This window comes from Trachypithecus francoisi, unplaced genomic scaffold (assembly GCF_009764315.1).
Source record: "Trachypithecus francoisi isolate TF-2019V2 unplaced genomic scaffold, Tfra_2.0 Lachesis_group5, whole genome shotgun sequence".
NCBI lineage: Eukaryota > Metazoa > Chordata > Mammalia > Primates > Cercopithecidae > Trachypithecus > Trachypithecus francoisi.
Window position 1 is genome coordinate 141,812,160 of NW_022681470.1, and position 65,270 is coordinate 141,877,429.

At 57.1% G+C, this 65,270-nt stretch overlaps 3 protein-coding genes and 1 pseudogene across 7 annotated transcripts in view; 2 read left to right on the forward strand and 2 right to left on the reverse strand.

Annotated features, from left to right (window-relative positions):
• The window catches only part of LRRC8E (leucine rich repeat containing 8 VRAC subunit E), a 13,670-nt gene extending 5,606 nt beyond the window's left edge, over positions 1-8,064 (reverse strand). Inside the window, exons 1-2 of the mRNA XM_033195463.1 lie at positions 7,975-8,064; positions 666-808 (exon numbers count right to left, since the gene is read on the reverse strand). Coding sequence (XP_033051354.1) covers positions 666-803 — 138 coding nt within the window. The 5' untranslated portion in view covers positions 804-808; positions 7,975-8,064. The remainder of the gene's footprint in view (positions 1-665; positions 809-7,974) is intronic.
• Positions 8,065-9,443: 1,379 nt separating this feature from the next.
• Positions 9,444-9,567, forward strand: LOC117077131 (annotated as a pseudogene).
• Positions 9,568-18,612: 9,045 nt separating this feature from the next.
• On the forward strand, positions 18,613-24,167 carry PRR36 (proline rich 36). Its single transcript, XM_033195462.1, is given in 7 exon segments — positions 18,613-18,759; positions 19,343-19,617; positions 19,737-19,839; positions 20,075-20,187; positions 20,277-22,553; positions 22,556-23,155; positions 23,326-24,167. Coding segments are annotated over 6 exon segments (3,873 nt in total). The 5' UTR covers positions 18,613-18,759; positions 19,343-19,349; the 3' UTR covers positions 23,838-24,167.
• Positions 24,168-27,617: 3,450 nt separating this feature from the next.
• Positions 27,618-60,617, reverse strand: EVI5L (ecotropic viral integration site 5 like). 5 transcript variants are annotated; one of them, XM_033195478.1, is made up of 21 exons: positions 60,425-60,617; positions 58,991-59,185; positions 46,563-46,742; positions 45,338-45,527; positions 44,260-44,484; positions 44,075-44,149; positions 43,281-43,406; positions 41,859-42,002; positions 41,666-41,755; positions 40,237-40,334; positions 40,087-40,147; positions 36,419-36,472; positions 35,357-35,389; positions 34,157-34,297; positions 31,770-31,898; positions 30,447-30,587; positions 30,188-30,343; positions 29,939-30,085; positions 29,523-29,618; positions 29,329-29,424; positions 28,907-29,185 (listed from the first exon to the last, which is right to left on the reverse strand). In XM_033195478.1, exons 3-21 carry the CDS (start codon positions 46,697-46,699, stop codon positions 28,907-28,909), a joined length of 2,418 nt encoding a protein of 805 aa, XP_033051369.1. In that variant the 5' UTR covers positions 46,700-46,742; positions 58,991-59,185; positions 60,425-60,617. The 5 variants fall into 5 exon arrangements, with proteins under 5 accessions (XP_033051367.1, XP_033051371.1, XP_033051369.1 ...); XM_033195477.1 differs by having other exon boundaries at positions 46,563-46,746; XM_033195476.1 differs by lacking the exon at positions 58,991-59,185 and having other exon boundaries at positions 27,618-29,185; positions 46,563-46,746; positions 60,425-60,588.
• Between the last annotated feature and the right edge of the window lie 4,653 nt (positions 60,618-65,270).

The window sequence follows — 65,270 nt, forward strand, 5'->3', positions numbered from 1 at the left end:
TAGCCGGGTGTGGTGGCATGTGTCTATAGTCCCACCTACTCAGGAGGCTGAGGCAGGAGAATTGCTTGAACCTGGGAGGCAGAGGTTGCAGTGAGCTGAGACCATGCCATTGCACTCCAGCTTGGGCAACAGAGGGAGACTCCATCTCAAAAAAGAAAAAAAAAGCCTGGGCGCAGTGGCTCACACCTGTAATCCCAACACTTTGGGAGGCCCAGGCAGGGAGATCACTTGAGGTCAGGAGTTTGAGACCAGCCTGGACAACATGGTGAAACCCCATCTCTATTAAAAAACTACAGAAATTAGCCAGGCATGGTGGCGGGCGGGCGACTATAATCCCAGCTGCTCAGGAGGCTGAGGCAGGAGAACCGCTTGTACCCAGGAGGCAGAAGTTGCAGGGAGCTGAGATCACGCCACTGTACTCTAGCCTGGGTGACATAGCGAGACTCCATCTCAAAAAAAAAAAAAAAGATATGGAATGGCATAGCAGTGTGGGACTCTGGTGCTCCTGGGTATGGAGGTAAGGAAGATAAGGGGTCTGGATGGGCCTTTGAGGGGCTCTGTCTTCAGTTTCCTCTCACTTTCTTGGGTGATGGGAAGGTTTCCTGACTTCCCCAGACACCTGCCCCACCCCTCTGGTCCTGCCCCTTCACAGGGGAGCACCTCACCTGGAGGGTGCAGCCAAAGACCCCGATCATGAGCATGGCCACGGTGAGGTACTCGGCCAGCACGTCCCACCAGGGTTTGAGCACCTTGAATGCAGGCTGCTGTTCCGTGAACTGCTTGAACTCGGCCACGGGGATCATGCTGCCTGTGGGAGGGGACGAGACGGGGGGTGTAGAGAGAGACCCTCAGGATGGGAGGCTCTGCAGGGGGTACCCCGAGGAGCCACACACAGGCAGGCCCGTGCTCCTCATCTGCCCGTGACCCTCCCTGCTCAAACTTGTCCAAACATTCGAGGTGTGTACCCCCCACTTCCCTCTTAGCCTGGCCTCAGTCACCCTCCATGCAGACATCACCACCTGCTCAGAACCAAGCGGCCACCGTTCCCCTCTGGGCATCCCTGCACCTGATCTGACTTGTCTGACCTCAAAGAGCACAGTAGGGCTAGTCCACAGGGCCGCCGCCCTCCAGCCTCCTCGCGTGGCTGCCTCACCGAAACCAAGCATTCCTCTCCCACCCCGACACCAAGGCCTGAAAACATCTGCCTCGATGCTCCCTGACCGCAGACACTCAGTGTCTGGGCCAGCCTCGGCTCTCACCCCCACCAGACCTGAAAGTGTCACAAGACTCAGGACTTCCAGGGTGTGGGCCCCTCCACCCCCTCCAGGGGCACTCTGGGCACCACCTCCAACCTCCAACTGGAAAAGCCGGCTGGAGCCTGGCTCTGGTTACCAGGGCCCCAGGGGCAGGGAGTGGCCAAGCTGAAGGCTAGTCAGTCCTGGGGGTAGAGGTGACCACGACACTTGAGTTTCTAAAGGGGCTACAGCCCAGAATCACAGGCAGAAACCAGAGACCTGGCTCTGAGAGGGGGCAATGGGGTGTCCGGATGTCCGAGGAGGAGGGAGGACTTGCAAATGGAAAGTCGTCAGATGACACCTACCACCAGGCCAGGGCTGTGCTGCCAGGTTCCTGGCCGGCCCACTCTGTCTGTTCTCAGGGTCTCCTTTTAGACCAAGGTATCATTATTGGAGATACAGACAGGCCAGCCACAAGTCACACTGGGGCGTGGGGCATGAGCTGATATGTCACTCTCCCAGGCAGGCACCCACTTCCCCAGAGGCTGAGGTGGAACAAGGAAGGTGAAGACCCTTAGACCAGCCCACTTCTGCCAACATCCAAGTTCCCTCAGTCCTGGGAGCCTCCTGTCCTTGTCCAGATAGATAATCTGCAACTGGGGCTGGGCGCTGTGGCTCACGCCTGTAATCCCAGCACTATGGGAAGCTGAGGTGGGCGGATCGCTTGAGGTTAGGAGTTCGAGACCAGCGTGGCCAACACGGTGAAACCCCGGGTCTACTAAAAATAAAAATACATAAAAAATTAACCGGGCATGGTGAAGCACACCTGTAATCCTAGCTACTCTGGAGGCTGAGGTGGGAGGGTCTTGATCTGGGGAGGCAGAGGTTGCAGTGAACCGAGATCGTGCCACTGCACTCCAGCCTGGGTGACAGAGTGAGACTCCATCTCAAAAAACAAAAAAACAAAGATAATCTGTAACTGGGCACAGGGGTTTGGCCAGGAAGGAGGGCATCTGCCCATCAGGGAGTTCTCTCTGGCTCCTCATCCATCTCCCCAGGAAGAATGTAGGGAAACCCTGGTCCCCTGACCCACAGCTCAGCCAATGGTTCTGACACGCCTGAGCCTCCCTTTTCAGTTTCTGTGTCCCCCCAATATTTTGGGGTGACTCGTGGGTAAAAACAAGGCAGACTGCAGGCTCCACACACCAAGCTAAAGGCCAGGCAGTCCCCAAAGACTACATCCTTTTACCCCCTCAGAGGCCCCCACTTCAGTCTGGGGAATCAGGCAGGCACGGGGGTGAGTAGCGCCTGCCCACATGGGGACTCACCATGCAAGCATAAAATGTCATGAGTCGGGCCAGGTGCAGTGGCTCACGTCTGTAATCCTAGCACTTTGGGAGGCCGAGGCAGGTGGATCATGAGGTCAGGAGATCGAGACCATCCTGGCCAACATGGTGAAACCCCGTCTCTACTAAAAATACAAAAATTAGCCGGGTGTGGTGGCATGAACCTGTAGTCCCAGCTAGGCAGGAGAATCCTTGAACCTGGGAGGCAGAGGTTGTGGTGAGCTGAGATCGTGCCACCACACTCTAGCCTGGGAGATGGAGCGAGACTCCGTCTCAAAACAAAACAAAACAAAACAAAACAAAAAATCAAAAAGTCATGGGTTCCCTGACTCAGGTGGTGACTCACCCAGACTCAAATACATGCAAGGGGGTGCCCAGAGCACAGGGTCCCAAACACCATCGCCCGGCTCTCATGCTCATTCATACTCCCTGCCCTAAGCACAAAGCCAAGTATAGTTTGGGAGGCTGAGGTGGGCGGATCACTTGAGGTTAGGAGTTCAAGACCAGCCTGGGCCAACATGGTGAAACCCCGTCTCTATTAAAAATACAAAAATTAGCCGGTCATGGTGGAGGGTGCCTGTAGTTCCAGTTACTCGGGAGGCTGAGGCACGAGAACCCCTTGAACCTGGGAGGCGGAGGTTGCAGTGAGCCGAGATTGCACCACTGCACTCCAGCCACAAATATCCCAGTCTGCCTGGGTCACCAGTATCTAGAAACATACCAGGACAGCTCAACTATCCCCAGGGGATGAATATGTACATTGCACCCACCAAAATGGACGCTTGGGGTCATTCTGGGTCATGCATATTTGTGCATGAGGGTAAAAAGTCCAAATACACACACTGAGCTTCGGAGAGACCCAGCACCAGGGACCCTCACATCCTGTTTCAGTTCTGGCCATCCATTAAGTCCTCGAAGGATCCTGCAGAGAGAGTACTCAGTTGCTTTACCTAAGAACGCTGACGCCAGGCTGGGCACGGTGGCTCACGCCTGTAATTCCAGCACTTTGGGAGGCTGAGGCAGGAGGATTGCTTGAGCCCAGGAGTTTAAGCCACTGGGGCAACATAGTGAGATCCCATTTCTACAAAAAAATCTAAAAATTTGCCAGGTGTGGTGGTGCATGCCTGTAGTCCCAGCTACTTGGAAGGCTGAGGTGGGAGAATTGCTTGAACCCAGGAGTTAGAGGCTGCAGTGAGCCATGAACCAGCCTGGGCAAGACCCTATCTCAAAAACAGAAAACAAAACACTACTGACTCGGGCCGGGCACGGTGGCTCTCGCCTGTAATCCCAGCACTTTGGGAAGCCAAGGTAGGTGGATAATTTGAGGCCAGAAGTTCGAGACCAGCCTGGCCAACATGGTGAAACCCCGTCTCTATTAAAAATACAAAAATTAGCCGGTCATGGTGGAGGGTGCCTGTAGTTCCAGTTACTCGGGAGGCTGAGGCACGAGAACCCCTTGAACCTGGGAGGCGGAGGTTGCAGTGAGCCGAGATTGCACCACTGCACTCCAGCCACAAATATCCCAGTCTGCCTGGGTCACCAGTATCTAGAAACATACCAGGACAGCTCAACTATCCCCAGGGGATGAATATGTACATTGCACCCACCAAAATGGACGCTTGGGGTCATTCTGGGTCATGCATATTTGTGCATGAGGGTAAAAAGTCCAAATACACACACTGAGCTTCGGAGAGACCCAGCACCAGGGACCCTCACATCCTGTTTCAGTTCTGGCCATCCATTAAGTCCTCGAAGGATCCTGCAGAGAGAGTACTCAGTTGCTTTACCTAAGAACGCTGACGCCAGGCTGGGCACGGTGGCTCACGCCTGTAATTCCAGCACTTTGGGAGGCTGAGGCAGGAGGATTGCTTGAGCCCAGGAGTTTAAGCCACTGGGGCAACATAGTGAGATCCCATTTCTACAAAAAAATCTAAAAATTTGCCAGGTGTGGTGGTGCATGCCTGTAGTCCCAGCTACTTGGAAGGCTGAGGTGGGAGAATTGCTTGAACCCAGGAGTTAGAGGCTGCAGTGAGCCATGAACCAGCCTGGGCAAGACCCTATCTCAAAAACAGAAAACAAAACACTACTGACTCGGGCCGGGCACGGTGGCTCTCGCCTGTAATCCCAGCACTTTGGGAAGCCAAGGTAGGTGGATAATTTGAGGCCAGAAGTTCGAGACCAGCCTGGCCAACATGGTGAAACCCTGTCTCTACTAAAAATACTGAAACAAGTAGCCAGGCATGGTGGTGGATGCCTGTAATCCCAGATAGGTTACAGGTGAGAGGGTGAGGCAGGAGAATCGCTTAAACTCAGGAGACAGAAGCTGCAGTGAGCCAAGATCTCGCCACTGTACTCCATCCTGGGTGACAAATTGAGACTCCGTCTCAAAAAAACAAAACAAAACAAAACAAAAACTACTGACTCTGGGGACTGCAGAAGAAATCACACAAAATACACACAAACACGAGCCGGGACCAACTTCCTGTCCTTGCCACCCTGGTGTGAGCTCCACCAATAGCCATCCCAGGTGCACAATCACAGACAAGAAGGCAGAAACTCTCAGGGGACCGGGGGCAGCCACAGGGGCTATCATTATCTGTCTCCATGACTCAAACTTGATCCTCACAAACCTGCCATTAAATTTCCACAGACACAAGACAGGCCCCCACTTTGTCTGAGCAGGGGTGGTGGGAAGGGGTGGTGGGAACAGGGGCTCGAAGAATTGGGGCAGACCCAAGGAAAACACAACAATGGGACGTATATACACTCAGCTTCCTCCACCAGACACTGAACGCCTCCTTTTCTCCCAACTCAGGCAGTGTGGATGTCGGGGGCTTTGCTTTCCAGACTCAGGGGAGAGAAATAACTTGCTCAAGCTTCTATAGTTCAAGTGGCATTCGAAGCCTGACCCATCCAGCCTCCAGGTTCTGCCTGTAGGATTGCAACCGCTCTGTTCCTTCTTGGGAGACAGCCTCTTAACTAAAATGCAGCATCTTGCTGGGCACGGTGGCTCATGCCTGTAATCCCAATACTTTGGGAGGCCAAGGCAGGCAGATCATTTGAGGTCAGGAGTTAGAGACCAGGCTAGCCAGCATGGTAAAACCCCGTGTCTACTAAAAATAAAAAATTAGCCAGGCGCGGTAATGAGCGCCTATAATCCCAGCTAATGGGGAAGCTGAAGCAGGAGAATCTCTTTTTTTTTTTTTTTTTTTTTTTGAGATGGAGTCTCTCTCTGTTGCCCAGGCTGGAGTGCAGTGGCGCGATCTCCGCTCACTGCAAGCTCCGCCTCCCCGGTTCACACCGTTCTCCTGCCTCAGCCTCCAGAGTAGCTGGGACTACAGGTGCCCGCCACTTTGACCGGCTAATTTTTTGTATTTTTAGTAGAGACGGGGTTTCACCGTATTAGCCAGAATGGTCTCGATCTCCTGACCTCGTGATCCACCCACCTTGGCCTCCCAAAGAGCTGGGATTACAGGCTTGAGCCACCGCGCCCAGCTGAAGCGGGAGAATCTCTTGAACCTAGGAGGTGGAAGTTGCAGTAAGCCGTGATTGCGCCACTGCACTCCAGCCTGGGCGACAGAGCAAGACTCTCTCAAAAATCAAACAACAACAAAACAGTATCTTTGCCAAAAGCCCCTAAGAGCAGTGCTGCATTGCGACAGGCCAGGCTGGAAGGCCTTCCAGCCTAAGACCATGTGGCTCCCACCAGCCCTGGTTCCTTCCACCCATGCCTCACCCCTCCTCCCTCCCAGGTCCTCCTCAAGCCACTTGCCTCCAAAATATGTGTTGGCGAGTTCCTGCTGGGGGAAGGGTGGAACAGTGAGACCCTCCACACCCACAGCCCATGCTAAGAGGCAGGGAAGAAGGAAGAAACATCCAGCAGTTTTCAGCCCTAAGAAGGGTTTTGTAGAACACAAGGCCCAACATTTTTTTTTTAAGACTTTTTTTTTTTTTAAGGTCCTGATGGACGCAGTGGATCACACCTGTAATCCCAGCACTTTGAGAGGCTGAGGCGGGTAGATCACGAGGTCAAGAGATCAAGACCATCCTGGCCAACATGATGAAACCCCATCTCTAAAAATACAAAGATTAGCTGGGTGTGGTGCCACGTGCTTGTAGTCCCAGCTACTCAGGAGGCTGAGGCAGGAGAATCGCTTGAACCTTGGAGGCGGAGGTTGCCGTGAGCCAAGATCACGCCACTGCGCTCCAGCCTGGCGACAGAGCAAGACTCTATCTCAAAAAAAAAAAAAAAAGAGAGAGAGATGGTATTGCTCTGTCACCCAGGCTGGAGTTCAATGGCGCGATCATAGCTCATTGCAGCCTCGAACTCCTGGGCTTAAGTGATCCTCCTGCCTCAGCCTACCCAGTAGCTGGGACTACAGGTGCGTGCTACCATGCCCAGCCAACTTTTCTATTTTTTGTAGAGATAGGGCTCTCGCTATGTTGCCCAAGCTGCTCTTGAACTCCTGAGTCCAAGCATCCTCCCACCTCAGCCTCCCAAAGTGCTGAGCCACTGTGCCTGGCCTCAACCTTTTTTTTTTTTTGAGATGGAGTCTCGCTCTGTCACCCAGGCTGGAGTGCAGTGGCCCAATCTCAACTCACTGCAACCTCCACCTCTTGGGTCCGAGCAATACTAATGCCTCAGCCTCCCAAGTAGCTGGGACTACAGGTATGCACCACCATGCCCAGCTCATTTTTGTATTTTTAGTAGAGATGGGGTTTCACCATGTTAGCCAGGCTGGTCTTGAACACCTGACCTCAGGTGACCTGGCTGGCTCGGCCTCCCAAAGTGCTGGGATTATAGACGTAAGCCACGGTGTCCGGCGGAGCTTCAACCTTTTATAGGAGGGAGAAACTGATGGTCTAGGGTGGGGGAGGGTGGCATCTTTGTAGCCCGTCCTGGGTCAGGCTCCAGGCCTGTGGATTCCCAGCGGGGTGGTTTTCCAAGATGCCTCTGCTAACAGACTTGAAAATCTGGGACATCTATAAGTTCAAGAGCACCAGAAGTCAGGCTTCGTTGAACCCACCCCAAGGGGTAGGTTCTGGGGCTCTGAGGGTCTCCCCGGGATGAGTTGTCAATGTCTTCCTAGATGCTAAGGGGAGGGAAAGTGGTTGAGATCTCCAAAATCAAGTTTATCTTCAGCCTGTTTATCTTCACGCTGAGACTTGGCCGGGTCTGCCTGGCTCCCAGGACAGGCACCTCGTGGGCCAGGTTTCCCTTTGCCCTAGCCCGCACCGCCACCCCAACTGGTGTGTTGGGACGGCCTGCCCTGGCCACGGGGCCAGCGCACCTGGAGCGACTCTGCCCCTGGAGTCCAGACCCGGGGACTCCCGGTCCGACCCCCACCCCGCCACCTCGTGGGGTACCCAGAGGCAAAGAGCCACTTACTCACCGTTCCGGGAGGGACGCTGGGCCCAACTCCTGGGTCTCTGGGAGCCGAGCTGCTGCGACTCCCGCAGAGTTCCCGGGCGGGCCGCGAGGGTGAGTCAGGGCAGGCGGGGACAGGAGACCCGGAGCCGCCCCGCCCCGCCCCGCCCCCGGACGACTCGGCCCCGCCTCGTCGCAGGCGCTCCCAGGTCGACCCTACTCCCGGCGCCGCGCGATTAGCGGGGTTGGAGGAAGAGAGTGGTCCTATGCTGCTTTGTACTGCTGGGCTCGGGGCTGGCGGGAGATGTAGGGGTCTTAGAACTTTGCAGCTTTGCAGTCTGGCTGGACCCTGGCAGCTGGGGAAACTGAGAGAGCTGGAGACCCGGAACTCCCAAAGGGCCACCCTTCTGGGAACCAGGTCTTACAGACCCTGTCGAGAAAATGTGGAGGCCGAAGCCGGGCACAGTGGCTCACGCCTGTAATCCCAGCACTTTGGGAGGCCGAGGCAGGTGGATCACGAGGTCGGGAGATCAAGACCATCCTGGCTAACATGGTGAACTCTCGTCTCTACTAAAAATACAAAAAATTAGCCGGGCGTGGTGGTGGGCGCCTGTAGTCGCAGCTACTGGGGAGGCTGAGGCAGGAGAATGGCGTGAACCCGCGAGGCAGAGCTTGCAGTGAGCCGAGATAACACCACTGTACTCCAGCCTGGGCAACAGAGTGAGACTCCATCTCAAATAAAAAAAGAAAAGAAAATGTGGAGGCTGGGCTCTGTGACTCACACCTGTAATCCCAACACTTTGGGAGGCTGAGGCAGGAGGATACCTTGGGCCCAGGAGTTTGAAACCAGCCTGAGTAATATAGTGGTACCACATCTCTACAAAAAGTTTTAAAACCTACAAAAACAAAATTTTAAAAATTAGCCAGGTGTGGTGAAGTGTGCCTGTAGTCCCAGCTACTCTGGAGGCTGAGGTGGGAGGATCACCTGAACCTGGGAAGTTGAGAGGCCGCAGCGAGCTATGATCATGCCACTGCACTCCAGCCTGGGCCACCAAGCAGGACCCTGTCTCCAAAAAAAAACCCCCAAGAAAAAAGTGTGGAAGGGCTTCCTGTAACCCCCCCCAAGGCACAGTCACCTGGCCTTAAAGCCCAGCCAAGGCACAGGTGACTGGAGTTTTCAGGTGCTGGGAGTGGAGTTGGGGGAGGAGAGGACAGGGGAGGGGAGGCTCTGGCCATGAGGCAGGAACTGGACTGAATCAACAGAAGTTGAGTAGAGTGGGGATGTCCATCTGTCTGTCCCTGCCCAACACTGTGGTCTGCCCTCCAGGTGGGAGGTGGGGGACAAGAAGCTCCAAAGTCCTGGGGGGCCCAGCTTCTCTACCTCCCCACCCCCACCCTGGCCGCCCCACCTAGGGAGGTCTGAGCTGAGTTTTAGATGAGGAAACCTGTGGAATTGGACCTTGATCTGCTCTCAGTCTGAAAAACTTTGGCTATATCTATGGCCATACCACCCACCCTGAAAGCACCCGATCCTCGTCTCATCTCGGAAGCTAAGCAGGGTCAGGCCTGGTTAGTACGTGGATGGGAGACCACCTAGGAAAACTGGGTACTATAGGCTTGGGCTGGGCACGGTGGCTCATACCTGTAATCCCAGCACTTTGGGAGGCTGAGGGGGGTGGATCACCTGAGGTCAGGAGTTTGAGACCAGCCTGGCTGACATGGTGAAAGCCCATCTCTACTAAAAATACAAAAATTATCTGGGTGTGGTGGCTCACGCCTGTAATCCCAGCTACTTGGGAGGCTGAGACAAGAGAATCACTTGAGCCTGGGAGGCGGAGGTTACAGTGAACTGAGATTGCACCACCGCACTCCAGCCTGGGCGACACAACGGGACTCCATCTCAAAACAAAACAAAACCATCCATGGAAATGTTCCTACCTGTACTTAGGGAGGGAGAGGGAGGGTTCTCCCTGATAGGGTAAAAGAAGCCCTGACTTGGCCGGGCGCGGTGGCTCACGCTTGTAATCCCAGCACTTTGGGAGGCTGACTTGGGTGGATCACCTGAGGTCAGGAGTTCGAGACCAGCCTGGCCAACATGGTGAAACCCCATCTCTACTAAAAATATAAAACATTAGCTGGGTGTGGTGGTTTGAGCCTGTAATCCCAGCTACTTGGGAGCCTGAGGCAGGAGAATTGCTTGAACCTGGGAGGCGGAGGTTGCAGTGAGCTGAGATTGTACCACTGCACTCCAGCCTGGGGAACAAGAGCAAAACTCTGTCTCAAAAGAAAAAAAAAAGCCCTGACATTCACCAGGTCTGAGCCTGAGACCGGAAACCTCTAGGATTGGAAACTTGTAAGTCAGGGACCCTCTGGGCACCGCCACAGGGAGTCCAAAGACAAAACTTCCTTTTGGATTTAGTAGAGCTTTAAGAGCACCTGTTGCTGGTCAGCACCTGTAGCTTCCTTGAAGGACAAGACGAGCAAGGCTCCCTACTCTCCAAGAGCCTCTGTCCCAGTGGGTGAGAGAGATACACTAAGTAAACTAATAAAGGAGAACAGGTGGGGTGGCTCACACCTTTAATCCCAGCAATTTGGGAGACCAACCAAGGTGGGTGGCTTGCTTGAGCCCAGGAGTTTGAGATCAGCCTGAGCAACATGGTGAGATCCCATCTCTACCAAAAATAATTTAAAATGATAGAAGAATTAGTCAGGCGTAATTAGTCAGGCACCTGTAATCCCAGCTACTCGGGAGGCTGAGGGAGGAGAATCGATTGAACCCGGGAGGTGGAGGTTGTGGTGAGCCGAGACTGTACCACTGCACTCCAGCCTGGGTGACAGAGCAAGACTCCATCTCAAAAATAAGTAAATAAGTAAATAAAAGTGAGCTGGGTGTGATACTGTGCACCTGTGGTCCCAGTTACTCGAGAGGCTGAGACAGGAGGATTGCTTGAGCCTAGGAGTTGGAGGCTACAGTGAGCCATGATTGCACCACTGTACTCCAGCCTGAGTGGCAGCTCAGAACCTGGCTTTTAAAAACAAAAAAAAGACAAATGAAAGAACAAGGTAATGCCAGTTTGTGACAAGTATTGTGTGTATCACAAAGCAAGGTGAAGCGGTAGCAAGGGACGAGGGGTTCCTTGAAGACCTCTTTGAGGAGGGGACCTTTAAGAAAGGTTGTCTCTCCTTTGGAGTGACTCTTCCTGTCTTCTTTTTCTTTCTTTCTTTTTTTTTTTTTGAGATGGAGTTTCGCTCTTGTTGCCCAGGCTGGAGTGCAGTGACATGATCTCGGCTCACTGCAACCTCCGCCTCCCGGGTTCAACCGATTCCCAGCCTCAGCCTCCCGAGTAACTGGGATTACAGGCATGCACCACCACTCAGCTAATTTTGTATTTTTGGCAGAGACGGAGTTTACTCCACGTTGATCAGGCTGGTCTCGAACTCCTGACCTCAGGTGATCTGCCCGTCTCGGCCTCCCAGAGTGCTGGGATTACAGGCGTGAGCCACCGCGTCCGGCCTTCTTTTTCTTTCTTTTATTTTTCTGAGATGGCTGGAGTGCAATGGCACGATCTGGGCTCACTGCAACCTCCACCTCCTGGGTTCAGGCGGTTTTCCTGCCTCAGCCTCCAGAGTGGCTGGGATTACAGGCGCCCACCACTGTGCCTGGCTAATTTTTGTGTTTTTAGTAGAGACGGGGTTTTGCCATGCTGGCCAGGCTGGTATTGAACTCCTGCCTCAAGCTCCCAAAGTGTTGTGATTACAGGTGTGAGCCACCACACCAGTCCTTCCCCTCCCCCTCTCCTCCCCCTCCTCTCTCCTTCCTTTCCTCCTTCCTTCCTTCCTTCTTCTTTCTCTCTTTGTTTTCTTTCTTTCCTTTCCTTTCTCTTTGCCCCTCCTCCTCCTCCCCTTTTCCCCTCCTTCTCCTTCTCCTCCTCTTCCTGTTCTCCTCCTCCTCCATTCTTTTTTTTCTCCCTCTGTTGACCAGGCTGGCATGCAGTGGCATGATCCTAGCTCACTGCAGCCTTGAACTCCTGGGCTCAGGTGATCCTCCGGCTTCACCCTCCCTCCCAAGTAGCTGGATCCACAGGCATGCACCACCACATCTGCTGAATTATTTATTTATTTTATTTTTCTGTAGAGACAGGGTCTTGCTATGTTGCCCAGGCTGGTCTCAAACTCCTGGGCTCAAGAGATCCTACCGTGTTGGCCTCCCAAAGTGCTGGGATTACAGGCATGAGGCACCCTGCCTGGCCTGCTTCCTGTCTTCTGAGAGGCTTCTGGGGATCTATGCCCTGGGGATGTTTGCAACCACATGCTGAAATAAGCTTTTTTTTTTTTTTTTTTTTTGAGAGATGGAGTCTCTCTGTCTCCCAGGCTGGAGTGCAGTGGTGCAATCTTAGCTCACTGCAACCTCCACTGTGTTCAAGCGAGTCTCCCAGCCTCCTGACTAGCTGGGGTTACAGGCACATGCCACCACACCCAGCTAATTTTTGCATTTTTAGTAGAGACGGGGTTTCACCATGTTGGCCAGGCTGGTCTCAAACTCCTGACCTCAGGTGATCCGCCTGCCTTGGCCTCCCAAAGTGCTGGGATTACAGGTGTGAGCCACCGCACCCGGCCTAGCATCTTTTTTATTTTATTTTTTGAGACAGAGTCTTGCTCTGTTGCCCAGGATGGAGTGCAGTGGTGTTAGCTCACTGCAACCTCCGTCTCCCAGGTTCAAGCCATTCTCCTGCCTCAGCCTCCTGAGTAGCTGGGATTACAGGATCGAGGAATTGAAGTATTTATCCACCAGCTCCTGTCTGTCCCTGTCTAACGGCTGCTCCAGAGAAGGGAGGTAGAGAGGTGTTAACTCTCTGGCACTTCTGACTTCCCTGCCCACAGGGACTGTGAGTGCTCAGGGATATGGACGGGGTGGTATGATACCTGCTGTAGATATAGATTTACCCGCTGCAAGTATAGATGCACCTGCCGCAGGTATAGATGCTGAGTGGGATGGCTGAGTCATAGCACACCAATACTCAATCCTTTCCTATTATTTATCAGAAAGGCTGCCCACTTTACATCCCCATTGCTACTGTGTGAGCCTTACTACGTGATAATATCTAGCTTAAAAAAATATAGAGGCCAGGCACGGTGGCTCATGCGTGTAATCCCAGCACTTTGAGAGGCTGAGGCAGGAGGATCGCTTGAGCCCAAGAGTTTGAGACCAGCCTGGACAACAGTGAGACCTGAGACCCTGTCTCTACAAAAATTAAAAAAGAAAAATAGCCGGGTACAGTGGCACATGCCTGTGGTTCCAGCTATTTGGGAGGCTGAGGTGGGAGAAGTGCTTAAGCCCAGGAAGCTGAGGCTACAGTGAGCTACTACTGCACCACTGTACTCCAGCCTGGGCAACAGAGTGAGGCATTGTCTCTAAGAAAGAAGATATATTTTTTCTTTTTCTTTTATTTTTTCTTTTTTTTGAGACGGAGTCTCGCTTTGTCACTCAGGCTGGAGTGCAGTGGTGTTATCTCAGCTCACTGCAAGCTCTGCCTCCGGGGTTCCCACCATTCTCCTGCCTCAGCCTCCCGAGTTGCTGGGACTACAGGCGCCCGCCACCTTGCCCGGCTAATTTTTTTGAATTTTTAGTAGAGACGGGGTTTCGCCATGGTCTTGATCTCCTGACCTCATGATCCGCCTGCTTCGGCCTCCCAAAGTGCTGGGATTACAGGCGGGAGCCACCGCGCCCGGTCAAGATATATTTTTTCAATTGGCTTTTAAGGTTTCTCCTGAAATTAAAAGGAAAAAAGGAAAAAAGAAAAAAATTTAAATATTGGTCCAATATAATAAAAATTGACCAGTTTAACTTTTTTTAAATTTTGGAGATGAGGTCTTGCTCTGTCACCCAGACTGGAGTGCAGTGGTTTCATCATAGCTCACTGTAACCTCAAACCCTTGGGCTCACATGATCCTCCCCACTTCAGCCTCCCAAGTACCTGGGACTACAGGTGTGTGCCACCGCACTCAGCTATTTTTTAGATTTTTTTCATAGAGACGGGGTCTCGATATATTGCCCGGGCTGGTCTTGAACTTCTGGTCTCAGGCGATCCTCTGGCCTCAGCCTCCCAAAGTGCTGGGATTATAGGTGTGAGCCACTGTGCCCAGCCATTGTAACCATTTTTAAGTGTGCAGCTCAGTGGCATTGAACATAGTCACATGGTTGTACAACTATCACCAACATCCATCTCCCGAACTTTCTTTCTTTCTTTTTTTTTTTTGAGACGGAGTTTCGCTCTGTCACCCAGGCTGGAGTGCAGTGGCGCGATCTCGGCTCACTGCAAGCTCCACCTCCCGGGTTCACGCCATTTTCCTGCCTCAGCCTCCCGAGTAGCTGGGACTACAGGCGCCCGCCACCACGCCCGGCTAATTTTTCGTATTTTTAGTAGAGATGGGGTTTCACCGTTTTAGCCAGGATGGTCTCGATCTCCTGACCTTGTGATCCGCCTGCCTGGCCGAACTTTCTTATCTTCTCAAATTGAAACTCTGTCCCCATGAAACACTAACTCCCCACCTCCCTCCCGTAGCCCCTGGCACCCACCATTCTACTTTCTCTCTCCCATGAATCTGACTCCTCTAGGGACCTCCTAAAAGTGGAATCACACAGGATTTGTCCTTTTATGTCTGGCTTATTTCCCTGAGCATGATATCCTCACAGTTCATCTATGTCACAGCATGCATCAGAATCTTCTGCCTTTCGGCCAGGCGCGGTGGCTCAAACCTATAATCCCGGCACTTTGGGAGGCCGAGATGGGCGGATCACAAGGTCAGGAGATATATATATATATGGCCAGGTGCAGTGGCTTACGCCTGTAATCCCAGCACTTTGGGAGGCTGAGGTGGGTGGATCACCTGATGTCAGGAGTTCGAGACCAGTCTGGCCAACATGGAGAAACCCTATCTCTACCAAAAAATACATAATTAGCCAGGCGTGGTGGCGCATGCCTGTAATCCCAGCTACTCGGGAGGCTGAGGCGGAAGAATTGCTTGAACTCGGGAGGTGGAGGTTGCAGTGAGCCAAGATCACACCATTGCACTCCAGCCTGGGTGACAGAGTGAGACTCTGTCTCAAAAAAAAAAAAAAAAGAAAAAATACACACACACACACACACACACACACATACACATGCACACATATTTGTGATTTATTTATTTTTCTTTTAGAGATGCGGTCTCCTTATATTTCCCTGGCTGGCCTCAAACTCCTGAGCTCCAGGGGTTCCTCCTGTCTTAGCCTCCCCAGTAGTGGGGACTATAGTTGCCTGGTCCTCACCTGAGAGTCACAAGCCTAAGAGTGGCTACACTGGATAGTTCATTCAATGTCCCTCCCCCACCGGTTCCAAGCAACCACTGATGTGCTGTCTGTCACTACAGATGAGCTCGCATTTTCTAGAATGTTCTATAAATGGAATCATACAGTGAGTGCTTTTTGTGGCTTCTTTTGTTTGGCGTGCTTTTGAGATTAGTCCCTGTTTTGAGAGTAGCAGTAGTCTATTCCTTTCTATTGCCAAGTTCCATTCCGTTGTAGGGGACACTTTGATTCATGTTACTCATCCCTCTGTTGATGGAGGTTTTGGGAGTGTTTTTATAAGAGGGCAGAGTCCAGATCCCAATTAATTACAGGGTGGGTTTCATGTACCCTGGAGAAACCCTTGCATCATAGTCAGAAGGCAGGAGAGGCTGGGTGAGGTGGCTCCTGCCTGTAATCCCGGCACTTTGGGAGGCTGAGGTGGGAGCGTCACTTGAGCCCAGGAGGTCGAGACCAGCCTGGGTAACATAGCAAGACCCTGTTTCTACAAAAAATTTTAAAATTAGCCTGATATGGTGGGGTAGCCTTTAGTCCCAGCTACTTGTTTTATTTTTTGTTGTTGTTTGTTTGTTTGTTTTTGAGACAGAGTCTTGCTCAGTCTCCCAGGCTGGAGGGCAACGGCACGCTCTCGGCTCACTGCAACCTCCGCCTCCCAGGTTCAAGTGATTCTCCTGCCTCAGCCTCCCGAATAGCTGGGATTACAGGTGCATGCCACCATGGCTGGCTAATTTGTGTATTTTTAGTAGAGACGGGTTTTTTCCATGTTGGCCAGGCTGGTCTCGAACTCCTGACCTCAGGTGATCTGGGTTTTTGTGTGTGTGTGTGTATGTATTTTATTTTATTTTTAGACGGAGTCTCTCTCTGTCACCCAGGCTGGAGTACAGTGGCATAATCTCAGCTCACTGAAACCTCTGCCTCCCAGGTTCAAGCAATTCTTCTTCCTCAGCCTCCATAGTGGCTGGGACTACAGGTGTGTGCCACCATGCCCGGATAATTTTTGTATTTTTAGTAGAGATGGGGTTTCACCATATTGGCCAGGCTGGTCTTGAACTCCTGACCTCGTGATCTGCCCACCTCGGCCTCCCAAAGAGCTAGGATTACAGGCGTGAGCCACCGTGCCCAGACTGTTTTGTTTTGGTTTTGAGAAGGAGTCTCACTCTGTTGTGCAGGCTGGAGTGCAGTGGCATGATCTTGGCTCACTGCAGCTTCCGCCTCCTGGGTTCAAGTGATTCTTGTGCCTCAGTCTCCTGAGTAGCTGGGACTATAGGCATGTGCCACCACACCCAGCTAATTTTTTGTATTTTTAATTGAGACAAAGTTTCACTGTATTGGCTAGGCTGGTCTCTAACTCTTGTCTTCAAATGATCCACCCACCTCGGCTGATAGTCCCAGCCACTTGGGAGGCTGAGGTGGGAGGATCACTGGAACCTGGAAGGTCGAGGCTGCAGTGAGCTGTGAAGCTGTGATGATCATGCCACTGCACTCCAGCCTGGGTGACAGAGTGAGATCCTGTCTCAAAAATAAATAAATAGGAGGGCAGGGATCTGCATAGGTGGATGTGATTTGGAAGGAGGCACTGGGTGTGGGTGGGTAGACAGGGAACCAGGCTGGTGTCATGCCACAAGGAGTTCACACGGGTGATCATTGGTAGACTGAGGGAGAAGATAAGGCCTAGAATGATCCAATCGGGAGGCCAAAGCATGGCATTCAGCTCTGCCATTTTTCTCTGCCTTCCACTTCTGCAACCTCAAATGGGCCCAACGTCCCCACTCCCCCACCCCAGTTCACTCGATGCCAAGTCGCATTATCGGTTTCCTGTGCATGGAGGCCTCCTGATTTCCAGGAGGGAGTGAACTGTGCATATGGAGTTTGCAATGGGGTTGGTGTTGGGCAGAGGACGCTGGTTTCTTGGAAGGGGGTAAAAAGTGGCTGTGAGTCTGGAGGGATGAGACATCCAGGCGGAAAGCTCATGGAGGCCGGATGAGGAGGGGACATGGCCGACAGAGGTGACAAGGCCAGACTCTTCTTATAAGGAGAGGGAGCTGAGGAATGGCCATTTCCACCGTCAGGCTCCCACCCTCTTCATGCGACAGTCCTGGAGCTCAGCTCTCCACCGAGGCCCCTGCTCTGGCTTAAGTCACCAACAGGACATCTCCCACTTGCTCCAGCTGGGCTGGGACCCTTGTACAGGATCTTCTGTGTCCTTCATGAACTTGTGTTTTTGTCTTTTTTGTTTGTTTGTTTTTGTTTTTGAGACAGAGTCTCACTCTGTCACCCAGGCTGGAGTGCAGTGGCGCAATCTCAGCTCACCGTAACCTCTGCCTCCCAGGTTCAAGCCATTCTCCTGCCTCAGCCTCTCGAGTAGCTGGGATTATAGGTGCTCGCCAGGACGCCCAGCTAATTTTTGTATTTTTTGGTAGAGATAGGGTTTCACCATGTTGGCCAGGCTGGTCTCGAACTCCTGAGCTCAAGTAATCTGCCCCCCTCAGCCTCCCAAAGCGGTGGGATTACAGGTGTGAGCCACCGCGCCAGGCCTTATGCACTTGTTTTGACACCTCCCAGGTCGACATAACCTAGTGTCCTGGAAGCCCAGCTTTGCCAGGAAGCCTCTGCTGCCTTGACTTCCTGTTAGCTGGAAGGGTGTGGAGGGTGGGCGTGCTCTGCCCTGCAGATGGCTGGGTCACCTCTCACAGAATACCCTGCAGATATTCTGTGTCTCCTGTCTCCCTCCTACTCCTCCTTTCTTTCTTTCTCTCTCCCAGCAAATCTGGGGTCTACCTTGCATCCCTGAAATTCACCGGGCGGCATTCTCTTAGCAGTTCTCCGACCCCAGGAAACTAGATAAGGGGTTTCCTGGCGTCTCGGGAACACCTTCGGGTATGAGTGGGTGGGCGGCTGCCCCCCAGAGACCCTGGGCGGCCTAGCTTTCGCAGATGCGAAGGACTGGAAAGTGCCAGGGCTACCGAGCGGCCGGATTGGTGTGTGGGCCAGAGGCGCGGTGGTCCCGCCTCCTGGTTGCCAGGGCCCAGCCTATCCCCGTCCAGGCGGTCCTTGGTCGCCAGGTGGTTGTGGTGGGGGTCGGGGCAGGTGTATGTGTTGGGGAGGACAGTGGAGGACCCCAGGGATTTGCTCCCCCAGTCCCAACCGTTGACTCTCTGGGTTCCTCAGGCGCAACTGGGGAAACAGGCTTCCCCCGGACCGTGGAAAAGCCACCCGTCTCCCCAACGCGCCCTTCTCCCCCATCCCCCTCGGCGCGCTTCCGCCGGCCGCGCTCCCGGGTCCGGATCGAGCGCGCGCCCCCGGCTCTCCCGCCCGCGGCCGAGGGGCGGGACAGGCTCGGCTCCCCCGGCGCCGCAGCCGAGCCCCCTCCCCTCGCCTCCTCGCCGCTGGCGGCCACCGCGTCGCTCCTGCCCGGGCCCCACCCCAGGCGACCCTGCGAGGAGCGGCCGGAGGCCGGAGGCGGAGGTGAGTGCAACGCGAGCAGGTGGAGAGGCTGGGCGCGGGCCAGGCCTGGCTGGGGGAGGGGTCGGGCCCGGGACGCGGCTCTTTGTCTCCCGGAGCCCGTTCGCGGGCAGCGGGGCCGCTCTGCCTCCCAGCAGGTGCAAGCATCCCTGGAGGAGGCTGGGGGAGGCCGCTGGGGGCTGGCGGGGAGACCTGGGCGTGCGCTCCGGTCCCCCACATCAGGAGCCCGTGGCAGTCCCCTACTCTGGAGGCTGGCGGTCTGAGTCCCTGAGGGGGAGAGGGGTAGGGGTGTGCAGATCGGTCCTGAATTGGAGCTGAGGCGGGGGAGGCGGCGGGCTGGGGCAGGCAGGGCCTCTTCGCTTTGGGGAAAAGCGGTGGGGGGTGGGACATGGGGACAGCAAGGAGCAGTGGGGCTGGCGAGTGGGTGTAGGTGTGTGGGAGCCGAGCGGATGGAAGCCGAGGCCGAGGTTTGAGTGTACATGGGTGGCGATGCTGCTGCGAAAGGGCAGTGAGGTACCCGGGTCCAGGTCTCTGGAGGCGACGTAGGTGTCCAGAACCTGGGAGGCGGACCAGTTTGTCTCTTCAGGTGCAAGATGGACAAGAGAGACAAGGCGAAGGCAGGGGCCACCGCGCGGACGCCGGCTGCTCGCCCTCCTGGACTTCTGACTCCCAGGCCCCCAGGCTCTCCTCGACCCCCTCCCCCAGTAACTCCCGCAGCCCTCCGAGTTCTGGGAGCTGCGGGAGCTGTGGGGCGAAAACCTCTGGCAGAGCGAGCCGGGGGCATCGGCGGGACCACTCTTCCCGAGTCTGCGCCCCGAGCGGGACCAACGCGGAGTGCTGGGACAAGTTCCCGAAACCTAGGTACCCCAGCCTCCTTCCTCAGCTCCGACCGGATCTTCCCTCCCACTTCCAATACCTGTTCCGTCTCCCCTCCACCACCACCTCTCCGGGGCACCTGTGACTCGGCCTTCTCCCCGCAGCTTCCAGGGCCCCAGCCTCCGGGAGAGGGGAGAGAGCTCCGCCTGCCAAGAAGACCAGCCCAGGCCCTGTTTCTAGCCCAGGGCGTGACAGCGGGACCACTAGGTAACCTGCTCCCTCTCCCCCAGTCCCCTCAGCCAGGGTTGGCGTCACAGAGTCTGGAACCTTTTATTTTACACGAGTTGGGGCGCGGGAGCACTTGCAGGTCACTGGACACAAATTGGGTGAAAGCCATTATTGGTCCTCAGAGAGGGCGCATGCCCATTTCACAGATGGGAAAATAGAGGCTTGGGAAGCCAAACAAGGACCTAGGCCTGAGCGTGGCCCCTTCTGTCTCCAGGCCAGGCCCTCTTGGCCAAAAGGGACTCCGGATCCCAGCGGAGGAAACTGTAGCCAGAGGAAAAGCTACAGAGGCTCCCAAGAGGAGTGCCCTCGGCGCCGGCGCACGGAGAGGTATGTGACCTGGAGAAGAGTGGGGTTCCTGGGCAGCGAGGGGGACCGCCTCAGAGGTATCGGTGACCCTTGGCCTACTTTTTCTCCAGACACTTCCGGGCCTACCCCAGGAACCCCCTCCCCGGCCATGGCCCGCCGGTCCCGGGCTGCGGGCACCGAGGGGGGGCTCCCCCGGCCAGCTCCGAGTGCCCGGCCACGGCCAGCGACAGAGGGCCCTCGGAAATCAGTGAGCAGCGCCTCGGAGCACAGTACCACCGAGCCAAGCCCGGCTGCCAGGAGGCGGCCCAGCGCCGGTGGGGGTCTCCAGAGGCCGGCCTCGCGTCCCCTGAGCTCCAGCGCCACCCCTCTCTCCTCCCCAGCCCGTTCTGGGCCCTCAACCCGCGGAACACCCAGGGCTCCTGCGCATCCCTCGCAGCCCAAACCGAAAGGGCTGCAGGCTCTGCGCCCCCCGCAGGTCACACCCCTAAGGAAAGACGCAGCCCCAGCACTAGGCCCGCTTTCTTCTCCTTTGGCCACACCCTCTCCACCGGGTACCAAGGCAAGACCCGTACCGCCTCCCTACAACGCAGCCACTCCCCTGCCAGCCACGCTCCCGCCCTCTCCACCGGTCACGCCCCCTCTGCCCGCCGCACTGCAAAGTCAGGCCCCGCCCACCCTGCCGGCCACGCCCCACTCGCCGAGCCTTACCTGTCAGTTGGCCACACCCCTTCCTCTAGCCCCTCCTTCTCCCTCTGCTCCTCCCTCTCTGCAGACCCTCCCCTCTCCACCAGCCACGCCCCCCTCGCAAGTTCCACCCACACAGGTGATTACATCCTTTCCAGAAGCAGGCGTCTCTTCCCCGGCCATAGCCGCTTTTGTGGCTTCAGTCTCTCCATCAGTTTCATCCCCTCTGCAGAGTATGCCCCCCACCCAAGCTAATCCAGCGTTGCCCTCTCTTCCGACTCTCCTCTCTCCCTTGGCCACACCTCCTCTGTCAGCCATGTCTCCTCTACAAGGCCCTGTTTCTCCGGCAACATCTCTTGGGAATCCGGCTTCTCCCCTCGCCACACTCCTTCAGCCAGGCCTTTCTGCTCTGACCACGCCCCCTCCGCAGGCCAGTCCTTCCCCGTCTCCGCCCCCTCCCCAGGCCACGCCCCACACTCTGGCCACTCTTCCTCCACAGGACCCTCCTCTTCTGGCCACATTGCCTCTGCAGGCCTCTCCCTCTCCTTTGACCACAATCTCTCTGCAGGATCGTCCTCTAGTTTCTCCCTCTCTTTTGGCCTCGCCTCTGCAGGCCCCGCCCCCACCCCTGGCCCCGCCCCACTCACCGGCCCCACCTTCTATGACTACGCCCCCTATGCAGGACCCGCCCTCTCTCCAGACCATTCCCCCAATACAGGTCCCACATTCTCTGACCTCACCGTCTCTGCAGGCACCTCCCTCTCCTCGGGCTTCGTCCTCTCTGCAGGCCACAACTTCTTTGGGCTCACCCCCTCTGCAGGCCACACATTCTTTTCTGACAGTGTCCCCTAGGCAAACCCAACCTTCTTTGACCTCGCCTTCTCGACCTTCCTCTACTCCCCCTGATTCACCCCCTCTGCAGGCCCCTCTTTCCCTTGCTGCCTCACCCCCTCTGCAGACTTCTCTCTCTCCTGCTGTCTCACCCCTAAACTCACCCCTGACCACACCCCCTCTGCAGGCTCCATCTTCTCTGGCCTCCTACTCTCCTCAGGCACCTCCCTCTTCCCTGACCATGCCCCCTCTGGAGACCCAGTCTTCCCTAGTCCCGCCCTCTCTGCAGACACCTCCTGCTTCCCTGACCACACCCCCTCTGGAGAGCCCACCTTCTCTAGCCCCACCCCCTCTGCAGACAGCTTCTGGTTCCCTGACCACATCCCATCTGGAGACTCCACCTTGTCCAGCCCCAAGCCCTCTGCAAGCACCACCTTCGCCATTGATCGCGCCCCCTCTGGAGACCCCCTCCTCCATAGCCACGCCTCCTCCACAGGCCCCACCTGCTCTGGCCTCACCCCCTTTGCAGGGTCTGCCCTCTCCCACTCTGCCTCCTTTGGCCACGCCCCCTCCGCAGGCCCCACCTGCCCTGGCCTTGCCTCCACTGCAGGCCCCTCCCTCTCCACCTGCCTCACCCCCTCTGTCTCCCTTGGCCACACCCTTTCCACAGGCCCCAACTGCTATGGCAGTGTACCTTCTGCAGGCCCCTTCCTCTCCCCCTCCCTCACCCCTAGGGCAGGCCCTTTTCTCTCCCTCTGCCTCACCCACAGTGTCTCCTTCAGCCACGCCCTCTCCACAGGCCCCACCCTCTCTAGCTGCACCTCCTCTGCAGGTCCCACCCTCTCCCCCTGCCTCTCCCCCAATGTCTTCTTCACCACGCCCCCTCCACAGACTCCACCCCCTCTGGCCGCTCCTCCTCTGCAGGTCCTGCCCTCTCCCCCTGCCTCACCCCCAATGTCTCCTTTGGCCAAGCCCCCTCCACAGGCCCCACCTGCTCTGGCCACACCTCCTCTGCAGGCCCCTCCCTCTCCGCCTGCCTCACTCCCTGGGCAGGCCCCTTTCTCACCCCCAATGTCTCCTTTAGCCACGCCTCCTCCACAGGCCCCACCTGTTCTGGCAGCGCCCCTTCTGCAGGTTCCTCCCTCTCCCCCTGCCTCACCCACTCTGCAGGCCCCACGCCGCCCCCCGACCCCGGGTCCGGATACCTCCGTCTCGGGCCCACGGCTGACCCTGGCGTTGGCCCCCGGCCCGCCGCCGCCGCCCTCGCGCAGCCCGTCCAGCACGCTAAGCGGGCCGGACCTGGCCGGCCACAGCAGCAGCGCCACGAGCACGCCAGAGGAGCTGCGTGGCTACGACAGTGGGCCCGAGGGCGGCGCCGCAGCCTCCCCGCCCCCCGACGCAGAGCTCGCCGCTTGCCACCCGGCTGCCTGGAGTCGAGGCCCCGCTCCGCCGCTTGCCTTCCGCGGAGCCCCAGGTAAGGGGCACCCCAGACCGGGCCTGGCTGTGGGCGGGGTCGGAGGCGAGGCTTCCCAGCTCGGGGGCGGGACAGCTGGGTCCGGGGCGGAACTTAGACAAGGGGGCGGGACCTTGAGGCAGGGGCAGGTCTTATCACCCCCACCGCCCACCTGGCGTCTCTACCCGCAGGTGCGCAACTGCCGTGGCCTCCCGCTGGCGGACCCGGCTCTGCTGACGGTCTGTGCACCATCTACGAGACTGAAGGGCCCGAGTCGGCGACCCCAGCCCCAGGCGCACTGGATCCGGGGCCCACTTCCGGCGCGAGCGGTGGGAAGGCGGTGGCTGGGGCCGGGGCTGGGGCGTCCTCGCGGAGCCCAAAGCAGGCGCGCCTGGGCGAGCTGCCACTGGGGGCGCTGCAGGCTAGCGTCGTGCAGCACCTGCTAAGCCGGACGCTGCTGCTGGCAGCTGCCGAGGGTGCCGCGGGCGGCAGCGGCGGGGGCCCAGGAGGCGCCGAGGGTGGTGGCGTCACAGGGGGCGCCCGGGCTGCACTCAGCGACGCCGAACTCGGCCGCTGGGCCGAACTACTGTCTCCCCTGGACGAGTCCCGTGCCAGCATCACCTCGGTCACCAGCTTCTCTCCGGACGACGTGGCCTCTCCGCAGGGTGACTGGACCGTGGTGGAGGTGGAGACCTTCCACTGAGCCAGACCACAGCCCCGCCTGCTACACCCCACTCCTGCCTTAGGATCCGCCCCTCTGGGTATGCCTGTTTGTTTTAGACCCCGCCTCCACTGCCCTGGAGCACCGCTGGGTGGATTGGTCTTAGCTCCCTTGAGCCTGAGCCTTTCGGCCCAGGCTCCACCCCTGCCTTTGGCCTCGGAGGCTTGGGACCTACCCACAGCTTTGACTAGGCCCGCCCTTCGAGCTCCGCCCCTTTGGCCTAGGACACGTTCCATTTCCCCGAGCCCCGCCCCGTGTCCAGTGTATTGCCCACCCCGCACAGCCTGAGTTTGCAATAAAACTGGGACACTGAGGCCTGCACACCTTCGCTGTCACCGAGAGGGCCGGGGCTGGGGGCTTCCAGCGGGCTGAGCGGCGCGGGGGGCCAGGCCAGATAGGTCTTGCTGGCGGCTGTGCGCGAACCGGTTGGAGCTCTGGATTAAGTAGGGTTTTCCTTTTCTGGGAGATAAGGGGCAGGCCAGGAGGGGCTAGGGCGGGGCCCTGCCGAGTCCCGGCCATCTGGTGCCGCCCACCCATCCAAGTGTGTGAATTTTGGCCTCTTGGTGTCCGACTTCTGGTGGAAACGTTCGGCGCAGGAGGGGCCTGGCTGGGGCTGTGCGCCCTAGTGGATGAGCCAGTGCGTGGCCGAGGTGAAGGAGCGACTGGAACACTCTTTTCGATTCGATTCGATTCGATTCTTTTTCTTCTTCTGCTTCACCTCAGGTGATCTGCCCTCCTCAGCCTCCCAAAGTGCTGGGATTACAGGCGTGAGCCACCGTGCCTGGTCTGGCCCACTTTTCAAACTCGATGTGGGGAACTGGCACTTCTAGGGAACAGGTGGGAAGATTAGAGGGTACTGAGGCAAGGATGGGGGACCCCTTCCCATGGCCCTTCGGCTAGTATAGGGTCTCGGGCCAACTGCCCCAGTAGGGGATTGCAGGAAGAAGTGGCCTCTCCCAGGGCTGGGTGGGAGATGGAGTCCTCACACTGCACCCTGTCTCCAAGTGTCCTCGAAGTGCCACTTGGTGCATCCCACCCCCACGGCATCCTTGCCCTTCGTCAGGCGTCCTTATCAGATCCCAAACATCTTCACAGGCCCCCTCCAATCAGAGTTTCCTGCTCTTCCTCCCCCAACTAACCCTAACCCTGACCCCTAGCTCAGTCACCTTGACCCTGGAGCCCCTCAGCCCTAGCCAGTTTCTCCCTGTTCCCAGGTGCCTCTGCAGAGAGCTCCCCCGCTAGGCCTTTCCTCCCCCGGGGCTCCTGCATGGCACCAAGAAGGATGGCAACATCCCCAGCTGGTTAAGAAGACAGAGAGGATCTGGCCTTGGGCCCTCAGCCCTGCCTCTGCCCCTGGACCCAGTACCCTTACGCCATCCTGTGATCAGTTCCTGTCAGTCACAGACCAGCAAGTCCTGCCCGTCCCCATCCCAGACAAGGGACTTCCCAGCCTGGGGTCTGAGGAGAAATGGGCTCTGGCCTGGAGGGGTGCCACCTGCACCCCTGGGAGCTAAAGGAGGAGGATACCAGCACAGTCCTTTGGTCAAATTCAGAGTTTTGTGGCAAACCACAGAGGTGTTCTCTCAAGCCGGGCCCTGGTGGGGTTGGGGACCTGGGTGTCTTCGTTTCCAGACTCTGGGAGAAGCCCAAGGCTGACTCCTGACATGCTGGGTAGCCAGAGGCTCAAGGCCAACTGCCAGGAAGGACAGGGCACAACCTCAGACAGTTCCTCTGGGGTCCTGCCCTGTCCTGGGGAGCCAGTGGGGGTGGAATTACCATGGAAGCAGGAGGCATGGACAGTGACTGTCAGGGTCCCCAGGGTTACATCTGCACCGTGTGTGGCCAGGAGAGCTGTGGCACATGATAGGACAGTACATGGGACTTGGCTGTCTCAGTGCATAAGCAGTGTCATGTCCTTTGCTTGGCTGTCAGGCATGGGGGCAAGGGGCACTTTGTGGACCCACACTGGGTGCAGAGGGCAGGCCCTGGCTGGCATCTGCCTGAACCCAATTATGTTTCTGCCCCTAGGGCCAGACACCGTGTCTCATGCCTGTAATCCCAGCACTTTGGGAGGCCGAGGAGGGCAGATCACCTGAGGTCAGGAGTTTGAGACCAGCTTGGCCAACATGGCAAAACCCTGTCTGTACTAAATTTTTTGTAAAAATACAAAAAAAATAGCTGGGCACGGTGGCTCACCCCTATAATCTCAGCACTTTGGGAGGCCGAGGCGGGTGGATCACAAGGTCAGGAGTTTGAGACCAGCCTGGTCAATATGGTGAAACCCAGTCTCTACTTAAAAAAAAAAAAAAAAAATTGGGCCAGGTACAGTGGCTCATGCCTGTAATCCTAGCACTTGGGAGGCAGGTGGATCACCTGAGGTCAGGGGTTCGAAACCATCCTGGCCAACATGGCGAAAACCCATCTTTACTAAAAATAATACAAAATTAGCCAGGCGTGGTGGCGCATGCCTGTAATCCCAGCTACTTGGGAGGCTGAGGCATGAAAATTGCTTGAACCCGGGAGGCAGAGGTTGCAGTGAGCTGAAATTGCACCATTGCACTCCAGCCTGGGCAACAAGAGCGAAACCCTGTCTAAAAAAAGAAAAATTAGCCAGGCGTGGTGGTGGGTGCCTGTAGTCCCAGCTACTCAGGAGGCTGAGGCAGGAGAGTCACTTGAACCCAGGAGGCGGCAGTTTCAGTGAGCCAAGATCGTGCCACTGCACTCCAGCCTGGGTGACAGAGTAAGACTGTCTCAAAAAACAAAACAAAACAAATTAGCCAGGCATGGTCATAGATGCCTGTAGTTTCAGCTACTTGGGAGGCTGAGGCAGGAGAATCACTGGAACCCAGGAGACGGATGTTGCAGTGAGTTGAGGTCACACCACTGCACTCCAGTCTGGGCGACAGAGTGAAGCTCCGTTTCAAAAAAAACGACAAACAAATGTTTCTGCCTCTAGGAAGCTTTGCCTTGCCACTCCTGGCTCTGTCCTCCACCCCACCCCACACCGCCACCCAGCAGCTGGGATTCTGCCTCAGTTCTGTGGGGAACCCCACAAAGGACTCTTTCTGCCCCCTACTCACTGTCCTCCCTGCACTAGCCCCTCACAGACTCTGCGGTCCATCTGGTGGGGCCCTCTTACCTAAGCCCTCCATGGGCTCCCAATGGCCCCCAGTTCAAAGCCCAAACTCCCTCTCCTGACGTAAGCAGTCCCTTCTTGCTCTGACCACGCCCAGGCTTTCCTGTTCCTCCTTTCTAGGCATGGTGTGCCTCCCGTTGGTCTGATCTTTATGCTTTTACCCCTGGAAGAGGCCCTGACACCACCTCCTCCAGGAAGCCTTCCCTGATCTCCCTGCACATTTGTCTATTGAGCACTTACCACATGAGTGCAGGCTCCCCCCTGCCTAGTACCTGTCTCCTCTGCTCCACTGGAGACCCCCTCAGAGCCAGGCAAAGGGCAGAGTACCCCGCAATACCCCTGGAGTTGTGAGCAGAATGAACGCAACTGGGTCCTGTGCTTCCTGAAGCCAGCGATTTGGCATCCCTCTCTCTCCTTCAGGGGAGGCCCAAGTTGATTCACCCAGGTGGAAAATCATGCCCTGCCCCCAAACCGAATGCCCTTCTGTCCTCTCCCACCCCCATTCTGTGAGACTGTGGGGAGCTCCTGAGGGCGAGGACAGCCCCACCTTCCCTGAGCACGGTTTTTGGTCCCGGGGCTGGGCACCCACCGCTGCTTGCGATTCTCCCAGCCCACAGGCCAGTCCGTGACTGTGTAAATACACTTTATTTTCCATCTTTCCCGCCTGGGCAACATGTGGAGTGAACAGGCAGTGTGCAAAATGGTGGTGGGCAGTGTGGGGGGCGTGTGGGAGAGCCCCGCGGGTGCCTGCCCCGGTTCCCAGGCTTCATAACACTGAAAAGTGGGCAGCTAGGAAGTGGGGACAGAGCAGGGGTCCCCACCCCAGGAAGCGCCAGGGAGATTGCTTGTGACGCTACTCTACTGGAGGCTCCAGGAGCACCGAGGGGGGCAGCCCCCAGGGTCATGAGGCCCAGGGGGGCCGGGGGGAGAGAGGAAGGGGCCTGGGGGGCATCGCTGAATTTTGGCACCGTTCTCAGCTGCGATTCAGCAGAGGCCACAGGACCACCAGGAGGAAGTGAGGGGAGGCCGCTCGCTAGGAAGCTCCTAGGTGGGGGCCTGGCCCTGGCTGAGGGTGGGGCTGGGAACACAGGAAGAAAGGGAAGTAGATGGAAGCCGAGCACCCCCCTAGAGATACTCCTCCATCACTGTCCAGGATAGGGGGTGCGAGTGTCTCCCAGAGCAAGATGTGGGGTGCTGGGGAGAGGGGTCTCTTCACTTCCTCGAAGCTGCTTTGGCCCCACCCAGAGAAGCAGGGACACTTCCCGCTCGCCACTCACTCCCCAGGTGGCCCTGCACACAGTATGGGGGACTTTGGTTTCTGCTGCAGGGGCCATGGTGCCTGCACCAGGCAGGAGAGGCCGGCCTGGCCATCTGTCCCCAGCGGCCCAACTTCCCTAGAGATGGCCAGGGGTTAGTCAAGGGTCACTTCGTCCGGAGGAGTGTTGTGGGGTGCTGATGTCCAGCCCAGAGCTGGTGCTCTCCTTCCTCAGGCCTCGGTTAGCTCCTGGGCGCTTCCCAGCAATGCCACCCCTGTCCCAGAAGGAATCCTGCTGGGAGGTGGGAGCTGTCTGCTCATTCAGTGCTGGGACCTCTGGGTCATCTGTCCCTTGCCCTCTGCCCTCCTGTTAAGAGAGCAGTCAGCCCCTCCAGGCACCCCGGGAACGCCAGAGGGCCCGGAGGGGTACAGACCAAGATGGGTAAACACTGCTGGGGAGGGAGAACCTGTCCCGGGGTCCTGAGGAGCCCCAGGCCGGACCCTACCCTCTGCGCTGCCTCGCCGGGCCTCGCTTTAGGGGTGGCCGAGCCACAGAGGGCGCGGAGTTCGTCAAGTGCGGCAGGTGGGGAGCAGAACACGGGCTGCCCGGGAGCCCCCCGCGACTGCGGTCTCCTGAATCCGGGCGCGCGGGGCACGGCCTCAGTTGTCCAGGCCCTGGCTGTAGGGCGCGGCAAGCTCATCAGCGTCGCTGTCTGAGCTGCCCTCGCTGTCCTTGGCCGGCCGGTCCAGACGGCGGAAAAAGCGCGCATCGCGCGGGGACAGAGGATACAACGCGTCCTGCAGGGCAGCGCCCACGCCTACGCCGAGTAGCTCCTCGTCCGATGACGGCAGCGAGTCCTCGTCCAAGTGCCGCGCCAGGCTCAGCCCGTCGAAAGCCAGCGGGTCCTCGAAGGGCGGCGGGCCCTTCAGCAGCCGCACCTGGGGCGGGGGACCGGCGCTGCAGGCGTGGACCGGCCTTCTGCCCCGCCCTCCCAGCCGCATCCTCCGCAAGGCACCGGCGCTCGGCTCGTCCCAGGCCGACGACACCCAGGCCTGTCCCCGGCATCCCCGCGCCGGCTCACCTCGGCCTTCAGCTCCTCGATCTGGTCCTTGAGCTCGCGGATGTACTGCGATGAGTCCGAGTGGTTCAGCTGACCCTGGATTCGGCCCTCCTCCCTCTGCGGGGTGCGCCAGGTCACACGGGGCCAGTGCCATGCTGGGCCTGCGGTCCGGCCCCGCTCCTGCCCCAGGCCCTGCCCCCGCCCCCGTCGCTCACCTGGATCTCCAGCTCAGCGATGCGCTGCCGCATCTCGGCCACCGCAGCCATGCTGTCCGCCTCCCGCAGTCGCACAGCCATCACCTCCTCCTTGCTCTGGGGTCGGGGGGAGGGGGGGTTGGGGGGGGCAAAAGGAGGGAGGGTCAGGGGGCGGGACGCATCAGGGGGCGGGACCGCGGGCAGGGGCGAATCAGGAGGCGGGGCGCGGACTGAGGCGGGTCAGGAGCCGAGACCGCTGGCAGGGGCGGATCAGGAGGCAGGACGGAGGGCGGGGGCGGGTCAGGAGGCGGGGCGCCGAGGGTGGGGACGGATCAGGAGGCGGGACCGCGGGCAGGGGGGGATTGGGGGCGGGGCCTCATGTAGGCTGGCGTCCCGGGCCGGTGCCACGGGCCCGGTGGGGCCGCGGGTGTCTGCACCTTGCACTCGGCCTCGGCCTGCTTGCGGCGGCTTTCGCTGAGCTGCGTCTGCAGCCCCTTGTTCTGTGCCGCCAGGTACTGCAGCTTCTCCTGCAGCGCCGCGCGCTCCGCCTCCACGCGGTTCAGAAGGTTGCGATGGATGTGGTCCTGGGGTAGGGAGGACGGAGGACGGCGGCGGTCAGGGCCTAACCCAGGGGCTGGCCATGGACACCACGCCCCTCCCTCAACGGGCAGGCACCCCGGGTCCACCTGCGTCTCAAGTTCCACCACGCGCTGCCGCAGCTCGCGGCCCTCAGCCAGGGCCTGCGCCTCGCGCAGACGCACGCTCATCAGCTCGTCCTGCAGCTCGCCCACGACCAGCTTCCGTGGGGACTCCTTCCAGCGGCCGCCGCGGGCCAGATGGGCCTAGGGGGTGAAGCCGAGAGGCGGGCGGTCAGCCTCCGCTCAAGAGCCCCGAGGGGACGGCCCTGGGGGGCGCTCTGCCCGCCGGCGCCCACCCAGCCCTCACCTGCCAGGTGTCCGAGAGCTCCTGCAGCTGCAGTTTCAGCTCTCGCGTCGAGGCCACCGCCTGGCCCTCCCGCACCTTGAGCGCCTTCAGCTCCTCCTGCAGCTGCGCCACGTTGTTCTCGTCGGGCAGCGAACTGTTCCTCTGCGGGGAGAGAGGGATCAGGGCCTGGGGGAGAGCGCAGCTGCCTGGCCCTTCCTGCAGGACAAACGCCTCAGCCACGTTTCCTCCTGAGCTCTGCCTTGGGTGGCTCAGATGGGGGAGGGAGACCCCCTGGACAAGGCCCACGGGAAGCGGACTCGCCTGTGGAACCCGGCTGGAGCTCCTCAGCTGTAAAATGGGTGTGGTAACAGCACCTACTCTCACAGGGTGTCCTAGGGCAACCCCCAAAAACGCCGTCCTGCACACACTCAGACTCCGCGAGGTCTGAGATCCACCGCTCAGGGGAATGCTCAGTTAGAGAACCAGCCCCAGCAGAAACACCCTGTCTGCCCTCCGGCCCCCAGGCCAGGCCACACCAGGCCAGGCAGTCCCTCTCCCTGGGAACAGGCTGAGTGCCAGCCTAGGCCCTGTCCTGGCACCCCAGGGCGCAGTGATGGAGGATTGATGCTCCAGGACCCAAATCCAGCTTTCTAGATGAAGTCTGCACTGCCCGGTGTTTGGGTCTAGGGCTGGGAGGATCCAGCAGCATGTCCTGGAGGCACACTTCCCTGTGAAGTGGAGGGAGGCGGGAGCGGAGCCCAGCTCTTGGCTGGTGATGAGGGCCTGGAAACAGATGGCCTCTCAGTCCTCCATTTGGGAGGACTCCCAAAATAGCGCAGGCTGGAGGGGTGGGGAGGCTCCTGCTGCATGTGTGAATGGGTCTCTGGGTGCTTTCCTTCCTCTGGGAGCTCCGTGGGAGAGTGGAGTTGATGCCAAGTCAGAGAGCAGTTGGGGAGGGACCCAGAAGGCCTGGGATGGTGTCTCCATGGGAATGTGTAAGGAGGGAGCCCCAATGGGCCTGGGCCTTCCTTTCTCTCCTTCCTGTCCCCCTCCCCCATCCCCCTCTCTCCCTCCCTCCTTCCTGGAACCCAGTACCTGGGGAAACACGCACAGGTGGGATGGGGGTATCCCGGAAGCTCATAGAAGCTGCCACGCTGCTGGAGTTTGCCTCATACAGGAGGGTGGGCATGCCCCACGTAGGGTTGTGCTGTGTGTGTGCATATGTATGGTTATGTGTGCATGGGGGTGGGGGATTCTGACCTGGGGTCACCCCCAAAGCTTACCCAGGACCCCTCCTATGCCCCAGGGTCCCCCCGACACCTGCCCGCCTGCCTCCTGTCACACCTTTTCCATGTCAAGAACCTTGTCCTGCATCTCCCGAAGGGCTCCCAGTGTCTCCGTCTCCCGCAGCCTCGACTGTTCCAGCTCGGTCTCCAGGTGGGACACGAAGTCTTCTGTGAGGCGGGGGTTCTCCTGGGGGAGGCAGAGAGCTGTGTGGGGCCCCAGGCCATGGCTGGGGGATGGGCAGCCTCCATGCCTGCTGGCTTCTGCCTCCCTCCCCAGAGCCCTTCAGCAGGGAGAGGGGCCCAGGTTTGGGGCATCGTGGGCTGGACCCCCTGATGCTCAGAGCAGAGGGCCTAGAGGTCCTGGCACCCATGCAGCTGGCCTGGTCCAGCTTCCTTCCTGGAAAGGCTGCACAGAGGGGACATTCTGAAAGGGGACTTGCCTTGGCCTTCGGATGCCCCGAGGGACCCCAGTGACTGGTTTTCCAGGATCACTGGTGAGGATGGGAGATGGGTTCTTGCTGGGTGGTCATCGTTCCAGCCACATGGTAGGTAAGGCCAGGGGTGGGGGCGAGGCCTGGGGCTGTGTACCTGTCTCTCCACCTTTCTCCTCTGCATCCCACCCTCCATTTCAAAACAGGGAAGGATGGGGAAAGAGTTTGTGGGTATCAACCTCTTGCTCCCCGCCCTGGCTTCTCAGAAGTTCCCCAGTGGGGGGGCCCCTGGAGTGATGGACACTGCCACCTGGACCTGAAAAAGGACACCTGGCCCCTGGGGTAGGAGCCGGGCTCCCTCTCACTGACCCTGTGGCCTGGTAGGGCAGTTCTCTGGGGGACTGCCTCAGCCCTCCCAGCCACCACCCTCTTCCTGTGGGTTTCTGAGATCCATGTGTGACAGTGGCTCTGCCTCAGCCCAGATGGCCTCCAGGCCCCATGTGGGGGCCCTGCCAGGCTGTGGCTCCTCTGGGCCACCTCATCTTGCCTGTAGTGGCCTCCCTTTGGGCCTGAGGACGTGGCCTTGGGCCTCCCCCATCACTGCATCCCCCCCAAGGCCAGAGCTCAGGAGTCTCTCTGATGAGCCTGAAAGGAAGCATCATGCGGGGTGGGTGGGATGAGCCCAGCCTCAGTTTCCCTAACGTCCATGCTGCCTCACAGCAAGGTGGGACGAGATTGCTCGCAGACTCTGAGGGCCACAACACCAGCATCATACCGATGGGGTTCACGGGGACAAGTGAGAAACAGTGAAACTGCCCTTCCCCTCCCCAGGAGCAGGGGATCAGCTAGAATCCCCGGGCCAAGGCTTGAGCTGTAGTCTCTGGGCCTGGGGGTGGAAGGGGCACCTCTGTATTGGATGGCTCTTCTTTCTCAAGCACTCCATGGTTTCTCCAACCCACACCCCACTGCCAGGCCCTGCTGGGTCAGGCCAGGATGGTAGCGGGGCCTACAGCATCGCTCCCTGCCCTCTGGGGCATATGTCCCTGTGGCCTGCAGGGCTTAGGGCTGCAGCCACTGGTGGTCTTTGTAATCAGGAAGCCCGACTGCTAGGTGCAGCTGCAATTAAGTTTGTTTGTTTTTTCTTTTTCTTTTTTTTGAGGTGGAGTCTTGCTCTGTCACCCAGGCTGGAGTGCAGTGGCGCCGTCTTGGCTCACTGCAACCTCCGCCTCCTGGCTTCAAGTGATTCTCCCGCCTCAGCCTCCTGAGTAGCTAGGACTACAGGCGCCCACCACCACACCCGGCTAATTTTTGTATTTTTAGTAGAGACGGGGTTTCATCATGTTGGCCAGGCTGGTCTCCAACTCCTGACCTCAGGTGATCTGTCCACCTCAGCCTCCCAAAGTGCTGAGATTACAGGTGTGAGCCACTGTGCCAGGTCGCAGTTAAGTTCTAAAAGCTTTCAGGAGAAGCAGATTTTTTTTTGGCGGGGGGGCCCAGCTCATGGGCCTGCCCATCATGGGATCCAAAGTTCATGGTCCACAAGACACTCAGGGTGCCCCCTCAGCCCCACCCTGCTGGCTCAGAGCTCCCCAAACAGTCCTGGACTGCCCTGCTCCCATTCTTCATGGCTGGCCCCCTGGGGACACCCAACAATTCTTCAGACTCTAGGGAGAGGCAAGGGCCTCCGTAAGCAGCCACAGCCCTGTCTGCTGCCTGTGACATGGAGGGAACCTTGCAGGGATAGCCCGATCTTCAGAGGTCTCCCTGCTGAGGCTGGGGATTGGGAAGTCAGACACTGCCGACACCCTACGAGGTGGCAAGAAATGGGAATCAGGATATCCGGGAATGTGGAGTTGCTGGGGGAGAATCTGCGCTTGTCTCTAGGTTCCCCTTACCCCAGAAAGGAACAGGAGGGCCAGGCGCTGAGGCCCGCAGATCTGAGCCCTGAAAGAAAACCGTGGGGCCAGGTCACGGGGCGTGGCCCCGCTCAGCAGCCCCCCACACCCGCCCCTACCTGCTGCTCCTGCAGCTGCCGGATGGTGCTCTGTGCCTTCTGGAGGTCCTCGGCGGCCGAGCTGCACTGCTGCCGCACCACCGCCAGCTCCCGCTTGATGACGTAGTTCTCCTCTGCTTCCTGCGCCCGTGTCACTTGCCCCTGGGCACAGCAAGGATGGGGGCGGGGAGGGGGAGGCCGTGACCCTCGGCTCCCACCCAAGGCCCTGCCTCCCGCCACAGGGGGAGGCCCAGAGAGTGGAGGTGGGTGGAAGTGAGGTGGGGGGCCTCCCGTACTCAGAGCCTGGGATGGGCGTCCCACTGGGCCTGGGGACGTGGGTGGGTGACAGGCAGGAATAGGACACCTGGAGGAGCCTGAGAGAAACAGCTAGCCCTGGGCTTGGAAAGCTCAATCTCCTTCCCCATTCTGGCTCTCGGTCTCTGCCCCAGTTGGGGTCCTTATCCAGGGGCACAGCGAGGCCACCTGTGCCTATTTGTGCCAGACTCTGCCAGTGAGGGTGAGGATCTGGGGACAGCCAAGGCCCCAGCAGGACAGGGCTGGACTCCCAGGGGGCATCTTCTCCAGTCCTGGGCTCTGGGGCCTCCACCTTCCTGGGGCTAAGATCCCCTTTTTTTCCCCCACCTCATCTTCATCCACTACCCGACTTGGGCCCCCCATTCCAGGCTCAAAGCCACCAGGTGGCGGGTGGCAGCTTCCAGATAAAGCCATTCAAGATGAGGTGGCAGCAGGAGCAGGTGAGCTAGAGAAGGTGGTAGCAGGCATTGCAGGTAGGAGCAGAGAGCAGCAGCGTGAGGGCCGGGGCGCGTGTGTGCATGTGTGTGTGTGCGTGTGTTGTGTGTGTGTGTGTGTGACCGCAGCACTGCACACACCAGGGCCTTATTTAAATATGCGTTTATGTTCCCCAGCCCTCCTGGGTCCCCACCCTGTGTCGCCTGGAGGAAGCTTTCTGTACATGCGTATAGACATTCACACCCAAACGCACTCACAGACAGCCACTCCACACACACACTCCTCCCCACCTCACATGCCCCACCCACTGGGAAGCCTCTGTGTCCCCCAGAAGCAGTCCCCAGCCGCCCCATGCATGGCGCCAGGCCTGCCCGCAGAATGGCAGGGAAGAGGCGGTTACTGGCTGTCGTGTGCAGGGTGCAGGGAAGGGGCCAGGAAGGAATCCGGAGAGGGGATAAAAAGCTACAGTACCTGGATTAACCTATCAGCCAGAGCAGCGCTCTCCTACCCGGCGAAGGGGATTCCCAGCGACAGGGGGAGGAGGCAGAGCGGAAGGCGCGGGGACAGGAGAGGGGAGACAGACAAGAACCACTTGTCACTAACGCAGTGGACTATCTCTAGAAGCGGGGGAGAGAGGAGGGAAGACCAGAGAACCAGCAGGAGAGGACCCAGAGGAAGAACAAAGCTAGAGCCAGTTCGGTCCTGGAGAGGGATTCGGTGTGAGTGGCGAGGTCGGGGTGCCCGCCCGCGGCTGCGGGGGAGGCCGCAGGGCTGGGAAACCCACTGTCTCACTCTCCAGGGCCAGCCGGGCTGCGGCTGGCTGGAAAACTGTGGGCGGGGAGGGCAGGAGGGAATTTCGGCTTCCTGCAGACCTCCCGGATAGTGGGAGAGGAGTGGGGTGCGTTTTAATTTTAAGGCAGAACAAGGCTTTGGGGTGAGGGCAGTCAAATACGGTTGCCGACCCACTTCCTGTGGCCAGTGGAGGGTCAAGTAAGGACGAATGAAGAGCAGGAAGTGGGGGCTTCCGGGGCTGGGGCTCAGTGAGCCCCCGATTCCACCCCCATAACATGTTGGGGAGCAGAATCCGGGCTGTGGCTCCCCACAATGGCGCCACGCTTCTCCTCCACTGGGTTTCCTTTCCTTTCTTTTGAGGGCGAGACTTCCAAATTACAGGGTGCGGTGCCTTGTGGCCCAATTACGGGGCTCATCCACCAAAGCGGCAGTTCTCCCTCCTCCTCACCCCTCCCCGTCCGCGCAGCCGGGGAGGGTGCGGAACACAAACGTATTCCCGTGGCTGCAGGCCACTGGGTTGTAACTCGCCCCTACTCCAGGATTAATCACAATATGAGTCGCCCCCAGTTCTACGGCACTCCAAATCGGGTTCAGGTCGGGTCCTGGGGCAGGAGGGTAGGGCTGCTTAGTCCTCCAGAGAGGAAAAGACTTGGAGGGGTCGGTCTCAGGTTAGCGGCCACGCCCCGCATGGTGGACAACGCCCCATGGCGACCAGGTCCCCACGGTGGCCACGCCCCTCACCTTCTCCAGGGTTTCAATCCGCTGTTTCAGGAGCCGGTTCTCCGTCCGAAGCCTCTATGGGGGTGGGGGGAGATCACGTCATAGGCCACCCCCCACACCTGTCTACACACACCCCTCATTCACCCACCGCGGGGGTCAGTCCCCTTAGGGCCAGGCCACTTTTCCGGGCAGGGCGCAGCCAGCATCTTACGTTCTGGGTCAGCGATTTCAGAAAACAGGGCCAATTCCTGTCCAGACTGGTTTTATTACAAATAAATAAATAAATAGTTTTAAAAGAAACCTGGGTTCAGTAAAAATAACGTGAGTCCCTTCGTGGCCATGTGTGTGTTTGGGGGCCAGGCAGTACCCAGAGCCACTCAGAAGACTCCATCCCACACGTGGGTCAGTCTGCCTAGAGTTGTGGGGGAATCAGTGGGGGAAGCAGCTGTGGAGGAGCCCCCACCCACCCCTCGCTGCTTTGCCTCAAGCACCTGGGTTCAATTCCGGGGGCAGGCTCCTCTTTGAGTCTGGGTCCAGCGTGCTGATCACGCATCCTTCCTCCACAACTACATTCCTGTGACCTGCCGGGAGCAACCTGTCCCCAGTGGTTTTCGCTGTTCCCTGGTGGGGTTTCGACGACGTTTCCCTTGCTCTTGCCTTCTATTCTGTGCTGATGGATTTTGGCTAGATATTTGCAGTTTTAGGCCAGGTGCAGTGGCTCACGCCTGTAATCTCAGCACTTTGGGAGGCTGAGGCAGGCAGACCACCTGAGGTCAGGAGTTCGAGACCAGCCTCTACCAAAAACACAAAAATTAGCCAGGAGTGGTGGCGCATGCCTGTAATCCCAGCTATTGGGGAGGCTGAGGCAAGAGAATCACTTGAACTTGGGAGGTGGGGGTTAAAGTAAGCTGAGATCACATCACTGCACTGCAGCCTGGGTGACAGAGCAAGACTCCATCTCCAAAAAAAAAAAAAAAGAAAGAAAAAGAAAAAGATATTTGCATTTTAGGTTCCCCAGGTCCCTTTGGGGAGCAGGTGAGGTTTGCAAACGAGTTGAATCTCAACTGTACCTGCGCCCCCTTGCTTGATACGAAGGTGGTACAGAAATTGTTTGGATAGGCCGGGCGCGGTGGCTCAAGCCTGTAATCCCAGCACTTTGGGAGGCCGAGACGGGCGAATCACGAGGTCAGGAGATAGAGACCATCCTGGCTAATACGGTGAAACCCCGTCTCTACTTAAAAATACAAAAAACTAGCCGGGCGATGAGGCGGGCGCCTGTAGTCCCAGCTACTCGGGAGGCTGAGGCAGGAGAATGGCGTAAACCCGGGAGGCGGAGCTTGCAGTGAGCTGAGATCCGGCCACTGCACTCCAGTCTGGGTGGCAGAGCAAGACTCCGTCTCAAAAAAAAAAAAAAAAAAAAGAAATTGTTTGGATTGGCAGGTGAGTGAGGGTCCTGCCACACTGCAGGTCACACAGAATATTTCCTGGGTTTCTTCTGGGGAGAAAAGGTGATGGAAACACCTAGTTCATTCCCAGGAAGCAAATGCAGACAGAACCGCAGACTTGACAGTCAGTGATGCATGTCATGTGGGGAAACTGAGTGAGAGTGGGGCAGGGCATTGCTCTAGTTCCTCAGTTCGGCTGGGTCAGAGCTATTTCAGGCACAGGTCTCTGGTCTTCATAGCAATCTGGAGCCCTGATCCCTGGCCCCTGGGTTTCCCTGTCATCTCTCTGGCTTCAACTCATTATAGCACCAAGCACAGCCATCCTTGCAGAAGCTGGGCGTGCCTTTTGTATTTATTTCTATATTTTTGTGAGACAGGGTATTGCTATGTTGCCCAGACTGGTCTCCAACTCCTGGCCTCAAGCCACCCTCCCACCTTGGCCTCTCAAAATGTTGGGATTACAGGTGTGAGCCACTGTGCCTGCTGGAGCTGGATTTCAATCCTTGTCTGTTGGACTCCAGTGTTAGCCACTGTGTGGCTCTGCCCCTGAAGAGCATGGAGCCAGGCTGTGTTGGGTTTGTGTGTGTCCATTCCTATCACTGGGGCTTCCTCAGTCTCAGCTGTGACTTTGGCACACAGCAGGTGCTCAATAAATGGGTTTTTTCCTTCTTTTTTTTTTTTTTTTGAGATGGAGTCTTGCTCTGTCGCTCAGGCTGGAGTGCAGTGGCGCAATCTAGGCTCACTGCAACCTCCACCTCCCAGGTTCACACCATTCTCCTGCCTCAGCCTCCCGAGTAGCCAGGATTACAGGTGTGCGCCACCACGCCCGGCTAATTTTTGTATTTTTTTTTTTTTTTTGAGACGGAGTCTTACTCTGTCGCCCAGGCTGGAGTGCAGTGGCCGGATCTCAGCTCACTGCAAGCTCCGCCTCCCGGGTTTACGCCATTTTCCTGCCTCAGCCTCCGGAGTAGCTGGGACTACAGGCGCCCGCCACCTTGCCCGGCTAGTTTTTTGTATTTTTTTTTAGTAGAGATGGGGTTTCACCGTGTTAGCCAGGATGGTCTCAATCTCCTGACCTCGTGATCCTCCCTTCTCGGCCTCCCAAAGTGCTGGGATTACAGGCTTGAGCCACCGCGCCCGGCCAATTTTTGTATTTTTTTTTTTTTTCTTTTGAAACGGAGAGTTGCTCTGTTGCCCAGGCTGGAGTGCAGTGGCCGGATCTCAGCTCACTGCAAGCTCCGCCTCCCGGATTCCCGCCATTCTCCTGTCTCAGCCTTCCGAGTAGCTGGGACTACAGGCGCCCGCCACCTCGCCCGGCTAGTTTTTTGTATTTTTTAGTAGAGACGGGGTTTCACCGTGTTAGCCAGGATCGTCTCGATCTCCTGACCTCGTGATCCGCCCGTCTCGGCCTCCCAAAGTGCTGGGATTACAGGCTTGAGCCACCGCGCCCGGCAAATTTTTGTATTTTTAATAGAGACGGGGTTTCACCGTATTAGTCAGGCTGGTCTCAAACTCCTGACCCCCAGTGATCCACCTGCCTCCGCCTCCCAAAGTGCTGGGATTACATGCATGAGCCATCGCACCCGGCAACAAATGCTTATTGAGTAAATAACTAAAATCACGTGTAAAGGGAAGAACGCGCAAGGAAGGAGAGAGAAGCTTTGCACACTCAGGGAACCCCCTGACCTGGTAGGGCTGGTGGGCCAGGAACCAGGGGCCCCAGGCAAGTGCCCACACCCTGCCCTACACACCCTGGTGTCTGGGCCCTGCGTGCTCCATCTTTCCCCATAAGGCAGTCCCCTGGGGGTCCTCCACTGCAACTTTCTTGAAATTCCTCCAGCCCCCAAGGTGCGCTGCTGCCCTGGGCCTTTAGCCCTGGACACCCTGGGCCCGGAGCCGCTGCCCAGGTCAGCCTTGCCCACCGCGCGCACATCCTTGTCCAGAGCATTTAGAGTCCACACTCTAGTTCAGTGGTTTATTGATTGCTTCCCCATGATGCTGGACGGCCCAGCAGGGCAGGGACCTTGACTGTCTTGGTTACCGCGGCGTCAGGCGGGGGAGGCGCTCCCAGCTGGCCTAACAGGTGAAGGACAGCGCAGGTAGGCCAAGGCCTGTCCGCCAAGGACGGCCGAGTCCGCCTGTGCGCTGGGAAGGCCCGCCCTCTAGCGGCCGATCTTAAAGTATGGAGGGCAGCCGCCAAGGGCCTCCCATCCCTGTCCCCGCCCCCGGGGCCCCTGGACTCACTTTGATCTCGATCTGCTCCTCCATCTCCTTGCTCTTCATGGCTGCGTACTCCTTCTCCAGCCTGCATAGCGGAAGGGCCCCATGGTTACTGTCATGGCCTCGGGGGTCCCCTCTTCCCACCAGTACCCTGGTTGCCCAGTAGGCACCGACCTCTTCATCTTCTTGGGGTTGTACTTGACCTGGTAGGCTTTGAGGACCAGCTTGTCCGGGCAGCTGTCAAACTGGTGGGGGATCACTCTCTGGAAGTACTGTGGGGACACAGCCGGTCACCAGGTCACCAACATGCAGGCCCTGACCACTGGGGGCCGCCCGAGCCCTACTGCCCTGGAGGGGGGCAGGAACCAGTCTGCCCAGGATGTCGCCATGTCCTCAACGCCATGTCCTCAGTGTTTGTGGAGCAACGGAAAGACTGAGCGTGAGGGGAGGGAATGGGGGGCCGCCTGCAGCCAAAGCCTTAGTTTCCAGAAGAAAAGCAGGCAGATGCTGGATGTGGTGGCTGACGCCTATAATCCCAAAGATTTGAGAGGCTGAGGTGGGGGAAATCGCCTGAGCCCAGGAGTTTGAGACCAATGTGGGCAACATAGTGAGACCCCATCTCTGAAAGAAAAAAAAAATTTGCTGGGCGTGGTGGTGTGCACCTGTGGTTCCAGCTACTCAGTAGGCTGAGGCGGGAGGATTGCTTGAGCCCAGGAAGTGGAGGCTGCAGGGAGCTAGGACTGCACCACTGCACTCCAGCCTGGGCCACAGAGCAACTCCGACTTTAAAAAAAAAGAAACAAAGAAAGAAAGAAGAAAAAGGAAAAGAGAAAAGCAGGCCAAGGAGGCTCTCCTGGGAGTGAAGGCTGAGGGTCGGGGGGTCTGACACAGGGGACCTTCGTGGGGGAAGGAGGATGGGCATGCTGGGGGCCTTGGGTCTGTGCAAAGGGTTAAGGTAAGCGGGTGGGGGACACGGCTCCCGCACCCAGCCCAGCTGGCCCCCTCTGGCAGCTGTGGACAATGCCTGCCCGTGTTCACGGACACAACCGTGGCCTTTGTGCATTCTTCCCTGAAGCACCAGCTGGAGGACGCTGGGAGGAGGCAGGGGCCTGCACAGCAGAGAAGTGGCAGTGGGAGGCAGGCTGGCCAGCAGCAGGGCCTCCAGGCAGGCCAGGCCGAGGCGGGGCAAGGCGTGAGGCTGCCTAGACCCCTGCACTCCCTCTTGTGCCCTCACCAGGCCAGGGGGCAGGGTGGGGATGCCCTCATGGTCAGCCAGACTCATGATCTGCCATCAGGCTTTGGGGAACCTGCAGGGTTGGGGCAGGAGGTGGGCAGTGGGGCTCCCAGGGCTCAGCCTGGGCCTGGGCCTCCTGTCTCCCTGGGGCCAGGCTGCTGGCCCCCGACTGTGTCTGGCAGAGCCTGGGGGTCCTCTGGTCCCTCAGGGAGACCTCAGGGGAACAGAGTGGATGGAAACAGATCAGGGAGGTCAGGCACGCCACCTTCCACCTTCGAAGCCAGGCCCTCTCTGTCACTTGTGAGGGCATCCTGTGACTCGGAGCCCCTGGTTGGGGGCAGCCCCACCAGCCCTGGCCCTCCTGGCCCACCTGGGACATCCCCTCCATGTCCAGCTGCATCAGCTCCGCCTGGTTCACCTGCAGCAGGGCGAGGCCCACTCGGAACACGATCTCCAGCCCCTGCAAAGGCGGCAAAGGCAGTGGGAGGAGGAGGGCAGGGAGGCTCCTGTTCCAGCCACCCCCAAAGGGCTCTCTTCCCTCCCCAGGCACCGTCGGTCCTCACCTCATACATGAAGATGTCGAAGACCCGGGTGGCGACGGGCAGTGGGAAGGTGGTCAGGAACAGTGTGAGGAACCAGGATGAGGCGTACATGGATGTGTGGAAGCTTTGGGAGCGGAAGTGGGTGTTGAGGTCTGGGAGCTGCTCCTGCAGGGGTGGGAGGCCAGGTGGGCACAGTGAGGGGGACGCCCTCCCACCGGGGGGTGCTGGGCCTCAGTGTCCCTGCCTCCAGGGAGCCTTCCTGGACCTATGCTGGGCAGCCTGAGGCTCCCTTCCTGGTGTGCCCTCAGCAATGTGTCTGGGGGGGGGGGCCGAAGCACCCTAGAGCTTTGAGCAGCATGGGGTGGGGACAAGGCAGGGATGGCAAGAGCTGCAGCCGCCTGTGTGCGTTGGGGGCCCACCCTGGGTAGGCAATGCGCTCGTGGCAGCTCATGGGGTCCTCAGGACAGCCTGAGAGGGTGTGTCTGAGGCTGGGGGAGTTGGATCACTCGTCACAGACACCCTGAGAGCCAGAGGTGGAGCATGGGCAGGTGGAAGCCCCTGGCCCTGGGGGGAGCTCCCCCTCACCTTGTTACATGACCTGCCAGTCGCTGTACCTCCCTCGGCCCCCAGCATAAAGCTTTGTGCAAGCTGTGTTGGATTGGCCTGAACTCTAGACAGCCGGAAAGTGGCAGATGGCTGGGGAAACTGAGGCTGGAGAAGGCATTAGGAACCCGGGCTTCCTCCCAGTGCTGGGGGCTCTCTGCACCGAGTTTGCAAGCTTGGCTGTGGGAGGGCTCTGCTACCCAGCCTGGGGTGGGGTGGCACCTTCTCTGCAGCCCCAGGCCTCCTGCTTGTGGCACTACCAGGCCCCCTTAGGCTACAGCACTGCCCATGCTCCAGGCCCAGGGAGTGGGGCTGTCACATCCAGGGATGACTGCACAGCCCCACCTACTATGGCAGCTGAGGCAGGCCGGTGTGTGTGTGCACGCGGATGTGTATATGTCCGCGCACAGCCTTGGCGGCTGTCTGCCAGCCAGGAGCAGGCCCTGCGGGGGCTGCTATTTATAAACAGACGTCTGTGGCTCTCTGGTAATCAGGCAGGCAGACAACACTTTCCCTCCTTCCACCACACTCTGGAGCAGACAGGGAGGTGGCCGCGGCTGTGTCCGATGTGAGCCTGCCCCACCCCTCTGCCTCAGCGGCCCTGGGAGCCCCCCTTCAGTGGTGGCTCTCCTGTCCCTCCAAGCATCCTTCAGGGCAGTTGAGGCATGGGGAGAGGAGTGCCTTTTGGAGTTGGAACATCCAGGTGTGATTTCACAGCTTAGAATTTTCAGTCCAAGAGATGCCCGGGTACGGCCCGGGGTGCCAGCCCTGCCCTCCTGTGGTTCTGCTCCCCCGTGGCCCTGCCCACCTGTGGCCCTGCCCACCTGTGGCCCTGCTCACCTGCAGCATGTACTCGAACTGATAGATGCAGAGCCCGAGCTCAGCCATGCTGGGCTTGAAGAGCTCCCGCAGCCGGTACTCCTGCATCAGCCGCACGAACACACAGAAGGCCTCCTCTTCAGGCATCTGGGGGGGATGGGCAGGTGGGAGGGCTCAGGGCAGTGGGGAGGAGCGTCTCGCTGCTCATCAGGGCCCTGGGGTAAGGGGCCTGTGTCCACGTTGGTATCTGGCTCCCTAGACCCTCACAACACACTGCTGGTCCCTGTGTCCCCACTTGCTGTTTTACTGATGGAAAACCTGAGGCTGAGGTCACCTGTCAAGGGCCACTTGGTGGGAAACAGGGGAGCTGGACTTGAACCCAGGGCTGGCCGCTGCCAGCACCCACCTGGTTAGGACACCTCCTGTCCACTCCCAGCTGCATCCTCTCTCCCTGTCCTAAGCCCCCCAGTTTCTCTGGAGGAGAGCCCCAAGGCCCATAAACACCACGCTGGATGGCCTAAGTCCCCAGTCTGAGGTTCCTGTCCAACCCGGAGAGGTGGCAGAGAGAGACAGCCTGTCCCTCCAAACCCTGTCTCTGTCCTGGATGGTACAGCAGACAGGACCCAATCTGACAGGTGCCACTCACTGGGCCTTGGCCTGGGGATTGGCAGAGATCACAGGTGTGGATAGAGAGGGAGGATCTGCCCCTAGCAGGACGCTGGGTGGAGGACACGCCACTTCTGTTCATCTCTTGGAGGCCGAGCCCAGGGTGGGCTGTTGTCTGGCAGGATCTCAGCCACCCCCCAGCAACCTACCTGCATGAGGAGCAGGCCCACGATGAAGGCGCTTCCCTGGCAGTAGCCCACCTCCCGGTCCACCAGCGAGTATGCCTAGAAGGGAACGAGTCCTGAGGGCACGGTCCCGCTGTCCAGCACAGCCGGTGAACTGGGGAACTGCACCTTCCTTTGGGACTGAGGGAGTGGGGAGCCCTGGGCCTCACCTTCATGACGTTGAAGAGGACCTCCTGGCCCAGGCTGTCCTGGCCCTTGAAGAACTCGTGTTCTGGGTAGGTGCGGGCAATGTCCCTGCGGATCAGCTTCTCGCACGGCGAGGACATCTTGAGCAGCTCAGAGTACTGATTCTTGACTGGCATGTCCGTGGCGCTGCACAGTAGCTGCCACACGATGGCCCGGAAGTGGTGTGGGATGCCCTTGTGGATCAGCTCCTGGCCACGGGAGTGGGAAGCCGGGGCTGGACTCGGTCTCAGTGCAGCCTCCCCATGGCCACCCAGTCCGGCTCCTCAGGCGTGGCTCGTTCAGGCCTTGAGTATGGCACAGAACTCATGGTCCCCAATCCTTTTTTACCCCCATTTTTTAGAGATAGGGTCTCACTCTGTCACCCAGGCTGGAGTGCACTGGTGCGAACATAGCTCACTGCAGCCTTGAACTCCTGGGTTCAAGCAATCCTCCTGCCTCAGCTTCCTGAGTAGCTGGGACTACAGGTGTGCACCACCATGCCTGGCTAGTTTTTAAACTTTTTTTTTTTTTTTGAGATGGAGTCTCACTCTGTTGCCCAGGCTGGAGTGCAGTGGCGTGATCTTGGCTCACTGCTACCTCTTGCCTCCCAGGTTCAAGTGATTCTCCTGCCTCAGCCTCCCAAGTAGCTGGGATTACAGGTGCCCACCACCACGCCCGGCTAATTATTTGTATTTTTAGGAGACGGGGTTTTGCCATGTTGGCCAGGCTGGTCTTCAACTCCTGACCTCAGGTGATCCACCTGCCTCGACCTCCCAACGTACTGGGATTACAGTCGTGAGCCACCACCCCCCATTCTTTGTGGGTACTACAGGGCAGCAAGCACATGGGCACCTGAGGTGCAGGGCCTGTCCAGCACCACCCTCACTCACTCTCTCCTGTCCCTGTGCCCTGGCAGAACACTCTGAAAGTGCCTGCATATCTCCACTGCTGCCACTGTGCCCAGGCTGAAGCCCCACAGACCCTGGCGCGGCCCGGTGGCTGAGTGACCACACCACCCGCTCACGCCGTCGGCCCTGCCCCACCTGCCTGGCCGTCCCCCACCTTGAGCAGCTTCTCCTTCCTGCGCCGCCACTCCTCCCACTCATTGGCGATCCGGCCCCACAGGATCCATGTGTCCTCCTCCAGGTGGCTCAGGTTGGAGGAGGCCGAGGAGCTGGACACCAGCGAGGAGCCACTGTTCCGCCGCGAGCCATTCATGGAGCGCATGGACTTAGAGTCGGCCTCCAGGAGCCTGGACAGGAAGGGCCAGCGGAGGAGCACCAGTGACTCCCTGGGGACAGGGATCCTTGGGGAACCCAATCCATCCTCCTGGGGGTCTCAGAGGACACCAGGGATTGGGTCCCTCTTGTGTGTTTTTTTTTTTTTCTGTGATAGAGTCTCACTCTGTTGTCCAGGCCGGAGTGCAGTGGTGCGATCTCAGCTCACTGCAACCTCTGCCTCCTGGTTCAAGCAATTCTCCTGCCTCAGCCTCCCGAGTAGCTGGGATTCCAGGTGCATGCCACCACACCCGGCTAACTTTGTGTTTTTAGTAGATATGGGGTTTCACCATGTTGGTCAGGCTGGTCTCAAACTCCTGACCTCAGGTGATCCACCTGCCTCGGCCTCCTAAACTGCTGCGATTACAGGGGTGAGCCACTGCCCTCAGTACCCCCTTTTTTTTGAGACAGAGTTTCGCTTTTGCTCAGACTGGAGTGCAGTGGCGCGATCTCGGCTCACTGTAGCCTCTGCCTCCTGGGTTCACGTGATTCTCCTGCCTCAGCCTCCCAAGTAGCTAGGATTACAGGCACCTGCCACCACGCCTGGCTAATTTTTGTGTTTTTAGTAGAGACAGGATTTCACCATGTTGGCCAGGCTGGTCTCAAACTCCTGACCTCTAGTGATCCATCTGCCTCGGCCTCCCAAAGTGTTGGGTGGTATGAGCCACCACGTCCAGCCTAAAACCTGCATTTTAAACGGGGGTGGGGCCAGAGGAGGAAAGCAGGAAGGCCCCGCTCAACTTTCCCTCCAGTCCTGGCTCCATCAACCACGGGGGATTCACAGATTCCCTTGACCTCTCAAACCCTCGGTCTCATCTGAACGGAGTGGGGACACGTATGTTCAGCCAGGGTTGGGGGGATGAAAGGAGGTGTCCCTCGTCCAGCATCTGGAGGTGGCTGTCACCTTGCACACACTGGGCCTGGCTCTGAATGTGAGGGCACCTAGGAACTCCTGTGGGGGCCCAGGCTGCACCCCAAGATTCCACCCCATCCCCCAGCCCCCAACTCACCGGTTCTGCTCTTCGAGCTTGGCCAGCAGCTCCAGCTCATCGGGGCTGAGGTTCTCGGAGTCAGAGGTTGGGGAGCAGGTGGGGGCCGACAGGGCCTCCTGGGATGAGGAGTCGGGGCTCAGAGTGGGGCTCGCCATGGTGGGTGGGCTTGTTAGCCGTGAGCGGGGTTGGTTCACAGCTCTGTCTGGGGGCCAGAGACACGCGTGGTCGGCATTGGGTGGGTGCCCATTCCATCCTGCCTGCCCACTCTCGGGACATTTCCTCACCCTGGGCTTCCTACCTCTGGTCCACCCCAGTCCGTGCACCCCTCATCCCCATGTGCTCCAGCCCAGCTGACAGCCATGCTGCTCCTTCTGTTTGAGACCCTGGTGATTGGGATCCCTGTCTGTCTCATCAGGCCGGACGTCTGGATGGAGATGGGAGGACTGTTGCCAGGACGTGAGCTGTCCTGCTGTCCTTGGGCATGAAAGCCAAGGCTCAAGTCGACACCCCTGATGCTGGAGCAGGGCCCAGAGCGGAGGCTCCCTGTCACTCGGGGCTCCACGGACCCTGCTGGGACCTCGGGGTGCAGGAGCCCCTGTTTTGCCGGCCCTTCCTAACAGCTTGGTCCCCGTCCCCTCCGCGGCCTGCCCTGGGAGTCCCACATCAGTGTCTGATTCTCCCCATCTCATCAACCAAAGTGGGCTGCTGGCACGGCCAAGAGCAATTACTCTCAACTGTTAATTGTCTGGTGCTGCCAACGGCCGGAAGAGTCGACTCCCCTTGGGCTGGGAAGCCAGGGACGTGGCAGAGTGCTGGGAATCTGTGCCCTGGCAGACACAGAGCCAGAGCCGTGGGCTCCGATCGCTATCCAGATCTTTGCCTGCCACGTGCCAGGAGAGTCCCATGCACATCTCTCCTATCCTTTTGCCGTGTCATCTGGCCCGACCCTTCTGGGGGCTTGATGGACACTGACCTCTCGCCTTCTGCCAGCCTGGAGGAGGCAGATCAATGCCGTGTCAAAAACAAAAGCCCTGGGCTCAAATGGATCTGTGTCTGAAGCATGGCTCCCCTCGACCAGCTGTGTGACCTTGGGCCAGTCACTTGGTGTCTCTGAGCCTCTGTACACTGAGATCATACAGGACCCAGCCTCAAGGGTGGCTGTGGAAACTGAGTACGTGACTGCACATACCGTGGTCAGAACAGAGCCTGACACTCAGCGACGGCCCCATGGACATTGGCTGTCACTGTCCATCCTGGGGCCAGGGCTCCTGGGTTCTGCTGTGGCCTGTGTGGGGACTGATGGCCAGGGGACCCCTAGCAGGGGGCCCTAGGGGAAAGGGACAGCTATGGGAGTGGAGGCAGCGGCTGGGGATGGTGTTCCTTCACGCTTCTTCCTGGTGAGCCCAGGCTAGCCTCCAGCGTCTGGGAAGATGGGGATACCTAGGGTCCTGGCGGCAGGAAGGAAACCCTGCTCCCACCTCTTTATTTGCGCGGCCCCTCATGCCCGCCCACTGCCCGGCACGGTCTGTAGCAGGAGTCCGCCGTGTGCCACTTAGCCCCACCTGACCTGGCTGACAGCTCCACCTACAGGAGGGGCCTCACTGGGTCCTTGGAGTGGGGATATCTGGACCCCCAGGCGGCAGGGGGACAGTGGTGGGACCACAGCAGATCACTCTATACCTGCCTGGCTACCGCTGGGTCGCTGGGTACCTTCCACAGCCCAAACTCAGCCCCCAACCAAGCCCTGAGGGCCCACGGGTTGGGTGGACTTGACCCCGGCCACCGCAGTCCTCCTGGGATGGGGTTGGGGGATGTGCGCCATTCTTTTTTCACCGCATGAGGACCAAGAACCCTCCTTCTCCAGGCCTCTGTGGCTCCCCAGGGCCGCTGGCTCTACCTTGGGCTCTCAAGTGTTCCCCTAGTGTGCCGGGTGCTGAGGGTTTTGGATTTTGGGGAGCAGAAGGAACTCTCTCATTGCCAAGTGGGCCGGAGCCACCTGGCCTAAAGACCAAGCTGCTGGGCACCACCTAACCAGGAGTTAATCATTCCTCAGACGGGACAGTGGGGGCCGCTTTGGGGCCTCCCACAGAGTCAAAGTCTGCCAGGACAGAGACGGGGGCTGTGGACAAGAAGTGCTGATGAGAAGAACCTCTCGGGTGGGGGGCGGGGCTGGGAGGGCAGCTTCAGAGCAGCGAGAATGGGGAGGAGGTGGTGGAGGCGAGGCTGGAGCCTCAGAACCACAGATGGAGTTGGGGAGCAGTGAGAGCTTCAGAACCAAGGAAACCCAAGCTCAGGGCATCAACCCCACGCAATCTCTGCCGGAGCCTTGGTTTCTTTTCTTTCTTTTTTTGAGACGGAGTCTTGCTCTGTCGCCCAGACTGGAGTGCAGTGGCGCGATCTCGGTTTACTGCAACCTCTGCCTCCCGGGTTCACGCCATTCTCCTGCTTGATTACAGGTGTGCGCCACCACGCCCAGCTAATTTTTCTATTTTTAGTAGAGACAGGGTTTCACCATGTTGGTCAGGCTGGTCTCGAACTCCTGACCTCGTAATCTGTCCGCCTCGGCCTCCCAAAGTGCTGGGATTACAGACGTGAACCACTGCGCCTGGCTGAGCCTCGGTTTCTGATTTTAAAAATCCCCAAATCCCAGAGCCGTCCACTAGCAGAGGTTGTTCAGCTATTTATCAGGAATGTGTGTGTATTTGATACAGGAAGTGAAATGTATTAAATACGCAGGGCTGAAACTTGCAGTCTGAGAGGCAGGAACCTTCTGATCCCACCAGAACTTTCTCTCCACTCATCCCCAGACTCTCTCAGTGGAAACCATCCTCCTGAAGCATGTGTGCATGCACAACACACATGCACTCTTCACAGCCACCCCCACTCCCTCACGCATGTACATACATTCACACCCACCCCCACTCACAAACTCTCACACACACACATGCACACACTCGGATACACACATCCATGCCTATTCTCACACACACTCACACACCTATACACACACAGATGCACACACTCGACACACACACCCATGCCTATTCTCACACACACACACCTATACACACACATGCACACATTCGATACACACACCCATGGCTATTCTCTGACACGCTCACACACCTATACACACACACGCACACATTCGACACACACCCATGCCTATTCTTACACACACACTCACACACCTATACACACACATGCACACGCTTGACACACACACCCATGCCTATTCTCTCACACACGCTCACACACCTATACACACACACGCACACATTTGACACACATGCTCATCCATAGTCACACATTTACACATATGCACACATGCGGATACACACACATCCAGTACCTTCACACACACATATGCACACAATACACATACCTGTGCACATTCACACACACACACTCAGATACACATCTATACACCTTCACACACACATGCACACACTTGATACACACATGCTCATGCATATTTGTGCACACACACTCGGATACACACACAGTGCCTTCACATACGTGAGCACACACTGAATACACACATATCCATGCACATCCACACACACGCTCACACACGAACACACTTGGATACACAAACTACATTCACACACACATGCACACACTTGATACACGTGCTCATGCATATTTGCACACACGGATACACACACATCCATGTACCATCACACAAACATGCACACATTCAATACACACATACCCATGCATATCCACACACACACGATACATGATTCACACACACATCCATGCACACACTTGATCCATACGCACCACACACATCCACACATTTTCACACACATGCACACACTTGATACACACCCATTCACATTGACACACACACATACACTTGATACACACACCCACATAATTCACACACACGATACACCCCCACGCAATTCACACACACACATGCACACACTTGATACACACATTCACACATTTTCACACACATGCACACATCTGATACATACACACAGATTCACACATTCTCATACACGCACACACTTGTTACATACCCATGCACATTCACACACATGCACATATGCACACACTTAATGCACATACACCCATGCACATTCCCACACACATGTACACATGCACACACCTGGATACACACACATCTATGCACATTCACACACTCGGACATATACATGCACACACTCAACAAACACACCCATGCACATTCACACACACAGTACACACCTCATACACATGCACATGACATACACTCACACACTCAGGCATACACACATACTCTTTCACACTTCTCAACACAAAACATACTCATGGACACACACTCTCACACGCACCCACACTCAGGCACACACACATTCATTCCCACCCATCTACACATATGCGCTCACACACACTTCCTGCGCCGAGCAGCCCTCAGCCCCCGGGAACAGAGCGGGTTTGGGGTGGAGGCGGGCTGCTGTCCTGACTCTGTGGGTGGCCCTGCACCCCTCCCACCGTGCCATGACCCTCGCTGGCTCAATCACTCCTTCCTGGTGCTGACTGAGGGCCACCTGAGGGCCGGCCACTGTCTAGGCAGGAGACATGGCGGGGAGCGAGGAAGGGGAGGTCCCATCTCCATCTCCCCATGCTGAATGGGCACGGACCTTGGCAACCCACCCACTGGCCTCTGGGTCTGGGGTCGCAGCCTCTCCATGTCCTTAATTTCAATGCTTCACCTCAACTGCCCCTCAGCCATCTGAAGGGGGGTCCTGGACCCTGTCCCTGCCAGCACCCACTCCAGCCACACCTCCACAGGGCCACCCACAGCTTCAGAAGCTGAGCCAGGCCAGAGCACTGGAAAGGGGCTGTGCTCGGGGGTTGTGGGGGGCGTGGGGATTGAAAGTGCTGGAATGCTGGGCATCTTCAACTTCCCTTTCACTTTCCCTCTCGGGGGCACTGCTGGGCACGCTTCCTCCTTCCCTAAGCCCCCTCCCACCTGGCTGATGAGGACTGGGCTCCTGGCTTCCCTCCTGCCTCTGTGGCCAGGACTTCTCAGTCTCCCATGTGGCATCTCTTCCTCCCCGGGTCCCTCCTTGGCCTTGGTCTTGATGCCCTTGGGGATCTCATTCTTGGGGCTCAAATGACCAAACGTATGTCACCAGCTTTTCCTTTCTCTCAAGAACTGGCCAAAGTTGCCAAAGTTGCCAGAACAGCTCCATCAGCCCCTGGCCCACCCCCCATTCCATGTTCTGTGTTTCCCCCACCAGGGCAGGAATCACACCTGCCCTCTTGGCGTGTCCGGGGCAGAGAGCAAGAAACAATCACCCAGACCCTCCTTCACAGATTTAGATCAACGCTTGCAGTAAACAACACAGTAGGATGGAGAACAGTCAGGCGGTTCCTCAAAGACTTAAACACGGCCGGGCACGGTGGCTCACGCCTGTAATCTCAGCACTTTGGGAGGCCGAGACAGGCGGATCACAAGGTCAGGAGATGGAGATCATCCTGGCTAACATGGTGAAACCCCGTCTCTACTAAAAAAAATACAAAAAACTAGCCAGGCGAGGTGGTGGGTGCCTGTAGTCCCAGCTACTTGGGAGGCTGAGGCGGGAGAATGGTATAAACCCAGAAGGCGGAGCTTGCAGTGAGCTGAGATCTGGCCACTGCACTCCAGCCTGGGCGACAGAGCGAGACTCTGTCTCAAAAAAAAAAAAAAAAAAAAAAAAAGACTTAAACACACTGTCACCATGCCACTTGGCAAATCCACTCTTAGGGCTCAACGTAAGAGAATGGCAAACATCTGTTTACAGCAGCATTATTCACAACAGCCAAAAAGCAGAAACAATCCAAATGTCCATCAACGGGTGAATGGATCAAAAAAACATGGTCCACCCAGACAGTGGAATATTACTCAGCCATGAAAAGGAGTGAAGTGCCGAGACAGGCCACAGCGTGGATGAACCTTGAAAACAAGGTGCTCAGTGAGAGACGCCAGACACAAAAGGCCACACACTGTTGGCTCCCTTTATACGGAATGTCCAGAATAGGCCAATCCATAGAGATAGAAAGTGGATTTGTGGTCAGCAGGGGCCAGGGGGAGGGAGGAACGGGAAGAAACTGCTTGTGGGTACAGGTTTCTTTTTGGGGTGATAGAAATGCTCCAGGATTAGATAGTGGTGATGGTTGCACAACACAATTAGAATAAATGCCACCAAACTGTAAGCTTTAATGGGGTGAATTTTTTTTTTTTTTTTTTTGAGATGGAGTTTTGCTCGTTGCCCAGGCTGGAGTACAATGGCAAGATCTCAGTTCACCCCAACCTCCACCTCCCAGGTTCAAGCGATTCTCCCGCCTCAGCCTCCCGAGTAGCTGGGATTACAGGCATGCGCCACCACGCCCGGCTAATTTTATATTTTTAGTACAGACAGGATTTCACCATGTTGGCTAGGCTAGTCTTAAACTCCTGACCTCAAGTGATTCACTTGTCTGGGCCTCTCAAAGTGCCGGGATTACAGGCATGAGCCACTGCGCGTGGCCGAGGTTTGCATTTTAGAAAGACCCTTCTGGCCCCCCATGCAGAGATGCTCTTCAAATTCAACCCTTTCCTGACAGAAGCGGCCCCTTGTCCTACTGCGGGTACATCTATCTGGGTCCCCAGTGCCACCTGCCCCCTCCACCCACCCACTCTGGCCAGGCCTGAGTGTTCTCCTGCTGCCTTCTCATGTTCTAGAGTTCAGCCAAGCCTACCACCCACACCCCACACCTCACTCCCAACTGGCCTCTGATCTCCAGGCTGGAAGCTGCTGTCTTTTGTTTTTTTTTTTTGAGACAGAGTCTTGCTCTGTTTCCCAGGCTGGAGTGCAGTGGTGTGATCATAGCTCACTGTTCACTACAGCCTTGACCTCCTAGGCTCAAGTAATCTTCCCGCCTCGGCTCCTCAAAGTGCTGGGACTGTGCCCAGCTGGTTTGGCAATTCTTTCTGTGAAACCTTCTCTGTCAACCTCCGTTCTTCCAGCATCCTGGCTCACTTTTCCCCTCTCCCTCCCTGAACACACCCACCCCCCACCTACACCCAAGCCCAATGCACATTCTATGGCAATTATTTCTATACCTGCCTGCCTGCCTGCCCTGTGGTCATGCACAATTCGAGGGCAAAAGCCTCTCTTCTTCATTCTGTATTCCAAGTCCCTAATGCACAATCTGGCATTCAGTACATGCTCAACAAATGTTTGTTGAATAAATGAAGATGAAACTTTCCATATCCCTCAGGCATTTTATTTTATTTTTGAGACAGGGGTCTCACTCTGTTGCCCAGGCTGGTCTTGAACTCCTGGCCACAGGGGATCCTCCTGCCTCAGTCGAAGTCTATTTTAAAAATAATAATAAAGGCTGGGCATGGTGGCTCATGCCTGTAATCCCAGCACTTTGGGAGGCTGAGGGGGACAGATCACTTGAGGTCAGGAGTTTGAGACCAGCCTAGCCAACATGGTGAAACCCCATCTCTATTAAAAATACAAAAAAAAAAAAAAAAATAGATGGGCATAGTGGCACATGGCTATAATCCCAGCTACTCTGGAGGACGAGGCAGGAGGATTGCTTGAACCCAGGAGGCGGAGGTTGCGGTGAGCTGAAATTGCGCCACTGCACTCCAGCCTAGAGGACAGAGTGAGAGACTGTCTTAAAAAAATGAAAAAAATAAAAATAGAAATTTCTGTACAGTGTAAGCAGAAAAGCCAACGACGGCTTTAACATACAAGTACCATATGGCACAGAGAGTCCCTTGACTAGGCGGTAGAGGAAGAAGGATTTGAACCTGGATTTCTGACTGTACAGCCTTTGCCCTAAATCCACCTGCTGTGCTGCAGCTCTCTCCGTATTCTTTTGCTTTTGGAATGATACATGTACGTCACACCCCAAGTGCAGGGGTTACTCGGTGAAAACAGTCGTTATTTTTCAACAGGGAGAGAGGGTGAGAGCATATGATGCATCTTTCAGTCTGTGGCATTTTCAGAGACAGCAATGAAGATCCTGAGTTTCCTTTCAATGTTGTTTCCCTTTCTCCCCTACCCCCATTTCTTTCTTTTTTTCTTTTCTGAGACAGAGTCTTGCTCTGTTGCCCAGGCCGGAGTGCAGTGGTACAATCTCAGCTCACTGCAACCTCCGTCTCCTGGGTTCAAGCACTTCTCCTGCCTCAGCCATCTGAGTAGCTAGGATCACAGGTGTATGCCACCACCCTGGCTAATTTTTTATTTTTAGTAGACAAGGTTTCGCTATATTGGGCAGGCTGGTCTCGAACTCCTGACCTCAGGTTATCCGCCCGCCTCCCAAAGTGCTGAGATTATAGGTGTAAGCCACCGTGCCCAGCCCTGCCTCCCATTTCTGATTCCTCCTCATCTAATAATTACCAGGGACACAGACTCATTTCTGAATCTAAAGCCCAAGATGCCACGTGATCCTGGTTTGTCTAGCCTGACAGACTGCTGCTGTCCTGGTTGGCTTTGACCCCTGGGGAGATGGCCCAACCTAGCACCTTAGGTCCTCTCTTCCTTGGCAAGGGGTGGGTGGACAACTGACAGGCGAGCTGCCCCTTGGATAACAAGAACAGCAGCTGGAATTCAGAGGTCCCTGCCTGATCTCTTCTTGCGCCCAGTCTAGCTGCTCCTCCACATGGTTCTGGAAGTTTCCATATCCCTGGTCTTAGAGTGTAGGTTGTTATCCCAGATCTCTTGGCTCCAGGTGAGAACTTCAGAGCTTGCAGCCTGGGTTTAAATCCCTCCTCTACCCCTTTCTTTTCTTTTTCTTCTTTTGTTTTTTTTTTTAAACCAAGTCTCCTTCTGTCACCCAGGCTGGAGTGTGGTAGCACGATCTTAGCTCACTGCAGCCTCTGCCTCCTGGGTTCGAACAATTCTCCTGCCTCAGCCTCCTGAGTAGCTGGGATTACAGACGCCCGCCACCATACATGGCTAAGTTTTGTATTTTTAGTAGAGACGGGGTTTCACCATGTTGACCAAGCTGGTCTTGAACTCCTGACCTCAGGTGATCCACCCGCCTCAGCCTCCCAAAGTGCTGGGATTACAGGCATGAGCCACTGCTCCTGGCCTCCTCCACCTCTTTCTATCTTTGTGACCTTGGGTATGATGTATTTTGCCTCAATTTTTTTGTTTATTTTTATTTTTATTTTATTTTTAGAGACAGGGTCTTGTTCTGTCACCCAGGCTTCAGTATACTGGTACAATCATAGCCAACTGCAGCCTCCAACTCCTGAGTGCAAGTGATCCTCCTGCCTCAGCCTCCCAAGTAGCTGGGACTGCAGACATTTGCCACTATGTCCAGCTAATTTTGTTGTTATTATTATTATTATTATTTCTGCAGAGAGAGAGTCCCACTATGTTGCCCAGGTTGGTCTCAAACTCCTGGCCTCAAGTTATCTCCCTGACTCGGCCTCTCAAAAGTGCTAGGATTATAGGCGTGAGTCACTGCACCTGGCCTGCCTCAATTTCTTTATCTGAAAACAGGGCTAATGACAGTAGCTACCCCAAAGTTTTTGTTGGAAGGAATCAATGAGCTTAAACGTGTCACGTGCTTAGGACAAGCCTGACATGTGATATTTATTCCCTCCTGGATGTTCCACTAGGGCAGGGGCTGGGGCTGTCTAGTCCACTATGGATCTTAAGAGTCTAGCAGGCATCCCCTATTTGTGGGATCAATAAACCTCCTCTCTTCAACAGGCCCTCCCTTTCTGTGGTGATCCTGTTTAAAGACTAAACACAGTAAAACTAGAATCATCGTTATTGATAACAATAGCAGCAACAGCAGCACACACCTTTGGGCTAAAATCTGAGGGGGAACCATTCTGACCTGCAGAATCCTTTCTGACCAAAAAAAAAAATGTTTTGTCTTGTAACCTGACCAGATTACTTTTGGCTATTATAATAGGTTCCCTTCTGGCAAACATCTCATTTTTCTTTTTTTTTTTTTTAATTTTTAAATTTTTATTTATGTCTTTGAGATGGAGTCTCACTCTGTTGCCCAGGCTGGAGTGCAGTGGTGCATTCTTGGTTCACTGCAAGCTCCGCCTCCCAGGTTCAAGCGATCTGGGGCTACAGGCATGCACCACCACATGCAGCTAATTTTTTTTTTTTTGTATTTTTAGTAGAGACAGGGTTTCACCATGTTGGCCAGGCTGGTCTCAAACTTCGGACCTCAGGCGATCCGCCCACCTTGGCCTCCCAAAGTGCTGGGATTACAGGTGTGCGCCACCGCGCCTGGCCTCAATGAAACGCTCTCACAAGCACATCGTGGCATGCTGAGAAATGAATGAAGGTGCAGATGAGTCATGCCAATGAGGCCTTCCACATCTCCCTCAAAAGGGTACGTCTCTTCCCTGACCCTGAAGAACTGAGTTAGCTCTCCTTGACCCTGATGAGCTGAGTTAGTTCTCCTAAATTAACCTCCTTCCTTCTATTGCCCGGGCTGCTAGCATGTGTGTGCTGCAGTCTTCTCTGGGAAGGGCGGCCTTGCTGCCTTTCCAAGTTCTCCCAACTAGGGTTCCCCTTTGCTGGGGAGCCCCCCATCGTGTGTGCCAAGTGTATAGATGGCATTGGGGACACAAGATGCCCATCAAAGGAAGTGCAGGGACACACCTCCCTGAACATAGCACACTTGCTCCTGCCTCCTGGGCCTGTGTCCAAGTACTTCTGCTGCCTGGAATACCCTTCCCTGCCACGCCTGCCTGTGACCTGGCCCATACGTCATCCCTGCTGTGCCTTCCCCAACACCCCAGGGATGCATCAGGCTTTTTTTTCCAGGCTCCCATTGCAGCCTGCTGTACATAATTCTGTCTTATGCTCCCCGCAGCAGGCCTCAGGCCAGGATGGCAAGGGCGCATGCTGGAATCCTGGTTCCTGCGAGTTTTGGGGAGGATTAAATGAGAGAATATGTCAGTGGTGCTTGGCATGGTGCTGAGCACGTGGCGGAGGCTGTCGCATGCCAGCAAGAGGGGTTTTAGATGCAGAGCAGGGACCACATTGTACATATCTTACATTCCTTCATACCCCAACATCTGACTTCAGGCCCCGGGCTTCCCTGTAGCAACTGGCATCTCTATTCTGCAAGAGGAAATTGAAATCTACATTCCTCCTCATCCCCCTGCACCTCTCAAAGCACACAAACAAAGATGCAGCTCCACGAACCCAGTCTCGGGTAAAACTGTGTTCGTGTCACTGACAAGCCCTCCTCGTGGTTTCCTACAGCGTTCACAGTCATTCCCCGGGAGCCTTCATACCCCACTGTCTCTGCACAAAATTCCACCCTGGGGAGGCTGTAGAGTTTAGTTTCCTGTGCGTAAGAGATACCACGTGACCTTCAAGAGTCTTTTCCTCCACGCTTTCCTTCAGCAAGCGGACAGAACAAACCTCTTCCTACCCGGCGTCAGAGGTCTATGTGGGGCATCAGAGATCTATGTGGGGCCTCAGCATGGCTATCCGACAGCCCCTCATGCCCACCCCGTTCCTCGTGGTCCTCCTGGGAAGACCCTGTGTATAACCACAAATCCTGCAAGAGACCGTCTCTCATCTTCATTCTATCAGCTCTGATTCGAGCTGGCTCCCTGAAATAAGTTCAGCCCTAGGAAGATGGCCACTATCCAATGAGGCGCCAACGAAGACTCCAGCAGGGACCTGGGTGGCCAGTGATTCACAGGAGCCCATAGGACTCCCCTCTGAGACCTTATCATCCCCTTCCACATAGCACTCGGGGAACACACAGGCCACACCCTAGCCTCCCTGCAGTTCCAAGTTCTGCTCTAAAAATTGAGCCGCTCTCCCGGCACCCCAGTTTCCGGATGGGGAAGTTGAGGCACTGAGCCGTATGAGCTTTTTCCCCGGGTGGTCCGTAATCCGCTAGTGAATATCCACAAGGAAGCTTGGGCTTTTTATCTCAGGGTTTCCGAGCATGGTTATATTGTCAGAAGGACCCCAGACGCACGGTGCCCAGGCTGCGCGGGGCTGGACTGGCCCGGCTCCTCCTCGCCCCTGCAGTCCTGGCCACAGTGTCGCGCCAGCGTCTCCTCTCCTGTCTCGTCTCATCCCTGTGCCAGGGCCAAGCCACCTGCGATCCCTTCCAAACCACCTGCCGCTGACCACAGAAACCCAGGGGAACCTACAGGTTGGACCCTGAGGCCAGAGATGGGAGTGGGGAGGGCAGTGGGATGGAGGGGAAGAGCCACATAAGACAGAAAGACACAGGGACACGGGTCCTCTAGCTCAATCACAGCCCGGCTGAGGGGGAATAAAACGAAGCAGACAACTCATCCGTGTTCCACCCCAGCCTCTTCAGCACACTTTTCCCTTCTGAAAAGATTCCTTAACAAAGAGCTGCCTGCTTCTAGCAGGCCCCAACCCGGGTCTCAAATACTGGGATAGAAAGAAGCCGTTTTGTTTTGGCCAAACACAGTGGTTGTGGGTGAAAGAACTCACTCGGGCTGTCAGGGGCCAGCTCTGAGGAGCGACCTGGACTGCACTGCTGGCTCTGCCATTTGAGGCCAGGAGGCGTGATGGGGTCAGGAGGCTGGGGGCAGACTTCAGGACCAAAGCCAGGAGCTGTTGGAATCCCCTTCCTTCCCGCCAGGGGGTGGCATAAATCAGGGGGCGGGCAGTGGTTCCTGTGGGACACTAGTGTAGGAGAGAAAGTGAGCGCCCTTCCTTTTGAAAGGGCACAGCAGGGAAGGATGGATAACTTGGCAGAGGCCTGGGACAGTTTCCCGCAGGGACAGGTGCTGGGGGATTCTGGGGCCATCACCCTCCAGGGCCCCAGTGTGGGTGCTGGCTTGGTGGGGGGGCAGATTGGCTTCCCAGGGTGCGGCAGGCACCTCATGGTCTCTGGAGTCTCTGCTTGAGCTGGGGGAGCTGTCGGGGGCTCTGAGAGGGCCTGGACAGGTGGGATCTGAGGAGGAGTGCAGAAGTGTTGAGTGGGTGGGGACAGGGGCAGATATGCCTGGGGTCTGTCTTGGAGCTCTTAAGTTTTCCTGTGTGTGCTGGGGGATCTAAGTGACCCACTGTGTGCGTGTGTGTGTGTGTTTGGGGTTTTCAGAAAGATGGGTGGCTCTGGATGGGGAGCGGGGTGGTTCAGAATATCCATCGGGAGGTCTTGAGCATGGGTGGATTTTTCAGGAAGCCAGGATCCAGATGGGGCAGGATCAGTGGAGCTACCAGAGTGTGCTGGGTGGACGCCGGGGAGTGATGTTTAGGGGTGCCCTTGGGCATGGGGCAGCTGGGGTGGGAGATAGGCTAGCAGGCTGAGCTGAGGGCTGTGGGCCAGGGGTAGGAAATCCGATTTACAGAGGCCAGAGAGGGGTCCTGTGAGGTAAGCATGGGGGGTGGGTAGGGCCCTGAGGCTGGTCTCCCTGGGGAGAGGTGGGGGCAGTTCTGGGCCCAAGATAGGAGGACGTGAAGTGAGGGGGGCGGGGAGGGATGGCAGTGTTGTCCAGAAGGGAGGGGTCTGAGAGATCGGCAGAAGGTGGACGGGGATTCTTGGGCTTGGGGGGGCTTGTGGGGGGCTGATCGACGGAGTGGGGGGATGGGGAGCCCTGAGGGGTTTCCCGGAGAGGAGTCCTGAGGGTCACTGCAAAGGTGGGACGGGGGTCCAGGGCCTGCGGGGTCCTCACGGGGAGGGGCCGGAGTGGGGGAGGGGGATATCGCAGGAGCTCCCGGGGAGGGGTCCGGAGGGATTGGCAACGAGGGTGGGCAGGGTCCAGGGTCCCCCATGGGTCCCGGGCTGGGGATGCCGAGGCTCCCAGCGCGGGTTCCGGGGCACGACGGCCCAAGTCGCGGTCCTGCCGGTTCCCCTCCGGCCGCATCGCGGAGCCGCCGGTCTGAGCAGGCGCCGGGGAGGCCCGGCCCGCGCCGCCCTACCTGCGCCGAGCGCGCCGCCATCGCCGTGCCGAGCCTCGCCGCCCCGGGCTGCGCCGCCGGATCCCAGCCGCGCCGTTCGCCCCGCAGCCCCGGCCCGGCCCCCTCAGCCGCCCCCCGGGACCGCGGCCGCCGCCGGCTCCGCCGCTGCCATTTCACCCGCTGACAGGAGCCGCTGCCCCGCCCCCGAGGCCCCATCCGCCAATTCGCCGCCCCTAGGCGCTCTGGCTCCGCCCACCAGCCAGGAGTGACGGGGCGTCTGACCAATCTGTGACCACTCCGTGAGGCGGGCCCTGGCTACGTTCAGAAGGTTGCCGCCTCTGAGGAGAGAGCGAATTGAAATGAAGGAAGCGATGAAGGACAGGGAGCTTTACGTATCGGAATGAGAAATCCTGTTGATCAACACCTGATGAGACCAATAGCAAGGAAAGAGGGGTGTGTCTCTGAGGAAAGGCTGCGGCCCTCAGGAACACCAGGCAGCCGCGGCCAAGCGTTTGGCGCTAAGCCCCGCCCAGAGCCGGGCTTTCTGCCCAATAACGAGACGTCCCTAGACGTCCATTATTATCTGCCCCTCAAACCTGGGCCCCGGCAACTGTTGGGGGCGCTATAAAGATTGACACCTAGGGAACCAATATTACTGAAGGAGGGCGGGAAAGTGACACTCTCTGACCAATGGGTATGTGAGATTGGTGGGCGTCCTGGGCGGTGGGACTTGAGGCCTGGGTTGAATGAAATGGGGGTGGGGCTAAGAGGAGGGCGTGGCCTAGACCAGAGATGGGGCGGGGTCACGCAAGGGAGGGGCTCGGGGATTGGGTCTGAGAAGGGGCGTGGCCAGAAATCCTGACGACTAAGAGGGACGTGATGGCACCGTATCCTCAAGGAGCCCAGTTCTGTGCTGGGGACGGGGTGGTTGGGATTGGGGGTCCCATAAAAGATTCAGGCCCGTCCCTTGTCTTACTCTAGGCCAGGTTAAGTGTCTTCTCTGAAGCTCACAGCGCCGCGTGTTCCTCCATCAAAGCTCGGATAGCGCAGTGATCATGGGGAGGGATAGGCCCTCCCATCCCCCATCCTCCCAGACTGATAGATCCTCGGGGAGTCGGGATGCGGGGCCTAGGTCGGGTCTCTTCCGGGTCCCCAGCATGGGACCTGCTTATAAACGTTTGATGAGTGAATGAATGAATGGGCTCGTGATTCTTTTAACAGAGAAGGGAGGGGTGGAGAATCCCTCAAGCTAGAGAGGAATACGTAGGGACAGTTACTGACAGCGTGAAAGACTGAGCCAAATGGACTTATTTCCTCCCCAAAATGCAGGGATGGGCCCTGGAGGGGGTGGGGCAGGGAAGGACCTTGTCATAGCAGAGAGGGTGACGTCATAAGTGTGTTTTTATTTATTTTTCAGAGACAGGGTCTCAGTCTGTGTCCCAGTTTGTAATGCAATGATGCGAACATAGCTCACCGCAGCCTCGAACTCCTGGACTCCAATGATCCTCCCGCCTCAACCTCCCCAGTAGCTGGGACTACAGAGGCGTGCACAGCATGCCCGGCTATTTTTTTTCGGTAGAGTCTGAGGTCTTGCAATGTTGCTCAGGCTGGTCGGGAACTCCTGGTGCCAGGTTCTCCCACTTCGGCCTCCCAAAGTTCTGGGATTACAGGCATGAGCTACCTCACCCAGCTAAACATCCTAAATTCAGAATGGGGAAGGGAGGGCTGGACCCAGGGAGGGGCATGTCAGGACTTCCTAAGGTCTGAGAGCTCAACCTTCTCTGTAGTAGGGGACTCTGTGTGGTCTTGGAAGCAGTGACTGACATCCATGCATGGTCCCGGCCTCTGTCCAGCTCCCTCTGCCTCTCCCTGCCTCTTCCGGTCTATTTTGCATCTGCCAACGTTCTGGAACTGTTAATAATCCCCCCGAGGGTCCGGGTGCGGTGGCTCACACCTGTAATCCCAGCACTTTGGGAGGCTGAGGCGGGCAGATCATGAGGTCAAGAGATCCAGACCATCCTGACCAACATGGTGAAACCCCGTCTCTACCAAAAATACAAAAATTAGCTGGGCATGGTGGCGGGTGCCTCTAGTCCCAGCTACTTGGGAGTTTGAGGCAGCAGAATCGCTTGAACCCAGAGGTGGAGGTTGCAATGATCTGAGATCACACCACTGCACTCCAGCCTGGCCATAGAGCGAGACTCTGTCTCAAACAAAACAAAACAAAACAAAACAAAACAAAAAACAACCCTAGGCTGAGTGTGGTGGCTCACGCTGGTGGCCCTGTAATCCCAGCACTTTGGGAGGCTGAGGGTGGGTGGATCACCTGAGGTCAGGAGTTTGAGACCAGCCTGGCCAACATGGTGAAACCTCGTCTCTACTGAAAGCACAAAAATTAGCCAGGCATGGTGTTGGACACCTGTAATCCCAGCTACTTGGGAGGCTGAGGCAGGAGAATTGCTAGAACCCGGGAGGCGGAGGCTGCAGTGAGCCAAGACTGCGCCGTTTGTACTCCATCCTGGGCGACAGAGTGAGACTCCATCAAAAACAAAAAACAGAAACAAAACCCAAACATATTTCTATTTTTAAAAATATTTTAAATATATTTATTTGCTTACTTATTTTATTTTATTTTTTGAGATGAAGTCATATTCTGTCACCCAGGCTGGAATGCAGTGGTGTGATCTCAGCTTACTGCAACCTCTGCCTCCTGGGTTCAAGCAATTCTACTGCCTCAGCCTCCCGAGTAGCTGGGATTACAGGCATGTGCCACCATGCCTGGCTAATTTTTTTTGTATATATATGTATTTTCTTTAGTAGAGATGGGGCTTCACTACGTTGGTCAGGCTGGTCTTGAACTCCTGGCCTCAAGTGATCCACCCACCTTGGCCTCCCAAAGTTCTGGGATTACAGGCGTGAGCCACTGCTCCCGGCCCCCCAAACATTTCTAAAAACACGGGTGGTAAAAATAGAATTTGTGTCTCCCCTCCTCCCTTCCCCACTCCTATACTCTCTCCCCCATTTAAAAAATAACAGGACTTTACTTTCCTCCTTTTTTTTTTGTTTTTTTTTTGAGATGGAGTCTCACCCTGTTGCTCAGGCTGAAGTGAATGGTGCGATCTCAGCTCACTGCAACCTCAGCCTCCCAGGTTCAAGCGATTCTCCTGCTTCAGTCTCCCTAGTAGGTGGGAGTACAGGCCTGCACCACCACACCCGGCTAATTTTTTTTTTTTTTGAGACGGAGCCTCACTCTTTCGCCCAGGCTGGAGTGCAGTGGTGCAATCTCGGCTCACTGCAAACTCCACCTCCCAGGTTCACGCCATTCTCCTGCCTCAGCATCCCAAGTAGCTGGGATTACAGGTGCCTGTCACCGCGCCTGGCTAATTTTTTGTATTTTTAGTAGAGATGGGGTTTTACCGTGTTAGCCAGGATGGTCTCCATCTCCTGACCTAGTGATCCCCCCACCTTGGCCTCCCAAAGTGCTGGGATTACAGGTGTGAGCCACCGAGCCCAGCCAAATTTTTGTATTTTTAGTAGAGACAGGGTTTCACAATGTTGGCCAGGCTGGTCTCAAACTCCTGACGTCAAGTGATGCCTTGGCCTCCCAAAGTGCTGCGATTACAGGAGGGAGCCACCGTGCCCGGACTTTTTCTTTTTCTTTCTTTTTTTTTTCTTTTTTTTTGAGACAGGGTCTCACTTTGTTGCCTAGGCTGGAGTGCAGTGGCACAATCATGCTCACTGCAGCGTCGACTTCTAGACTCATGTGATCCTCTGTCTTCAGCCTCCCGTATACCTGGAACTGTAGGCAAATACCACCATGCCTGGCTAATTTTAAAATTTCATGTAGAGGCTGGGCACAGTGGCTCACGCTTGTAATCCCAGTACTTTGGGAGGCAGAGGTGGGTGGATCACCTTTGGTCAGGAATTCGAGACCAGCCTGGCCAAGATGATAAAACCCTGTCTCTACTGAAAATACAAAAATTAGCTGGGCGTGGTGACGGTGCCTGTAATCCCAGCTACTGCAGAGGAGAACCGCCTGAACCTAGGAAGCAGAGAGGTTGCAGTGAGCAGTGATCGCGCCACTGCATTCCAGCCTGGGTGACAGAGTGAGACTCCATCTCAAAAAAAAAAAAAAAAAAAGAGCTTCTGAGGTACAGAAAAATCCTGGGAAGGGGCTGGGGACAGGTGGTGGCTTGCACCTGTAATCCTGGCACTTTGGGAGGCCAAGGCAGGCAGGAGCACTTGAGGCCAGGAGTTTGAGACCAGCCTGGCCAATATGGCGAAACTGTCTCTGCTAAAAATACAGGCCGGGCGCGGTGGCTCAAGCCTGTAATCCCAGCACTTTGGGAGGCCAAGACAGGCGGATCACAAGGTCAGGAGATCGAGACCATCCTGGCTAACACGGTGAAACCCCGTCTCTACTAAAAATACAAAAAATTAGCCGGGCGAGGTGGCGGGCGTCTGTAGTCCCCGCCACTGGGGAGGCTGAGGCAGGAGAGTGGCGTGAACCCGGAAGGCGGAGCTTGCAGTGAGCTGAGATCTGGCCACTGCACTCCAGCCTGGGCAACAGAGCGAGACTCCGTCTCAGAAAAAAACAAAACAAAACAAAACAAAACCAAAAATTGCTGGGCACAGTGGCTCACGCCTGTAATCCCAGCACTTCGGGAGGCCAAGGTGGGTGGATCACGAGGCCAGGAAATCAAGACCATCCTGGCTAACACAGTGAAACTAAAAATACAAAAAACTAGCTGGGCGTGGTAGCAGGCGCCTGTAGTCCCAGCTACTCGGGAGGCTGAAGGAAGGAAGGAAGGAGGGAGGAAGGAAGGAGGGAGGAAGGGAGGGAGGGAGGGATTACAGGTGGATTACA

What these genes read in the sequence shown, in the direction of transcription:
- EVI5L (XM_033195476.1), bottom strand. Translation starts at nt 46,699, where the DNA reads ATGGCGAGCCCCACTCTGAGCCCCGACTCCTCATCCCAGGAGGCCCTG. An exon ending in GGAAGGAGAAGCTGCTCAAG is followed by an intron (nt 44,485 to 45,337) that starts GTGGGGGACGGC and finishes TCCCGTGGCCAG; the next exon opens with GAGCTGATCCACAAGGGCAT. An exon ending in TGGCTGATAGGTTAATCCAG is followed by an intron (nt 34,298 to 35,356) that starts GTACTGTAGCTT and finishes TGCTGTGCCCAG; the next exon opens with GGGCAAGTGACACGGGCGCA.